We start from the raw sequence: 72,089 nt of genomic DNA, 5'->3' as shown, positions 1-72,089 counted from the left end.
GCCTAAACTAAACTGCCAATAGCCCTTAAAAGGGCCTTTTGCGGGGCATTGCCCCAAAGATATCAGCTATTTTACCTGGCAAATAAAAATACAAACATCTCCCCCAACAGTAAAACCCACCACTCACACAACCAACCCCCCCAAATAAAATTCTATCTAAAAATCCTAAATTACCCATTGCCCTGATAAGGGCATTTGGATGGGCATTGCCCTTAAAAGGGCATTCAGCTCTTTTAAATTGCCCAAACCCTAAGCTAAAAATAAAACCCACCCAATAAACCCTTAATAAACCCTTACACTAACCCCCAAAGATCCACTTACAGTTTTGGAAGACTGGACATACATCCTAATCCAGCCTGCAAAGTCCTCATCCAAGCGGCAAGAAGTCCTAAACAAAGCCAGGAGAAGTCTTCATCCAAGCGGCAAGAAGTCCTCAACAAAGCCGGGAGAAGTCTTCATCCAAGCGGCAAGAAGTCCTCAACGGAGCCGGGAGAAGTCTTCATCCAAGCGGCAATTAGTCATCATCCAGGCGGGCAGAAGTCTTCATCCAGACAGCATCTTCTATCTTCATCCTTCTGGCGCGGAGCGGGTCCATCTTCAAGACATCCGAGGCAGAGCATCCTCTTCATACGGTCCCAGCCGTACACTGAAGGTTCCCTTTAAGGGGCAGCATCCAAGATGGTGTCCCTTGAATTCTGATTGGCCAATCAGCCAATTGGAATTAAAGGGGAAAAAATCCTATTGGCTAATGCAATCAGCCAATGGGATTGAGCTTCAATCCTATTGGCTGTTTGAATCGGAATTCAAGGGACGCCATCTTAGATGGGCAATGTAAAAGGGCTGAATGCCCTTTTAAGGGCAATGCCCATCCGAATGTCCTTTTCAGGGTAATGGGTATCTTAGGATTTTTAGATAGAATTTTATTTGGGGGGTTAGTTGTGTGCTTGGTGGGTTTTACTTTTTGGGGGTATGTTTGTATTTTTATTTGCCAGGTAAAAGAGCTGATATCTTTGGGGCAATGCCCCACAAAAGGCCCTTTTAAGGGCTATTGGCAGTTTAGTTTAGGCTAGGGGTTTTATTATTTTGGGGGGCTTTTTTATTTTGATAGGGCTATTAGATTAGGAGTAATTAGTTTAAATATTTGATCATTTCTTTTTTTTTTTTTTGTGTAATTTAGTGTTTATTTTTTTTGTAATTTAGTTAATTATATTTGATTATTGCAATTTATTTAATTTTAGTGTAATGTTAGGTTTTAGTGTAAGACAGGTTAGATTTTATTTTACAAGTAAATTTGTATTTATTTTAACTAGGTAGTTAGTAAATAGTTAATAACTATTTACTAACTAGCCTACCTAGTTAAAATAAATACAAACTTACCTGTGAAATAAAAATAAAACATAAGCTAGATACAATATAACTATTAGTTATATTGTAGCTAGCTTAGGTTTTATTTTACAGGTAAGTATTTATTTAGTTTTAAATAGGAATAATTTAGGTATTAATTGTAATTTTTATTTGGAATTATTTTAATTATGTTAAAGTTAGTGGGTGTTAGGGTTACATTTGGGTTAGGGTTAGACTTAGGGTTAGGTTTAGGGGTTAATAACTTTAGTATAGTGGCGGCGACATTGAAAGCAGCAGATTAGGGGTTAATAAGTGTAGTTAGGTGGTGGCGATTTTGGGGGGAGCAGATTAGGGGTGTTTAGACTCGGGGTTTATGCTAGGGTGTTAGGTTTAAACATAAAAAAAAATCCCCATAGACATCAATGGGGCTGCGTTACGGAGCTTTATTGCTCTCCCCATTGTTGTCTATGGGGAAATCGTGCACAAGCACATAACAGCAGCTTAAAGCAGCACTGGTATTTGTGTGCGGTATGGAGCTCAACGCTGCCATATCGCCCGCAAACATCAGCTTTTTTTGAACTTGTAATACCAGCGCTATAGGGAGTGAAATATCGTTGAAAATGCTGCGGGCGTTAAATTCCCTATAGTGTTCAAAACTCATAATCTGGTTGATAGTTAATAGGAGGACTAGGCTCCTAAAAGCTAAAAATAACACATTTTCTTTAACAAAGAACAAAGAATGTTCAAATGAAAAATAAGGAGAATTTTTAACAAAACTGTCTCTGAGGTAATGGTATATAAGAGTATATCGTTGATCTAAAAAACAGAATTTATGCTTACCTGATAAATTACTTTCTCCAACGGTGTGTCCGGTCCACGGCGTCATCCTTACTTGTGGGATATTCTCTTCCCCAACAGGAAATGGCAAAGAGTCCCAGCAAAGCTGGTCACATGATCCCTCCTAGGCTCCGCCCACCCCAGTCATTCGACCGACGGACAGGAGGAAATATATATAGGAGAAACCATATGATACTGTGGTGACTGTAGTTAGAGAAAATAATTCATCAGACCTGATTAAAAAACCAGGGCGGGCCGTGGACCGAACACACCGTTGGAGAAAGTAATTTATCAGGTAAGCATAAATTCTGTTTTCTCCAACATTGGTGTGTCCGGTCCACGGCGTCATCCTTACTTGTGGGAACCAATACCAAAGCTTTAGGACACGGATGAAGGGAGGGAGCAAATCAGGTCACCTAAATGGAAGGCACCACGGCTTGCAAAACCTTTCTCCCAAAAATAGCCTCCGAAGAAGCAAAAGTATCAAATTTGTAAAATTTGGCAAAAGTGTGCAGTGAAGACCAAGTCGCTGCCTTATATATCTGGTCAACAGAAGCCTCGTTCTTGAAGGCCCATGTGGAAGCCACAGCCCTAGTGGAGTGAGCTGTGATTCTTTCAGGAGGCTGCCGTCCGGCAGTCTCATAAGCCAATCGGATAATGCTTTTAAGCCAAAAGGAAAGAGAGGTAGAAGTCGCTTTTTGACCTCTCCTTTTACCAGAATAAACAACAAACAAGGAAGATGTTTGTCTGAAATCTTTAGTAGCCTCTAAATAGAATTTTAGAGCATGGACTACGTCCAAATTGTGTAACAAACGTTCCTTCTTTGAAACTGTATTCGGACACAAAGAAGGTACAACTATCTCCTGGTTAATATTTTTGTTGGAAACAACTTTAGGAAGAAAACCAGGCTTAGTACGCAAAACCACCTTATCTGCATGGAACACCAGATAGGGCAGAGAACACTGCAGAGCAGATAACTCTGAAACTCTTCTAGCAGAAGAAATTGCAACCAAAAACAAAACTTTCCAAGATAATAACTTAATATCTACGGAATGTAAGGGTTCAAACGGAACCCCTTGAAGAACTGAAAGAACTAGATTTAGACTCCAGGGAGGAGTCAAATGTCTGTAAACAGGCTTCATCCTAACCAGAGCCTGAACAAATGCTTGAACATCTGGCACAGCTGCCAGTCTTTTGTGAAGTAAAACAGATAAAGCAGAGATCTGTCCCTTCAGAGAACTTGCAGATAATCCTTTCTCCAAACCTTCTTGTAGAAAGGATAGAATCTTAGGAATTTTTATCTTGTTCCATGGGAATCCTTTAGATTCACACCAACAGATATATTTTTTCCATATTTTATGGTAAATTTTTCTAGTTACAGGCTTTCTAGCCTGAATCAGAGTATCTATTACAGAATCTGAAAACCCACGCTTTGATAAAATCAAGCGTTCAATCTCCAAGCCGTCAGTTGGAGGGAAACCAGATTCGGATGTTCGAATGGACCCTGAACAAGAAGGTCCTGTCTCAAAGGTAGCTTCCATGGTGGAGCCGATGACATATTCACCAGGTCTGCATACCAAGTCCTGCGTGGCCACGCAGGAGCTATCAAGATCACCGAGGCCCTCTCCTGATTGATCCTGGCTACCAGCCTGGGGATGAGAGGAAACGGTGGGAATACATAAGCTAGGTTGAAGGTCCAAGGTGCTACTAGTGCATCTACTAGGGTCGCCTTGGGATCCCTGGATCTGGACCCGTAGCAAGGAACCTTGAAGTTCTGACGAGACGTCATCAGATCCATGTCTGGAATGCCCCATAATTGAGTTATTTGGGCAAAGATTTCCGGATGGAGTTCCCACTCCCCCGGATGGAATGTCTGACGACTCAGAAAATCCGCTTCCCAATTTTCCACTCCTGGGATGTGGATAGCAGACAAGTGGCAGGAGTGATCCTCCGCCCATTTAATTATCTTGGTCACTTCTTTCATCGCCAGGGAAGTCCTTGTTCCCCCCTGATGATTGATATATGCAACGGTCGTCATGTTGTCTGACTGAAACCTTATGAATTTGGCCTTTGCTAGTTGAGGCCAAGCTCTGAGAGCATTGAATATCGCTCTCAGTTCCAGAATGTTTATCGGGAGAAGAGACTCTTCCTGAGACCATAGACCCTGAGCTTTCAGGGATTCCCAGACCGCGCCCCAGCCCACTAGGCTGGCGTCGGTCGTGACAATGACCCACTCTGGTCTGCGGAAGCTCATTCCCTGTGACAGATTGTCCAGGGTCAGCCACCAACGGAGTGAATCTCTGGTCTTTTGATCTACTTGAATCGTCGGAGACAAGTCTGTATAATCCCCATTCCACTGTCTGAGCATGCACAGTTGTAATGGTCTTAGATGAATTTGTGCAAAAGGAACTATGTCCATTGTTGCAACCATCAATCCTATTACTTCCATGCACTGCGCTATGGAAGGACGAGGAACAGAATGAAGTACTTGACAAGAGATTAGAAGTTTTGATTTTCTGACCTCTGTCAGAAAAATCCTCATTTCTAAGGAATCTATTATTGTTCCCAAGAAGGGAACTCTTGTTGACGGGGACAGAGAACTTTTTTCTTTGTTCACCTTCCATCCGTGAGATCTGAGAAAGGCTAGGACGATGTCCGTATGAGCCTTTGCTTTTGACAGGGACGACGCTTGAATCAGGATGTCGTCCAAGTAAGGTACTACTGCAATGCCCCTTGGTCTTAGAACCGCTAGAAGGGACCCTAGTACCTTTGTGAAAATCCTTGGAGCAGTGGCTAATCCAAATGGAAGTGCCACAAACTGGTAATGCTTGTCCAGAAAAGCGAACCTTAGGAACTGATGATGTTCCTTGTGGATAGGAATATGTAGGTACGCATCCTTTAAATCCACGGTAGTCATAAATTGATTTTCCTGGATAGTAGGTAAGATCGTTCGAATAGTTTCCATTTTGAACGATGGTACCCTGAGAAATTTGTTTAGGATCTTTAGATCCAAAATTGGTCTGAATGTTCCCTCTTTTTTGGGAACTATGAACAGATTGGAATAAAATCCCATTCCTTGTTCTCTTATTGGAACTGGATGTATCACTCCCATCTTTAACAGGTCTTCTACACAATGTAAGAATGCCTGTCTCTTTATTTGGTTTGAAGATAATTGAGACCTGTGGAACCTTCCCCTTGGGGGTAGTTCCTTGAATTCCAGGAGATAACCTTGAGAAACTATTTCTAGCGCCCAAGGATCCTGAACATCTCTTGCCCAAGCCTGAGCAAAGAGAGAAAGTCTGCCCCCCACTAGATCCGGTCCCGGATCGGGGGCTATCCCTTCATGCTGTTTTGGTAGCAGTGGTAGGCTTCTTGGCCTGCTTACCCTTGTTCCAGCCTTGCATTGGTTTCCAGGCTGGTTTGGGTTGTGAAGTATTACCCTCTTGCTTAGAGGATACAGAATTAGAGACTGGTCCGTTTCTGCGAAAGGGACGAAAATTAGGCTTATTATTAGCCTTAAAAGACCTATCCTGTGGGAGGGCGTGGCCCTTTCCCCCAGTGATGTCTGAAATAATCTCTTTCAAATCAGGTCCAAATAATGTTTTACCTTTGAAAGGAATGTTAAGCAATTTTGTCTTGGAAGACACATCCGCTGACCAAGACTTTAGCCAAAGCACTCTGCGCGCCACGACATCAAACCCTGAATTTTTCGCCGCTAATCTAGCTAATTGCAAAGCGGCATCTAAAACAAAAGAGTTAGCCAATTTAAGTGCTTGAACTCTGTCCATAACCTCCTCATACGAAGATTCTTTACTGAGCGATTTTTCTAGTTCCTCGAACCAGAAACACGCTGCCGTAGTGACAGGAACAATGCATGAAATTGGTTGTAGAAGGTAACCTTGCTGTACAAAAATCTTTTTAAGCAAACCCTCTAATTTCTTATCCATAGGATCTTTGAAAGCACAACTATCTTCGATAGGAATAGTAGTGCGTTTGTTTAGAGTAGAAACCGCCCCCTCGACCTTGGGGACTGTCTGCCATAAGTCCTTTCTGGGGTCGACTATAGGAAATAATTTCTTAAATATAGGGGGGGGAACAAAAGGTATGCCGGGCCTTTCCCACTCTTTATTTACTATGTCCGCCACCCGCTTGGGTATAGGAAAAGCGTCGGGGGGCACCGGAACCTCTAGGAACTTGTCCATCTTACATAATTTCTCTGGAATGACCAAATTGTCACAATCATCCAGAGTAGATAACACCTCCTTAAGCAGTGCGCGGAGATGTTCTAATTTAAATTTAAATGTCACAACATCAGGTTCAGCTTGATGAGAAATTTTTCCTGAATCTGAAATTTCTCCATCAGACAAAACCTCCCTCATGGCCCCTTGAGATTGGTGTGAGGGTATGTCAGAACAGTTATCATCAGCGTCCTCTTGCTCTTCAGTGTTTAAAACAGAGCAATCGCGCTTTCTCTGATAAGTAGGCATTTTGGATAAAAGATTTGCTATGGAGTTATCCATTACAGCCGTTAATTGTTGCATGGTAATAAGTATTGGCGCACTAGATGTACTAGGGGCCTCCTGTGTGGGCATAACTGGTGTAGACACAGTAGGGGATGATGTAGTATCATGTTTACTCCCCTCATTTGAGGAATCATCTTGGGCAATATCATTATCTGTTGCATTACTGTCCTTACTTTGTTTGGACACTATGGCACAATTATCACATAAATTTAAATGGGGAGACACATTGGCTTTCATACATATAGAACATAGCTTATCTGATGGTACAGACATGTTAAACAGGCTTAAACTTGTCAACAAAGCACAAAAAACGTTTTAAAATAAAACCGTTACTGTCACTTTAAATTTCAAACTGAAAACACTTTATTACTGAATATGTGAAAAAGTATGAAGGAATTGTTCAAAATTCACCAAAATTTCACCACAGTGTCTTAAAGCATTAAAAGTATTGCACACCAAATTTCAGAGCTTTAACCCTTAAATTAACGGAACCGGAGCCGTTTTTACATTTAACCCCTATACAGTCCCAGAATGAGGCTCTGTCTATAACTAGAAAGGCCCCCATCTGAAAAAGGTGTCCAACACAGTGCCTGCCGTTTTTCTAAACGTTCCCCAAGATTATAATACCAATAATTAGTTAGAATCTGCATAATATGCCTAGTAAAGCAATTGTTTTAGCCCAGAAAAATGTCTACCAGTTTTTAAGCCCTTTTTGAAGCCCTTTATTCTTTTATGTTTAACTAAGAAAATGGCTTACCGGTCCCCATGAGGGGAAATGACAGCCTTCCAGCATTACATGGTCTTGTTAGAAATATGGCTAGTCATACCTTAAGCAGAAAAGACTGCTAACTGTTTCCCCCAACTGAAGTTACTTAATCTCAACAGTCCTGTGTGGAAACAGCAATCGATTTTAGTTACTGTCTGCTAAAATCATCTTCCTCTTACAAACAGAAATCTTCATCCTTTTCTGTTTCAGAGTAAATAGTACATACCAGCACTATTTTAAAATAACAAACACTTGATAGAAGAATAAAACTACATTTAAACACCAAAAAACTCTTAACCATCTCCGTGGAGATGTTGCCTGTGCAACGGCAAAGAGAATGACTGGGGTGGGCGGAGCCTAGGAGGGATCATGTGACCAGCTTTGCTGGGACTCTTTGCCATTTCCTGTTGGGGAAGAGAATATCCCACAAGTAAGGATGACGCCGTGGACCGGACACACCAATGTTGGAGAAAGGGAGGTAGGAGATTAATCCCTACGACCGATAACCCTTTAAAAGATTTCCCATGACAGAAACCATACAATCAATAGGCTATACTCTCTTCACATCCCTCTGAAAAATACTGTACTCTGAGAGGAATTGCGCTTCAGAATGCTTAGAAGCACTTATCATAGAAGAAATCATAAAAAACAAACACAAACTTACTTCACCACCTCCATAGGAGGCAAAGTTTGTAAAACTGAATTGTGGGTGTGGTTGGATATGTATTTATAGGCACTTGAGGTTTGGGAAACTTTGCCCCCTCCTAGTAGGAATGTATATCCCATACGTCACTAGCTCATGGACTCTTGCCAATTACATGAAAGAAATATAAAACAAGATATTTAGTAACTATTAAGCACTATAACACTAATTTTAACCAACTTTCTGAAGTGGTGAAAGCGCAAAATTATTTTATAATTTAATGTACGTTATTGTTAACTATTTTAAATATGAATGGTGAGTTGTTTTATATAGTGGAGTCTGATTGTGATATTTAAATAACTAATAAATAAACTTAAAATATCACCCAGCTGTTCCATCTGCATATTCATTTTACACCAAATGTATCAGTTTTAATGTATCATTATAATATGTAATTTGCAATATTTTGCATAGGTAATTTTTTGCATCTTGTATGCTCTTTTCTCGTATGCTAATCCTGGCATTTCCAAGAATTGAAATTAATTGGTAGAGCTGAATATTAAACTAAAATGAAAAGGCCGCATGATAAATGATTAGTCCAGACATTAATTCTTTGATATCCTTTTTTATTATTTAATAGTTTCCCATAAATGTGTACCCTCACTTACAGTTATAGGTCTATTAAAAGGTTAAATTCAAAATAATATGTCTACTGCATTATGTTTTGATTGATGGCCTTGAACTTTTCCCCCAGGAAAAGACTAAAGCAAATGAATTGGTTTAGGCTGAGTGTGAAGTAAGAATTACCATTTTAATTAAATACATTTAACCTTAAATAGATTCATAAATGAATATGAGGTGATAATTAGCTGTGCCTAAACATGTGGCCGAATGCTCTGCATAAAGTGTTACATCATAGACAAATGTTATAAATGTGCTCTCTTTTTTTTTTTTTTTTTTGCTAAATGTATAAATATATTATTTAATAAGAAAAAAAATAATAAAATATTTAAATTAACATCCATGATACCTACAGGAGAACTTATTCAAACACAATAGTACAATAATGAAAAACTAAAATATTATGTAGTATTATATTATATAATTTTTAAAAGCTTATAAAGATTTGCTAATATTACCTCAGTTAAACATATTTTTCATGCAGATACATTATATATACTTAATATACCCCCACAGCAGAAAATAGGGTATACATTATAAATATTTCTCAAAATTTGCTAATAATTAATTACAATTATTTATATAATGTTGGTAAAAATATTTGAAAGGATAAACTTAATAATGCGAAAATAAAGCAAATGTAGAAACAACATTGTTTGATCATATCACCTTGGCATTAATGATGTCATTGGTAATGGTATACATTCTAATCCAGTAAAAAGCTTACCAAATTATTTATCAACAAACATCCCTAAAGGGTGTGTACGGAAAAAAGTCTTAATATGCTTTTATGATTATAACTTACCCTAGTATCACTAAAAATAATTCCAAAGTTTTAGACATTCCTGACTTTTGAATTTTTCAATTAGAACTTCAGCTCTTACACTGACATAAGCTTTTTGCTTATGAACTGCCTTACTTTTTCTAAGGTTAAAACAAAAACTGTCCCATCGGGTGCATGACATTTCAATTTAATGTGTTGTAGCCAGAAGGTCTCGAGTGTCAAAAACATTTTAATGCAGAGTGTCACCAGAAGGTTAGGAGTATTTGAACCAAAATACTACAGGTAGATGACTTATTTAAAGAAAAGACATATTCTGCCTTTACCCAACACAAATACAATAGTTGCATAAGACCTGTAAATATTGTGTATACAACCCACGTGCATAAATAATGTAAACAAGATTGCAATGCCATAGAAACAGATAAAACACAAACAGGTGCATGCCCACAAGTTAATGTCAGAGCGCATGGTAAATATAGGAATCTGAACATTTGGAGTATATTCCAATTCATTTGAAGAGTTGTGTTATTTAATTTGCATATGTTTTCATGTTTTGTTTTTTATTTGAAGCCATTTCCAATCCAAGCAGTTCTTTTCTTTTTTCATCTTTTTTTAATTTACTTTGCACCACTTTTTCTCATAATGGGGCCAAATTATCAAGCTCTGAAAGAAGCTTGATACCCCTGTTTCTGTGCGAGCCTTTAGGCTCACCGGAAACAGCAGTTATGAAGCATCGGTCTTAAGACCGCTGCTTCATAACTGGTCCTCTGCCTCTGAGGCTGCAGTCTGCAATCCGTGAATCTGCAGGTGGCGGCATTGCACAAGCAGTTCTGGTGAACTGCTTGTGCAATGTTAAATGCCGACAGCGTATGCTGTCGGCATTCACCGATGTCTGACGGACATGATATGTTACAGCGTATCATGTCTGACGAACGTTGATAAATTGGCCCTTAAAACGTTTCACCAAGAGTATTCCTGGCCATCAAAAAATTAATTTTACATGAGTTTCCTTATTCAAAGTTATTTGTTTTGGTTGAAGAAACATTTTGTTAATTTTCAGTCTCTGTTTCAGTGTACTAGAATTGTCTGTGAGAAAACTTATTTTTAGCTTCCTTTTTAATCCAAAGTCGATTTTCAGTCATTTGAATTAATTAAACTTCAGTTTCTCAACCTGTGGTGCATATACCTTTGAAGATACGTATGACATTGGCAAATGGTATTGGAGGACTTACCTTTCATTATTTATTACCTGTATATCACAGAAAGCAGTGTCTCTTATTTCTGCCCTCAAGCACTACTAACAAAGCAGATTGCCATTATTTCACTGCATTGGTTGGTCTATTGCTCAATCACTGATTCACCTCAGATTTTGAAATCCTTAGAATCTGACCTGTTAGTAATATTTGAATACTGGAGTTGAGCTTCACTGATATCAAGAGTGCCAACGGGAAAGTGCCAGGTAAAGTATATTCACAGAGACAATTGCCAGATAAATGTGAAAGCTAAACCTAGGTAGTCTCATATGCTAATGTCTAAACCTTGAAGGCTGCTTCTTATCTCAGTGCAGTTTGACAGGTTTTTTTACAGCTATACAGCGCTAGTTCATGTGTGCTATACAGATAAAATTGTGCTCACTCCCATAGAGTTACCTAGGCGTTAGCACTGACTGACTAAAATGCAAAAAAACTGAGATATGTGTTAATCACAGAGGTAAAAAGTATATTAATATAACCATGCTGGTTATGCAAAACCAGGGAATGTTTAATAAAGGGATTATCTATCTTTTTAAACAATAACAATTCTGAATTTGTCATAAAATGTTTAATTATGCCCAGTTAAAAATGTAACATACTTTTATTATTTATTTTAGCAGCTTTTCCTGTAAATTAACTCTGAAAATTGTGATTTTTCCACAGTATACTGTAAACTTCAGATCCCTGACCATCCATCCATAACTATGTATAGCAAGGAAATATGGTAAAACAGTGTCCCTGCAATCTAAAACAATGATAATTTTACTGACTAAGGGCTAGATTACAATTGGAGCACAAATTAGTGCTCCCACTTAAAGGGACATGAAACCCAAATTCTTTCTTTCATGATTTAGAAAGAGCGTGCACTTTTAAACAACCTTCTAATTTACTGCTATTATCTAATGTGCTTCATTCTCCTTATATCCTTTGCTGAAAAGCATATCTAGATAGGCTTAGTAGCTGCTGATTGGTGGCTGCACATAGATGCCTCGTGTGATTGGCTCACCTATGTGCATTGCTATTTCTTCAACAAAGAATATCTGAAGAATGAAGCAAATTAGATAATAGAAGTAAAAATGAATGTTGTTTAAAATTGTATTTTCTATCTGAATCATGAAAATAAATATTGGGGTTTAGTGTCCCTTTAAGCTTAAACTACGCTAGACAGAGTCTTTTTGCATGTGTCGGTTGGCGCTCTTATTATAAGTTGAACTTGAGCGCTAAACTTGACATGAAATATTAATATTTCTTATTCCAATGTTCTTCACATAGAAAAATATGTTCTATTTATTCTTTTATATACCTATGCAGGGGTTGAAAAATATCACTATGATTTACTGGTCATGGGTTAAAAGCTACTTGCCTAGAGGGAAAAGTTACTAGTACACTCAATGTTAAAGATAGGAAAAAGTCAAATTTCTAAGTTGTCCGCTACAATTTCTAAGTTGTCCAGAACTAGTAGACCACTGCAATTTTCAAGCCCTGCTTATAAATCTATTCCTATAGATACAGTGGGGCAAAAAAGTATTTAGTCAGCCACCAATTGTGCAAGTTCTCCCACTTAAGAAGATGAGAGAGGCCTGTAATTTTCATCATAGGTATACCTCAACTATGAGAGACAAAATGTGGAAACAAATCCAGACAATCACATTTTCTGATTTGGAAAGAATTTATTTGCAGATTATGGTGGAAAATAAGTATTTGGTCAATATCAAAAGTTCATCTCAATACTTTGTTATATATCCTTTGTTGGCAATGACAGAGGTCAAACGTTTTCTGTAAGTCTTCGCAAGGTTGTCACACACTGTTGCTGGTATGTTGGCCCATTCCTGCATGCAGATCTCCTCTAGAGCAGTGATGTTTTGGGGCTGTCGCTGGGCAACACGGACTTTCAACTCCCTCCAAAGGTTTTCTATGGGGTTGAGATCTGGAGACTGGCTAGGCCACTTCAGGACCTTGAAATGCTTCTTACGAAGTCCCTCCTTCGTTGCCTGGGCGGTGTGTTTGGGATCATTGTCATGCTGAAAGACCCAGCCACATTTCATCTTCAATGCCCTTGCTGATGGAAGGAGGTTTGCACTCAAAATCTCACAATACATGGCCCCATTCATTCTTTCATGTACACGGATCAGTCGTCCTGTTGCCTTTGAAGAGAAACAGCCCTAAAGCATGATGTTGCCACCCCCATACTTCACAGTAGGTATGGTGTTCTTTGGTTGCAACTCAGCATTCTCTCTCCTCCAAACATGATGAGTTGTGTTTCTACCAAACAGTTCTACTTGGTTTCATCTGACCATATGACATTCTCCCAATCCACTTCTGGATCATCCAAATGCTCTCTAGCATACTTAAGACAGGCCTGGACATGTACTGGCTTAAGCAGGGGGACAAGTCTGGCACTGCAGGATCTGAGTCCCTGGTGGCGCAGTGTGTTACTGATGGTAGCCTTTGTTAGGTTGGTCCCAGCTCTCTGCAGGTCATTCACTAGGTCCCCCTGTGTGGTTCTGGGATGTTTGCTCACTCTTCTTGTGATCATTTTGACCCCACGGGTGAGATCTTGCGTGGAGCCCCAGATTGAGGGAGATTATCAGTGGTCTTGTATGTCTTCCATTTTCTAATTATTGCTCCCACAGTTGATTTCTTCACACCAAGCTGCTTGCCTATTGCAGATTCAGTCTTCCCAGCCTGGTGCAGGTATACAATTTTGTTTCTGTTGTCCTTCGACAGCTCTTTGGTCTTCACCATAGTGAAGTTTGGAGTGTGACTGTTTGAGGTGTCTTTTATTCTGATAACAAGTTCAAACAGGTGCCATTAATACAGGTAATGAGTGGAGGACAGAGGAGCCTGTTAAAGAAGAAGATACAGGTCTGTGAGAGCCAGAAATCTTGCTTGTTTGTAGGTGACCAAATACTTATTTTCCACCATAATATGCAAATAAATTCTTTCCAAATCAGGCAATGTGATTGTCTGGATTTGTTTCCACATTTTGTCTCTCATAGTTGAGGTATACCTATGATGAAAATTACAGGCCTCTCTCATCTTCTTAAGTGAGAGAACTTGCACAATTGGTGGCTGACTAAATACTTTTTTGCCCCACTGTATATAGGTCTAGATATTGTATTTTACATGATCAGTATCATATATATATATTTAATAATAAAAAGTACATTATTTTCTATGTGGAGAACATAGGAATCTAAAATATCGGTTTTGCATATCGGATTTCAAGATTTAAATTTTTACGCGGCTGAGTTAAAATCTAAATTGCGAAACACAATGCTTAAAACACAAATTTTACATTCCTATATTCTACACATAGAAAATATACTGTATATCTGATACTGTTCAGGGCAGACGCTTGTGTAAGGCATTATAGGCAGCCGCCTTAAAGCGCCTCAAGCAGGGGGGAGCCAAGACCAGTGCCGACTGCCGAGGTGGATGATGATCATTCATCTGCTGTCCTGTGAAGCTTGATGATGAGACAGTGAGGGACAAGGACTAAATGTAATGTTAAACTTACTTTACTTATCAATCATTATATTTTTATTTTTTATTCATTTTATTATTGCCACGTCTGGCTGGCTGAGGGGCTCACAGCACTGCAACAGGGCAAGTTCAACTTACTTCCGTTCAACTTCCTACAGTAACAGACCTGTCTGTTGATTTATGATTTAAACATCTAGATCATGGGCCGACCTGGCTATACTATAGTCTATGGGAATGTGGGCGCGCGTGTGGTGACAGACAGAGGGAGACGGAGCTCACTTGTGCAGTCTGAACTGCCTAAGCCTACTGACTGCGAGGGAAATCGGCCCTGGCTCCACTTGACTCTGCAGCACCTGACCGAGTGAGGTAGGAAGGAATGGTGGTGCTGGTGGTGCGTGCGGGGGAGTCTGAGGGCAGCTTCAACAGTCAGTTGTGTTGTGAGTGAGGGCAGCTGAGGTGGACCGTGGAGCCGAGGTGACAACTTGAGTCTGTGGACTCTATGACAGTCACACAGCCAGGGTGGTCCGGCCGACGGCCAGTGTGAATGATTGTGGCAGAGTGAGACTGAGTGACTGGTGTGGGACAGTGGAACCGTGGCGCTGGGTCACGAGGTCTGGGTGGTCAGTGAGTCAGACAGTAGACTGAGTGACTGGTGGGACCATGGCTGGGTCAATGAGTGGTGAGATTGGTGAATGAATGTGATTTGATGTCATGTCACTCACTTTTAACCTCTCTGACTGAGTCTGACTGAAGTTAGACAGACTGCAGTGCAGACATTATATGTAAATAATGCAATCATTTACTTAATAATTTGTTATGGGATTTGAATTTGATTTATTTTATACATGCTGACAGTCATGCTGACATTACTGTATTTTTTTTTTTAAATGTATGATCACAACAATGTGAGTGACTAGTGGGGACTAGGGTGGTGGTGATTGGTGAAGAATGATGTCACTTTTAACCTCTCTTAGTCTGAAATTAGACAGACTGCAGTTATATGCAATCAGATTAATTAATAATAAATTTATTGTGGAATTGTATTTATTTTATGAATGTGAAATATGTACAGTAAATATACAGTAAAACACAAATATATAAATACATATGTACACATATATATAAACATATACTGTATAAGCATACATATGCATATATATAGACATGTATATGTACAGGGAGTGCAGAATTATTAGGCAAATGAGTATTTTGACCACATCATCCTCTTTATGCATGTTGTCTTACTCCAAGCTGTATAGGCTCAAAAGCCTACTACCAATTAAGCATATTAGGTGATGTGCATCTCTGTAATGAGAAGGGGTGTGGTCTAATGACATCAACACCCTATATCAGGTGTGCATAATTATTAGGCAACTTCCTTTCCTTTGGCAAAATGGGTCAAAAGAAGGACTTGACAGGCTCAGAAAAGTCAAAAATAGTGAGATATCTTGCAGAGGGATGCAGCACTCTTAAAATTGCAAAGCTTCTGAAGCGTGATCATTGAACAATCAAGCGTTTCATTCAAAATAGTCAACAGGGTCGCAAGAAGCGTGTGGAAAAACCAAGGCGCAAAATAACTGCCCATGAACTGAGAAAAGTCAAGCGTGCAGCTGCCAAGATGCCACTTGCCACCAGTTTGGCCATATTTCAGAGCTGCAACATCACTGGAGTGCCCAAAAGCACAAGGTGTGTAATACTCAGAGACATGGCCAAGGTAAGAAAGTCTCAAAGACGACCACCACTGAACAAGACGCACAAGCTGAAACGTCAAGACTGCGCCAAGAAATATCTCAAGACTGATTTTTCTAAGGTTTTATGGACTGATGAAATGAGAGTGAGTCTTGATGGGCCAGATGGATGGGCCCGTGGCTGGATTGGTAAAGGGCAGAGAGCTCCAGTCCGACTCAGACGCCAGCAAGGTGGAGGTGGAGTACTGGTTTGGGCTGGTATCATCAAAGATGAGCTTGTGGGGCCTTTTCGGGTTGAGGATGGAGTCAAGTTCAACTCCCAGTCCTACTGTCAGTTTCTGGAAGACACCTTCTTCAAGCAGTGGTACAGGAAGAAGTCTGCATCCTTCAAGAAAAACATGATTTTCATGCAGGACAATGCTCCATCACACGCGTCCAAGTACTCCACAGCGTGGCTGGCAAGAAAGGGTATAAAAGAGGAAAATCTAATGACATGGCCTCCTTGTTCACCTGATCTGAACCCCATTGAGAACCTGTGGTCCATCATCAAATGTGAGATTTACAAGGAGGGAAAACAGTACACCTCTCTGAACAGTGTCTGGGAGGCTGTGGTCGCTGCTGCACGCAATGTTGATGGTGAACAGATCAAAACACTGACAGAATCCATGGATGGCAGGCTTTTGAGTGTCCTTGCAAAGAAAGGTGGCTATATTGGTCACTGATTTGTTTTTGTTTTGTTTTTGAATGTCAGAAATGTATATTTGTGAATGTTATATTGGTTTCACTGGTAAAAATAAATAATTGAAATGGGTATATATTTGTTTTTTGTTAAGTTGCCTAATAATTATGCACAGTAATAGTCACCTGCACACACAGATATCCCCCTAAAATAGCTATAACTAAAAACAAACTAAAAACTACTTCCAAAACTATTCAGCTTTGATATTAATGAGTTTTTTGGGTTCATTGAGAACATGGTTGTTGTTCAATAATAAAATTAATCCTCAAAAATACAACTTGCCTAATAATTCTGCACTCCCTGTATATATCTCTATGTTAAAGTCCTTTGCAGACCTTTTTTTTTCTAACACTTGAGACCTCATATCTTTGGACTTATAACTTTTTCATGCAATTTTTAAAAATATATGTTTTTATCAGACAGTTATTATTAGTGTAACTGTATTTTTAAATGTAATTTTGATGCTTTTTGTGCAACATTTTTGTCTAGCATATCAGTTAACGAGAGCTCTGAAGTTGCACTAACGTGTTGCGTGTTAAATTCCGTTGCACTCAAGCGAACGGCTTTACTTTCAACTAGCTCTAAATTATTGGTTTAAATTAAAAAATATATATATATTGTGGTGCACAGCTGCAAATAGCGGCCTTCTAATTACTAAAAAGCAATGGCAAAGCCATGCATGTCTGTTATTTCTGAATAAAGGAGATCCTAGAGAAGATTTTACAATCATTTCCATCATAATTGCACAAGCGGTATGTAAATAATTTCAGTGAAAAAACAAAGTTTGTGAAACAGTTAAATATTTTATTTTATATGATCACATTTGACGGCAAAATGGTGGCATGAAATATAACAAAATTGACCTAGATCAATACATTGGATTGTCTACTTAAATAAAATATATACACCTAGATTACGAGTTTTGCGTTAGCCTTAGAAAGCAGTGTTGAGAGGCCCCAACGCTGCTTTTTTCTTAACGCTGGTATTACGAGTCTGGCAGGTACAGGTGTACCGCTCACTTTTTTCTGCGACTCGAAAATACCGCAAATCCACTTACGTCAATTGCGTATCCCATATTTTCAATGGGACTTGCATAATGCAGGTATTACGAGTCTTCCTAAAAGTGAACGGTACAGCCTCTCCTGTCAAGACTGGTACCGCATTTTAAAGTCAGTAGTTAAGAGTTTTATGGGCTAACACCATAACATAAAACTCTTAACTAAAGTGCTAAAAAGTACACTAACACCCATAAACTACCTATTAACCCCTAAACCGAGGCCCCCACACATCGCAAACACTAAATAAAAATGTTTAATCCCTAATCTGCCAAACCGGAGATCGCCGCCACTATAATAAATATATTAACCCCTAAACCGCCAATTAGATTAGGTGTTTGTTTTTTCTTGTACTTTAGTTTATTTTATTTTATTGTAATTAATTTAATTTAATGTAGGGAATTAATTTAATTATAGTGTAGTGTTAGGTGTAATTGTAACTTAGGTTAGGATTTATTTTACAGGTATATTTGTCTTTATTTTAACTAGGAAGTTATTAAATAGTTAATAACTATTTAATAACTATTGTACCTTGTTAAAATAAATACAAAGTTGCCTGTAAAATAAAAATAAACCCTAAACTAGCTACAATGTAACTATTTGTTATATTGTAGCTACTGTAGGGTTTATTTTATAGGTAAGTATTTAGTTTTTAATAGGAATAATTTAGTTAATTGTAGTTATTTTATTTAGATGTATTTAAATTATATTTAAGTTAGGGGGTGTTATGGTTAGAGTTAGATTTAGGGGTTAATACATTTAATATAGTGGCAGGCGACTTTGGGAGTTAATAAATGTAGGTAGGTGGCGGTGATGTTAGGGACGGCAGATTAGGGGTTAATAAAATGTAATTAGTGTTTGTGATGTGGGAGTACGGCGGTTTAGGGGTTAATTACTTTATTATAGTGGCGGCGTAGTTGTGGGCGGAAGATTAAGGGGTTAATAAATAAAATGTAGGTGTTGGCGGTGTTGGGGGTGGCAGATTAGGGGTTAATAATATAATGTAGGTGTCAGCGATAGTGGGGGCGGCAGATTAGGGGTTAATAAGTGTAAGATTAGGGGTGTTTAGACTCTGGGTTCATGTTAGGGTGTTAGGTGTAGACATAACTTTTATTTCCCCAGAGGAATCAATGGGGCTGCGTTAGGAGCTGAACGCTGCTTTTTTGCAGGTATTAGGTTTTTTTTCAGCCGGCTCTGCCCCATTGATTCCTATGGGGATATCGTGCACGAGCACGTTTAGCCAGCTCACCGCTACCGTAAGCAGCGCTGGTATTGAGGTGAGATGTGGAGCAAAATTTTGCTCTCCACTTACTTTTCTGCGGCTAACGCTGGGTTTAAAAAAAAAATATAATACCAGCGTTACTGTAGGTGAGCGGTGAGCATAAACTGCTCGTTAGCCACGCACAGCTTTACCGACAAAACTCGTAATCTAGGTGATAGTTTTGACAGGTAAATAAAAAAACAAGACTCTGTTGCTGTTTAAATTGAGTGATAGCAAAAATGATATAAAAAAAATCTCTGGTATTTTGGGTAAGTTCTTCTCTGACATTCCAAGTAGCAAAGGGGTTAAAGTGATGGTAAATTCTAGCATTTAAAAAATGCTAGGATTTACCATCACTAAAAATAAAGGTCATCAATTTAAAAAAAACAAAAACCTGATGAACCTTTATTTTGCCTCAGTTTCAATGCTAACCTAAGCACCACTTACCACCCATGGCACCGTTCAGCTTTTTCAACGAGGGGAAGTTTCCCCCTCTTAGCCAAAAGCTGTGCTTGCCCTTTGGCATTATTTTGACTCTAAGGGCTCCATGTACGAAGCAGCGAAAGCTGCTCCGGAGCCTTTGCGGGGCAGGTTCGCATATGCGAGCCTGCTTCCCGCAATGTAAGAAGCAGCGGTCATTAGACCGCTGCTTCCTACACCCTACGCCACCTCTTAGGTGGCGAAGCAAAATCACCAAGAGCTCGCTCGCTCTCGGTGATTGACATCCCCTTCAGTCGCGTGATTGGTCGCGCGACTGAAGGGGCGGGCATTACACACTCCGCTGAGTGTGTAATGATACATACGGGCAAGCGGATCAATAGATCCGCTGCCCGTGTGTAGCGGAGGTGGGCGGACAGCTTTGCGAGTTAAGAAGCTGTCCGCCCGCCTCTTAGTACATGGAGCCCTATATATTTCCAGATCTACTAAGCAAAATTGTAATTCCCATGCTAAAATAAGGTCATGTTTATTAACATTCTATATTTCATATTTCCAAGACTGGCCATTTTGCCATTTGAGAAAAAGTATCTAAAAACTAAAAAGAAAGAAATATTGAACAGTTTCCCTTCAAATTTCTAAGGTTTGCTCCAGCTGTTAGTGTGGGTGCATGAGTCATAGCTTTTATTAGAAGCATTTTTTCTAACGTGTTTAAATGCTTCTATTGTTGATTGAAACACACAATTGTGCATTTAATTTCTGACTGGAATGTGCCTTTTTTAAGGTTTCAAGAATTAGTTTTTGCCAATTTCAAAGGACTAACACTTATTTTGGATCAAAGCAAGATTATTTTTATTAGTAGAAATAGTCCCTATATAAACACCTCAATACATTTAATTGTTACTGCATTAGATGCTTAAACTAAGAAAAATAATGTTCATTTAAATAACGTGTTTATTTTTGCTACTGTTCAATTTATTGGCTCCTCACTACATACCTAAATGCAGTAAATCAATAAACTGCAAAACAAAGACTACTTATTGTGATAAAAAATACTATTGTCTCTGTTTCAGATGAAAATGTAACTTGTAGACTACAGCAATTCTTCTGTGCGCTCCATGTACGAAGCAGCGACAGCTGCTCCGGAGCCTTTGCGGGGCAGGTTCGCATATGCGAGCCTGCTTCCCGCAATGTACGTAGTAGCGGTCATTAGACCACTGCTTGTTACACCCTATGCCACCTCTGAGGTGGCAAGGGAAATCACAGAGAGCTCACTCGCTCTTGGTAATTGACAGCCCCTTCAGTCGCACTATTGGTTGTGCGGATGAAGGGGTGGGCATTGCACACTCCGATGAGTGTGTAATGATATATACGGGATCCGCTGCCCTTGTGTAGTGAAGGTGGGCAGACAGCTTTGTGAGTTGAGAAGCTGTCCGCCCACCTGCTTGTATATGGAGCTGAGTATATAATATATGTATAAACTAACCTTGACAACATTCTTTATGGCCAGTATTACATTTTACTTCCTTACGGCTAGATTTAGAGTTTGGCGTTAGCCGTCAAAAGCAGCGTTAAATGGTACTAACGCTGTTTTTATCGCCCGCTGGTAATTAGAGTCAGCCAGGAAAGGGTCTAACGCTCACTTCCTTACCGCGACTCCAGGCTACCGCAGATCCCCTTACGCCAATTGCGTATCCGATCTTTTCTATGGGAACTGCCTAACGCTGGTATTTTGAAGTGAGCGGTAGACCCTCTACCGACAAGATTCCTACCGACAAAAAAAGTCAGTAGTTAAGAGCTTTATGGGCTAACACGTGAATATAAAGCTCTTAACTACTGTGCTAAAAAGTACACTAACACCCATAAACTACCTATGTACGACTAAACCACATCGCTACCACTATAATAACATTTTTTAATCCCTAATCTACCGACCGGGCACCGCCACCACCTTCATTATCCCTATGAACCCCTAATCTGCTGCCCCTAAAATCGCTGACCCCTACATTATATTTATTAACCTCTAATCTGCCCCCCCCCCCAACGTTGCCGCTACCTAACTACACTTATTAACCCCTAATCTGCCGACCGGACCTCGCCGCCACTATAATAAATGTATTAACCCCTAAACTGCCGCACTCGCGCCTCGCAAACACTATAATAAATAGTATTAACCCCTAATCTGCCCTCCCGAACATCGCCGCCACCTACCTACAATTATTAACCCCTAATCTGCCACCCACAACTTCGTCGCTACTATCATAAAGTTATTAACCCCTAAACCTAACTCTAACCCTAACCCTAACACCCCCTAACATAAATATAATTTAAATTAAACTAAATAATTTTCCTAAAATTAAATAAATTAATCCTATTTAAAACTAAATACTTACCTATAAAAAAAAAACTAATATAGCTACAATATAACTAATAATTACATTGTAGCTATTTTAGGATTTATATTTATTTTACAGGCAACTTTGTATTTATTTTAACTAGGTACAATAGCTATTAAATAGTTATTTACTATTTAATAGCTACCTAGTTAAAATAAGTACAAAATTACCTGTAAAAAAAATCCTAACCTAAGTTACAAATACACCTAACACTACACTATCATTAAATTAATTAAATAAATTACCTACAATTAGCTAAACTAAAATACAATAAAATAAACTATTCTATAATACAAAAACAAACAAACACTAAATTACAAAAACTAAAAAAAATTACAAGAAGTTTAAACTAATTACACCTAATCTAAGCCCCCTAATAAAATAAAAATCCCCCCAAAATAAAAAATGCCCTACCCTATTCTAAACTACAAAAGTAATCAGCTCTTTTACCAACCCTTAAAAGGGCTTTTTGCGGGGCATTGCCCCAAAGTAATCAGCTCTTTTACTTGAAAATAAAAATACAATACCCCCCAACATTACAACCCACCACCCACATACCCCTACTCTAACCTACCCAAACCCCCTTAAAAAAAAACTATCGCTAACCCCCTGAAGATCATCCTACCTTGAGTTGTCTTCACCCAGCCGAGCCAAATTCTTCATCCAAGGTGCGCAAAGGAGGTCCTTCATCCGGTAGAAGTCTTCATCCAAGCAGGGCAAGAAGAGGTCCTCCATCTGGTAGAAGTCTTCATCCAGGCGGCGTCTTCAATCGTCATCCATCCGGAGCGGAGCCATCTTCAAAGGAGCCGACGCGGAGCCATCCTCTTCAACCGACGACTTCCCGATGAATGAAGGTTCCTTTAAGGGACGTTGGAATTTTAAGCCAATTGGAATTAAGGTAGAACAAATCTGATTGGCTGATGCAATCAGCCAATAGGATTGAAGTTCAATACGATTCAGCCAATACGATTGAGCTTGCATTCTATATGCTGTTCCAATCAGCCAATAGAATGCGAGCTCAATCGTATTGGCTGATTGCATCAGCCAATAGGATTTTTTCTACCTTAATTCCGATTGGCTAATAGAATTCTATCAGCCAATCGGAATTGAAGGGACACCATCTTGGATGACGTCCCTTAAAGGAACCTTCATTCGTCGGGAAGTCGTCAGTTGAAGAGGATGGCTCCTCGTCGGGTCTTTTGAAGATGGTTCTGCTTCGCTCCGGATGGATGAAGATTGAAGACGCCGCCTGGATGAAGACTTCTACCGGATGGAGGACCTCTTCTTGCCCCGATTGGATGAAGACTTCTACCGGATGAAGGACCTCCTCTGCGCACCTTGGATGAAGAATTCGGCTCGGCTGGGTGAAGATGACTCAAGGTAGGATGATCTTCAGGGGGTTAGCGATAGGTTTTCTTAAGGGGGGTTTGGGTGGGTTAGAGTAGGGGTATGTGGGTGGTGGGTTGTAATGTTGGGGGGGTATTGTATTTTTATTTTCAGGTAAAAGAGCTGATTACTTTGGGGCAATGCCCCGCAAAAAAGCCCTTTTAAGGGCTGGTAAAAGAGCTGATTACTTTTGTAGTTTAGAATAGGGTAAGGCATTTTTTTATTTTGGGGGGATTTTATTTTATTAGGGGGCTTAGATTAGGTGTAATTAGTTTAAAAGTTTTGTAATTTTTTTAATTTTTTGCAATTTAGTGTTTTGGGTTTTTTTGTATTATAGATTAGTTTATTTTATTGTATTTTAGTTTAGCTAATTGTAGGTAATTTATTTAATTAATTTAATGATAGTTTAGTGTTAGGTGTATTTGTAACTTAGGTTAGGAATAATTTTACAGGTAATTTTGTACTTATTTTAACTAGGTAGCTATTACATCGTTATTAACTATTTAATAGCTATTGTACCTAGTTAAAATAAATACAAAGTTGCCTGTAAAATAAATATAAATCCTAAAATAGCTACAATGTAATTATTAGTTATATTGTAGCTATATTAGGGTTTATTTTATAGGTAAGTATTAAGTTTTAAATAGGATTAATTTATTTAATGTTAGGAATATTATTTAGTTTAATTTAAATTATATTTATGTTAGGGGGTGTTAGGGTTAGGGTTAGAGTTAGGTTTAGGGGTTAATAACTTTATGATAGTAGCAACGAAGTTGTGGGTGGCAGATTAGGGGTTAATAATTGTAGGTAGGTGGCGGCGATGTTTGGGAGGGCAGATTAGTGGTTAATACTATTTATTATAGTGTTTGCGAGGCGGGAGTGCGGCGGTTTAGGGGTTAATACATTTATTATAGTGGCGGCGAGGTCCGGTCAGCAGATTAGGGGTTAATATGTGTAGTTAGGTAGTGGCAACGTTGGGGGGGGGCAGATTAGGGGTTAATAAATATAATATAGGGGTCAGCGATGTTAGGGGCAGCAGATTAGGGGTTCATAGGGATAATGTAGGTGGTGGCGGTGTCCAGAGCGGCAGATTAGGGGTTAATAATAAAATGCAGGTGTCAGCGATAGCGGGGGCGGCAGATTATGGGTTAATAAGTGTAAGGTTAGGGGTGTTTAGACTCGGGGTTCATGTTAGGGTGTTAGGTGCAGACTTAGAGAGTGTTTCCCCATAGGAAACAATGGGCTGCGTTAGGAGCTGAACGCTGCTTTTTTTTCAGCCCAAACTGCCCCACGGTTTCCTATGGGGATATCGTGCACGAGCACGTTTTTCCAGCTTACCGCTACCATAAGCAACGCTGGTATTGAGGGTTGAAGTGGATGGGAAAAAAAGCAGCGTTAGCTACGCAGGTTTTTACCGACAAAACTCTAAATCTAGGCGTTAATTTTTTATTATTATTATCTTTAGCAGTCTACATATATCCAGGGAACGTGAACATGATAGTCTTTTGCAAGAGCAAATTAAGGAAGCACCTCCCTCATCAAATGTATTACATAAGAATATTAAACTAGAGAGAATTGACCAGCTATTATTCGGTTGTACAATACTTTCTGGGCTAGATTACAAGTGGCGCACAAACGTTAGCGCGTCTGCAATAATATGAGCACTAACTTGCACTAATATTACAAGTGTAAAGTAAACGCAACTGCACAAGCACAGAATCATCAGGTTAAGGTGACTGATGTCCTTGAGTAAAGGGTTAGGGCTAAATTAAAAGTTGTAGCAAACACAACAGAAATACATTAAAATAAAATGTTACATTCATATCTAATAAAAATGATTCATATAAATATTAAAAAACGTTATAAGGGTTAAAAGGTATATGGTATATTACAAGTTATTTAAATGGAAAGGGTTAAAGTATATATACTATAAATATACTCAATAGTGAGAATTATTAAAGGGCCATAATAGTAAAAAATTACAAACTCTAATCCAGGTGTCAGCAACCATGGGCCCCCAGATGTTTTGAAACTACATTTCCCATGATGCTCAGGCAGTCTTTAGGCTGTCTGAGCATCATGGGAAATTTAGTTTCAAGACATCTGGGGGCCCAAGTTTGCTGACCCCTGCTCTAATCCATTACAGCATTTGATTTTAAGATTATTAACCATAGACTACTGTGCGTTTAACCCCTTCAAAGGGGTTAAACACACAATAGAAATACCGCTCAGGACTCACAGAGCACAGCTGGTCCCAAGCAGAAAACACCATATACAATTTATTGCAGCATTGTGATGTTTCATGTACCTCTCTAAAAGACTGGGACTATGTACTGTAAGTGTGGATTACAATTTGCATTTGTGCTTCATTTGACATTGCTGAAAAAAGTTTTGCTTTGTGTAACGTTACTAACATGATAATTAGATTGGAGTCAACAAAGTATTGCTCACTTTGGGCTACATTATCTCTCTTCACTAGAACTTGAGTATTTTTATAACAGGCTTTAGGCACCTGTTCACTAAACATACATTAAAAGAACTGAAAACTCTAAAAATCTCTTAAATGAAATGTTGTTAAATCTGATTGCTACCGCAGATCTCCTAGGCTTTTTTACTAGTGGACAATGTCTTGCATGTCTTGCAAGCATAAAGACAAAAACACATTAGTTTTTTCCCTCAGTATAGAAGTATATGTTTTCCAAAAATAAATAAAATAAATAATAATAATAATAAAATAAAAAATTCACATATTTTAAAGCACTTCCGTTTTTTTAATGACAAGTGTATTTAATGTTGTTAATGAAGACATTCCTTTATCCGTTTTGTATTGCCTGAAGAAACAACCTGTTTTAATGGTCAAGAAACGCGTTGCAAGAACTGATTAAAGCTTTGTTTTTTAATCATACTTCCTTGGAAGTTGTCCTTTTCATTTTCGAGTACGCTTGATGTACATAGAATTATATTGCAAAGCAACCGACAGCTGGTTCCCACTGAGCGGTTCCCTTTGGATTACGGCAGATACCTACACTGGGGAATCCCCGGAACAGCTGACTATTGGGTCGGGTATCATCCTGATTCAGTGTACGACCCACTGTTGAGTGTCAGTCTGTCTGCTGGCACTGGTCAGAGCACGGTGCAACACCCTCCGGTAAGCCTTGCTATTTTTCACCATATCTCCTTATTGGGAACATACCACACTATGAGGCACCCTCTTTCTTCTTTTTTGTCATCTATTTCTTAGATGCAATAGAATTAAAAAAATGCATTTGTGTCACTTTTATTTTGCTTACAATTTGCAGTTAATTCATTCTTCTAATTATTTATATATTTCTTATTTGAGTACTCAACAATGATTGTTTTTTTGTGTAACTATTTTCTCATGACATTGTGTTTATATATTTTTTATATATATATAATTAAATAATAAAATATGTTTGGATAAAATCTGCAATCTTTTTTTCTTCTTTTGCTTTAAGATTATAGGGACTATATGATAATATATACATTTATTTTCTATGTAAGGAAACATCAGAATTTCTGTAATGGGTAATGTTTGGCTTTATTTTCTACCTCCTTCATCTCCAGAAGCATCAAGTTAAATATGCTTTAAACTATAAGAAATAAGCATTTCACAGACTTTTAAATAGCAGGTTTGCAGAGGTTTTCACAGACTTTCACAGAAGCAAATGGTATGCTGTCCAACTGGGAGTAAAACATGATGTATAATTAACAAAAAGTGAATAATGGTTGGCTGATTTATTTAAATGTAGATTTGCTCTACTTTACCAGTGGTTCCAATTCAATATATGTGTGCAGTTACATAAAATGTGAAAAATGTGCTTTACTTCTATTAGTACATGACACTCAAGTTAAATCAATACCACTTCTTTTCTTGTGCTTGTATTATAAGTTTAAAGAGTTCTATGGGGCACATCACAAAAACCACTTCTATCTTTCACTCTTGCACTAAAGCCAAAGGTGCGCTAGGAAAAATTTAATTACCTTCGTTCTTCACTTAGAAGAAAATTGTATTTTTAATTTTGAATATACAGTAGATAGATAGATAGATAGATAGATAGATAGATAGATAGATAGATAGATATACTGTATGTGTGTGTACTGCATATATGTATGTATTGTGCAAAGGCAATTAGCACATCTAGGCAAGTACCCCCACTTGCTTTAACCCAGAATTACCCTGTATAGATTGTTACCAATGCACAAAAGGATTCTGGGTAAGATATGCAAACCAATGCAATAACTCAGGCTTTTTGCTTCTGATAAAACACAACAATTCCCTATTGGGGTAAATGCAGGAGATATAAAACCACTTCTGGGCAGCTGTTTCATGCTCATAAGTACTCATCAGCAGAAGATAGGTTTTGATTTAGATATATATATACTTCTTAGCCCTTCCCAATCAAACAACTTGACTTAAAACGTATCCCTTTTAAACTTTCTTTAAACATTTAATAATAAACTTATATTTTACATTGAATATTTATGTGTGTGTGTGTGTATAGTTATATATATATATAATACTTTATTAAATATGTTTTGTTAAACTTTTATTCTAGCCCTAACACTTTACATCAGGTCTCTTGTTTCACGGTTTCTTTCAGCTTGTAATATAAGCAATGTGTAGCATGGTCAAAATATCCAATGAAAGTATAGGGTGTGCTAAAGGGGGTGTGAGTCGTTCTAAACATTCTCTAGTTATTCTTCTTTACCGTAGACTTGTTGTATTATCACTTGCGTGCTAATCCTAGGATGGTCCAGCGATTAGGACACGGCCCATTCAAATACAGGCAGCATGTGGCCATACAAACCTAGAGAGAAGCTGCAGCAAAGGCCTGGCCCTGGCATTTCTCCACATAGGACACTGAGGCCAGGGTTGCAGGCTACAGCATCTCTCCTGGAGCAGGAGTGGTGTCTCCTGGAGTGCTGCAGGTATCTGACAATAACTGAAGCAATGATTGCAATGTTCCAAGTCTTTTATATAGGGCCTACAGCACTGAGGTTGTCACATATTTTCTACCACATGGCACGTTTTTGTGTTTGTAGTAGAACCATACAGGTATTTGTAAGACTCCAGAACCTGGAGGTACATCATTCTTGGAGTAAGAACACTGCATATTTCTCAGACTCTCAGGCCCCTATTTAACAAAGGTCTTGCGGACCTGATCTGACAGTGCGGATCAGGTCCGCAAGACCTCGCTGAATGCGGAGAGCAATATGCTCTCCATATTCAGCATTGCACCAGCAGCTCACAAGAGCTGCTGGTGCAACGCCACCCCCTGCAGACTCACGGCCAATCGGCCGCCAGCAGGGGGGTGTCAATCAACCCGATCGTACTTGATCGGGTTGAATTGTTGCGATTCCTGTCTGCCTGCTCAGAGCAGGCGGACAGGGTTATGGAGCAGCGGTATTTGTGATCGCTGCTTCATAACTGCTGTTTCTGGCGAGTCTGAAGACTCGCCAGAAACACGGGCCGTCAAACTCCTTTCGGAGCTTGATAGATAGGCCCCTTGGTATTTACATACTCTGGGCAGAACTTCCTGAATCCATTGCAGTTAAAATAGAAAAGGCTAAACTGAATGTCAAAGGTTACAAAATGATTTTAACTATCCTATTATATCATTTGCACTATCTCACATTTACCAGGAGAATAACACTTTTGAGTCATTGTCTGCCTGCCTGCTCCTTGAAAAAGGAGCCTATGTGTTTAACCCCAGAAAACTCAGCTTTGGAGTGGCAATACACTGTGAATCCTGAACTGAGCGTGTCAATGTCTGCATCTGAGGCCATAATCAGGAATTGACCAGTAATGCATTGCTGCTATGGTGCTGACTATATATAGGATGTATTTAACTATGTTGCAGGGATTATGTCAATAACTTTATATAAGATATAGAGCAATTGCAAATTAAGTTCATGCATTAGAAGATTTTATTATTGCCCTTTCATTTCGCTTTAATCCAGATTACAAATATCTAATTTTACAATTTATGCCAAAGGTAAAACATTCTACAGATTACTATTGATAATATTATGGAATTAAAACTATATTTTAAAAATGTAATCAAACTGAAAATAACTGCTATTCAGAAATATGACAATACATTAGCATAATAACCGTTTAATATATTCTATGAACAGCTACCCATGAAGTCACATTTATTATAAGCAAATTAAAACATAATTACTTTCATTACCTCTGTGGGAATGCAGTTACAATTAAGTTTTTCATTGTAGCATTAAAAGGCACACAATACAATTATATATACTATATATATTTTATAGTATCTATAAAATACATATTTGTCTTAAAAACTACAATTTTAAATAGACATGAAAATGGTGCGTTTTAGCTGAGAGTTAAATTTAACTAAAACAAAACTGGTGCCATTTGTGTTGTTATGCCCTATTTACATAGAGTTTGTTACTGAGCATTATATGTTACATTATTTTTATTAGCATATGTTAGCTAATTATTCATATTGATGGAACTGTTTGTGTTAATTTGAAGGTAAAGGTGAAAATTAGACTTTTCAAAGTAATCCCTGCAGCTAAATACGAGTAGTGTTAAATAGAACTGGAAATGTATTCCTGGAGAGATATGTTTACACTGAATTTGTTCCTTAAAGGGCCAGTATACACTCATTTTCATATAACTGCATGTAATAGACACTACTATAAAAAATAAGATGCACAGATACTGATATAAAAATCCAGTATAAAATTGTTTAAAAACTTACTTAGAAGCTGTCAGTTTGGCTCTGTTGAAAAGGTAGCTGGAAAGCCCACTGCAAGTGGTAAATAAGACACACACACCCCTCCCCCTTCTTTTGCATATGAAAAGACTCTTTACACAAACAGGAGCAAGCTGGAGAAGGTAGCTGACAGTATTCACATAAAACTTTGGGGCTTGGTTAGGAATCTGAAAATCAGAGCAATGTTATTTAAAAATAAGCAAAACTATACATTTATTTAAAAAAAAAACTTTATGGGCTATATAAATAGATCATCTACAAAACATTTATGCAAAGAAAAAATGAGTGTATAATGTCCCTTTAATTATGTCTTCACACACAACACACAACAGCCATAAGAACTCGAGCACACTATATAACATTTCTAGAATGCACAAGTATGGAAATCCCTGGACAAATACTGTGGCTTTGAGTGCCATTAAAAAAGACAAAAAAAAACCCCAGACATTAGTGGATACAAATGTTATCTGTTAGCTGTGATTGACAATACCTTTTAACGCTTGGTAAAATTGACTGGTATTTAAACAACTATTCTTCTAGCGCTGTAGATACACATCAGTAAGTGTTGAAACAAGGCTGCAAATTTTAATTACCATTTCCATTAGTGCTTTTTTCCCCCTTCAGCCTTTGGTTGCCAGAAGCACAATGCCACATAATAATATTATAAACCTATATTAGACTAGTTCCTACGTTTCATTTTGCATATTTATAGTTGAATTGTTTTTAATGATTTTATACATGCTAAGATATAAACCTAAACTTAAATATTTACAACAAAAACTAACTTAAACAAAAGACACCAGAAAAGTAAAGAAAAATTAGCAATGACTATGATGGTTTAGAATTTCAAAACATCAATCAGAAGCATAAGAAGGACCAACTTTAACAGTAAGCCTGTCTTGCTACTGACTTGATAGTCTAACCTGATTAGCCAATCAAGATTTTTTTTTTAATATAGGCGTAATCCTTTCTGAAGAACTAAAATGCAAATAGGATAAAGGTCAAGAGCTTGTGGATGTTAGTTCAAATTTATTTAAGACTAAAGATTGCTAGATAAATGTGTCAGTTATTTAATATTAATTAATAATGACCTTTATTATTTTTTGTATTTTATGGGATTAGGTTTTAAGAAGGTGGTACAAGTTTGGGTGGATTATAAAACCACAGAGTGGCCCTCTCTGCATTGGTAGGTGCCTAAAGGGTATTGCACGATGCCTCAATATCGAGATCGCTTCCAGGGCTCAGTTTCATTGAGGACGTGTTAGGTACGTCCTTGGTCCTTAACTGTTGTTTTTTTGAGGACGTACATAGCACATCCTTAAGGGGTTAAAGTCTATAGGGGAATGCGATTATGCGTGTGCTCAAGTTCAAATTTTTTACTTTCAACTCGTAATATGAGCAAAAACTGCTGAGTGCAAAAAATGTATGTATTGTGCTCCACTTGTTATCTAGTCCTATATGAAATAATATCTGAATTTAAACAGAGAATAATCAATTTGTTATATACATAGGGTCTAAATGAAAAAAAAAAAATAGTTTGGCATAATGATAGTCAGATATTGACTATAGTGAACTGTACACAAATGTTGTGTTGTTTGATCCAAGGAAGGTGGAAGGTTTTCCATGTTTTCTATGTCCCTTATAGTTTCTAGACAAATCTAGACAAACAATTGGATTCTACTACTTTGAAAGACGTAAAATACTTTGAAGTAATAATAGAAAATGTTTAATTACATATAGTAAGAAATGTTCCTATATACTTTCACTACATATTTTATCACCTTATGTTGTAACTATAAATTGTGGGTTTTAAAGCTCCGAGTCCTAGAATTGCACATTGCTGACTTCACAAGTCTTAGTATGCCACATAACTGTTCCTAATTCAGTGCTGCGGAATCTGTTGGCGCTCTACAAATAACCGATAATAATAAAAATAATTTGCTTAGAAATTAAGACAAATCACACAACAGATAATTTACTACTAACCAAATGACAGTGGCAAGCCTTGTATACTCCAGTAACAAATGTTCTTTGAAATAAGACAAGGGGTGCATAGTGTTTTGGGCAGCAGATGGGGAATGGGAGGGGCAGGATCCTACACTATGGTAAATAAGTTTGGAAGTAAGAGGAAGGGACAGAATGTTACACTGCAAAAATAAATAAAAAATAAGAGGTAGGGGGCTGCAAAACGAGGGGACCCCTACGATACAGATTTCTTTTTATTAATAAATTTAAAAAAAAATACTAGGAACTAGGTACTGGAATACAGTTGCCAGTACCTAAGATGGCTGCCACTATTGGATAGGGGGAGTATTAGAGAGATTTTTGGAAGGGATCAGGTAGATGGGTGGGTAATCCCTTCACTCCTGGCAATTTCACCAGTGTGGTGCACAGCTGCAAATAGTGGTCTTCTAATTACCAAAAAGCAATGGCAAAGTCATGCATGTATATTATTTCTGAACAAAGGGGATCCCAGAGAAGCTTTTACAACCATTTGTGTTATGACTGCACAAGCGGTATGTAAATAACTTCAGTGCAAAACCCAAAGTTGGTGAAAAAGTTAACAATTTTTTTTGTTTTAATGATGGCATTTGGCTGCGAAATGGTGGCATGAAATATAGCAAAAAGATTCTAGATCAATAACTTAGGTTGTCTATTTAAAGTTAGCTGAGCACTAATTTGAGATCCACTCGTAATCTAGCCCTTTATCAGTAATTAAAATACAATAATAAATGTTGATTTATGTTATATAAATCTGAATGCAGTGCAACTGTATTGTATTGTACTGTATTTTATAGCAGTTTACTTTATATTAAATAGTTAGTTTGTTATTGTATCCGGGTTTACATATGCATTAATGTTTAAATGCAATGTTCTGAATATTATGGCAAAACACCTGCAAAATTGATGCAGCTGAACATTTGTAGCAGCAATCAGACTTTACGTGAACATCAGCTCAACTAATTAAGTATGGCATACTACAGTATTTTATAAATGGTGGCATTATGTGGCAACTTCATAGTGTTCTATGTATTGTATTATAACATTCAAATAAAAAATTAAAACAAAAAAAGAATGCAAGGATATATATACAGAGAAAAACATATGGAAAAATACACATCCAGTCTTCTGAACTAAATACTACAGATAAATAAATGAATCAACGTAAACGGCATCAACAATTTTATGTAGGCGTTTGTCTGCAAATGGAAAAAGGTAAGAAAACTGGGGAACCTGTTTGGGGGAACATCACAGTGAACTGAAAAATAATAAGAAGGAAGATAATTTATTTGCAAGTAGATAAGTTAGTGGAGAAGGCAGAATCCATTCTGGGAAATAATTAGGAGCAGTGTCTTCTTCTAGAGGGTAGTATGGAGAGCTATGTATTTATATTTCATGAATGCTATTGGGGATAATCGTGAAGGAAACAAATAATACAAGCCATTGCTTGCACCATCTTCACTGAAGAATAAAGAAGGAGCAGAGCAATCCAGGGCCTATTTACATGTGATATGATGGTTGATCCAGTGGTTCACTGTACCTCAATGTGTGATTCCAGAATATATAATGGCATGTCTAAACAGTTTGCAAGGCAGCTAACAAAATCCCTAGTGATTTTTCATGATCACTAGGGATTTTCCCTTTACTTTTACACATTACATTGCTCTCCTTATATTCATTAAGTCTTTCACATATTGAAGATAACACTTACACACACTGGCCCCTATTTAAGAAAGGTCTTGCGGACCTGATACGACAATGCGGATCAGGTCCGCAAGACCTCACTGAATGCGGAGAGCAATACGCTCTCTGTATTCAGCATTGCACCAGCAGCTCACAAGAGCTGCTGGTGCAACACCGGCCCCCTGCAGACTCACGGCCAATTGGCCGCCAGCAGGGGGTGTCAATCAACCCGATTGTACTCGATCGGGTTGATTTCTGGCGATTCCTTTCCGCCTGCTCAGAGCAGGCGGACAGGGTTATGGAGCAGCGGTCTTTGTGACCGCTGCTCCATAACTGCTGTTTTTGCCGAGTCTGAAGACTCGCCAGAAACACGGGCCGTCAAGCTCCTTTCGGAGCTTGATAGATAAGCCCCACTCACTTTTCTGAGAACACATAACATTGACTCAATTTTTCTTTTAATTTTTCATATACTGGTGATAACACTTTTATATTCACTCCCATTATTTAGATAATTCATTTTTATTTATTTATTATTGTGTGATCTCTTCTGATGTATTTTTGTAATAACCTAGAGATAACTGTATACTTCTTTGAATAACTAAGTACTACCATGTATTGCTCTGAATACAATGTAACATTTTAATAGGATAGATAATGAAGATGTCAGTGTACATCACTTTGGATACAATGTATAGAGAAAAATATGATGTAAAATAATGAGAAAAAATATGATGTAAAATGTGCATTTACAGGTGATGTTGATTGTTCTTCTAAATCTTGAGTAATGATTATAGTGTAATTTTATTGACATAGATTTGGGATGATAGCATTTATCACTTTGAACTACAAAGTACAGCACTTTAAGTCTAAAATATGACGATCAATATACTTTTACGTTTATCATCCTCCGATTTCTGAGTAGTGTTTTCTGTGTAAGTTAAGGATATAAGAATATACATATGTATATAAGCCGAGAGTGATTTGGTATATATATATATATATATATATATATATATATATATTATTGTGCTTAGGATGATGCTCCCCTGTCTGCAGAAAAAGATCAGTTGTACCTGTAAGTATTTTGAAGGTGTGTTCTGTTTGACAAATAATCAGATAGCTGGGCATTTAAATTAAACATGTGTGATTATCCTCAGCTATCCTTGAATACGGGTTGATCCCAAAACGCGTCCTTGCTGGGACCGCACCGTAATTGCTTGTCACATTTTTATTGGTATGCTGATGCCCATGCGTGTGCTTTCATTTTATGAATAAATTAGATTCTTCATGAGAGAATGAGCCGTTCTGGAGTTTTTTGCTTCTTTGGTTGTATTATATGGATCGCTCCACAGGGCTCTCTCCTGTTACATTAACCATATGGATCACCACCTGGAAGTACTCGCAACTGAGAGCCGTTGAAAGAGAAGCAGTAATGTAGCGGATCGTGTCTGTGCGACATCTCTGAATGTCGACAGCATGCGCTGTTGCATTTATCATTGCACAAGCAGTTCTGGTGAACTGTTTGTGCAATGCCGCCCCCTGCAGATTCACAGCCAATCGGCCGCTAGCAGGGGGTGTCAATCAACACGATCGTACACGATCGGGCAGATTGATGTCTGCAGCTTCAGATGCAGCGGACTAGTTAAGGAGCAGTGATCTTAAGACCGCTGCTTCTTAACGGCTGTTTCCGGCGAGCCTGAAGGCTTACACAGAAACAGGGGAATCAGGGGCCATTCTGGCCTTGCTAAATTGGTCCCTATGAGTTTGGTGTCCGAAAGCTACTGGCAAAATTGAAACAGCACTGACATTTGAAAAAGTAATTGTAAGTGCCTTTTCCATTTTGCATGTATCCTCTACACTGCTCCCTTTAATGTAGTATGCTTGAGACGGGTTGGTTTTGGGACAATCATTATTAGTGAATAAATGCTTTTGGTCTGACTGAAAATATGGAATTGTCATACTTACTGTTAACTGTAGCAAGTATCTGTCCAGGTGAGGACCCAGGTGTTGAGAAGTGTATAATTCCCAGGACATGACCACTAATAAAGGGATATCCAAGAGCCCTATGGGCAGAGTTACAGTCTATCAGAGGTTAGCCAAGTACCAAATAAGAACTAGAAAAAAAGTAAAAATGAGCACAAGAAGATCAGTCTAAAAAAGGAACATGCAGAAGAATATTCTTTAGCCAAACCAGGTCAGCACATGATCAAGAGAAGCCAGCAGCACACCCCGGAAGGGTATTTCAATCTATGAACAAAGATGGCTATCAATAAATAGCTGTGAACAATAGAAAATTTCACACCAGATTCAGGGAAAATATAACAAACTACCTAAAAGGTGCATTCAAAAAACAAGCCCCACATTCACAACAACAGAAACGTGAAAAGGTTTTTGAATGTGGAAAGACCAATGGCACTACTATGTTGTAAGAAACCCTTTTAGTCCCCTTTATACAGCTCTCAATAGACAATCTGTAGAGTGGGTTATAGGTGCTGCTTGAATTCAAAATTACATGAGTATAAAGAGAGGTAGAGAGACCGATTCTTTATGTAGAATACACTTATAGCACCCAAGGGTTAGCTCAAGTGATTCAGCTTAACAACTGATTGAAATAAACAGCACACACAATTTAGCTTAACAGCTGATTAGAGAAGGGGAGAACTTGTGTGAGTTACTGTATATTAGGATCAAATAAGTTAAAACAACTTTTATTGAGTCAAAAAACACACACAGCTAAAATAGGAAAGTGTACATTAAAACCACACTTAGGTACCTAAAGTAGTGATATATGTAGTGGTTAGAGGAGTGAATCACCATAGGTAATTATACAAAAGTACTTAAAGCTTGCTCGGTTGGGACCAACTTATTTTATATGAAGCTGGTTAGTATGGTACTAAAATTAAATAGTCTCTGGACTATGACTAAGCTAATGCAAATTCCAATAAAAGCTATCCACACACATACAACTTGACTCGTATACTAGCTTTACCATATATTCATAATACTAGCTGTGTCATATGTGCGTAAAAAGACTTGCAAATAGTATGTGACACAAATGAGGATATAGCTGGAATTGCATAAATTAGCTGCAAGTTGGTAAAAGTATCACCCTGGGAAGAGCCATAAAACACTGATGCAATGTAGATGTCTTATCGATTAGCTCAAATCTGGATAATAACAGACTTAAAAAATGCACCATGCGGATGCCGTGTATTACGGGAGACATAAGTACCAACTATGTATAAAGTCTTTCCAGAGACTATCTAGTGAACAGCTTTAAAGTGCAAAAAGTAAAAGATAGATCACTTCATCAAATTGTTGAGTAAATGTACTACATTATAGTAAGGTAGCCTAAGGCAAACTAAAACACAGGAGCTCATAGGACTCTTCATCAATACCCTAGTGTCCCTAACATGTTTCGCCGTAACCGGCTTTTTCACAGGGTGAAAGGTATTTCAGTTTACCATGGAGCTCTTTCTTGATATAGCCCCTCACAACCCTCTTGTAAATCCTGAAATTATTTTATGGTTATTAAGGTATTAATTTTTTCCTTATGTCATATCATTAATTTATTTCATACAGATTAAATGTTTTTCTTTCATGGTTCTGTGGCTAAATAAAACTAATTGTCAAAATATAGTATTTTATAATAATGTCAGTAGTATATCTATAGACTTAAAGGAAAGTCTTAGAGGTTTAACTAAGACTTTTAATTTTAAGAAAGCAAAATTGAAGGATTTAAGGAAATCATTAAATAACATAAATTGGGACAAAGTATTCGCTAATAAAAATACAGAGGATAAATAGATAACATTTAAAACTTTGTTAAATAAATATACATATCAACAAATACCATATAGTTATTAAAAATAAAAATAATAAATCCAAGCCAATGTGGCTAAATAAAAATGTTTTAAGAGAAATTAAGAAAAAACATAGGGCATTTAAAGTATTCAAAGAAAATAGTACAGACTCAACATACCATATTTATAAGGAATATAGCAAAGCATGCAAAAAAACAATCAAATTAGCCAAAATTGAAAATAAAAAAATAATTGAAAAGGATTCTAAGTCTAAACCTAAAAGGCTCTTTAAGTACATAAACAGCAAAAAAATCTAAGAAGGACAATATAGGTACATTAAAATGCATGGAGGGTAGCATGGTTAAACAGTGACAGGGAGAAGGCTGAGGTACTAAACCAGTTTTTTTCTTCAGTATACACAAGAGAGGAACCAATGGACGATACTTTGGAACAAACTAGAACATGCCATCCCATACCATTAACTGTGTTATGTATAGAGGATGTCAGGAAAAAATGGATAATATTAAGGTAAATTAAACCCCAGGCCTAGGTGGAATACACCCAAGGGTGTTAAGCGAATTTAGCACTGTTATAGACAAACCTCTACTCTTAATTTTTCAAGACTCATTATCCTCTGGCAAGGTACCCCAGGATTGGTGTAAAGCTGATGTGGTGCCACTCTTCAAAAAGGGAAGCAGGGATGATCCAGGAAGCTATAGACCAGTTAGTTTGACACCAATAGTGGGGAAGATATTTGAAGGGAATATAAGGGATTATATTGATGAGCACATTTGTGTAAACAAGATTATGAGTTCAAATCAGCATGGTTTTATGAGAAATAGATCGTGTCAAACTAATCTAATTAGATTCTATGAGGAAGTAAGTAAAAATATAGATAAAGGGGAATCAATTGATGTGATATACTTAGATTTTGCAAAGGCATTTGATGCAGTGCCACATGAGAGATTAATGCACAAAATGAAGAAACTGTGAATAGCTGAAAATGTTAGCTCATGGATCAATAACTGGATAAAAGATAGGGAGCAACGAGTAGTAGAGAATGGATCATACTCAGATTGGACAAAGGTAATCAGTGGAGTCCCCAAGGGATCATATTTGTATAAATGACTTGGAGCATGGATTAAATAGCGACATCTCTATTTTTGCAGATGATACTAAGTTAAGTAAGGTCATTAGGTCAGAGCAGGATGAACTTTCGTTACAAAGGGGTCTGCAAAAATTAGAAGTATGGGCAGGTAAATGGAAAATGAAATTTAATACGGGAAAATAAAAGGTTCTACATTTTGGAAGTAAAAATAAGCAGGCAACATATTATTTAAATGGGACAAGACTTAGCCAAACATAGGAGGAAAGGGATTTGGGAGTAGTAATAGATAACAAGCTAAAGACGGGTGCACAATGCAGGGCAATGGCTACAAAGGTTAATAAGATGCTAGCATGTATTAAAAAAGGCATTGATTCAAGGGAGGAAAGCATAATTGTGCCACTATATAAATCCCTGGTAAGACCTCGCATTTAGTATGGAGTGCAGTTCTGGGGACTGATCGCAAAAAAGATATTGCAGACCTAGAAAAAGTTCAGAAAAGGGCCACAAAGTTAATGGGGAATGGAGAATTTAAGCTATGAAGAGAGGCTAGCCAAACTGGGTCTGTTTTCTTTAGAAAAAAGGTGCTTGAGAGGTCACATGATTACTTTATATAAATACATTCAAGGCCCATATACAGAGATGGCAGAAGCTCTGTTTATTCCAAGAAAATTGTTTGTGACAAGAGGACACAATTTAATGTTGGAGGAAAGGAGATTTAATCTCCTGCATCGGAAATATTTTTTCACTGTAAGAGCAATAAAATTGTGGAACTCATTACCAAAGGAGGTAGTGAATGCCAATACCCTAGATACATTTAAAAATTGTTTGGGTACATTTCTGTCTAGAAACAAAATTCATAGATATGATTGCTAGTATTAATAGGGTCACCTTTTAGTGGTATTATTTAAGTTTAACTGGAGCTTTTTGTAAGTATTTTAGATTTGTATAGGTTGAACTCGATTGACTTCTGTCTTTTTTCAACCTCATCTACTATGTTACTATGTTACTATTTCTGGGTTTTTTTACAAATTATTTTTGTAACTTTCTTCTTTTTTTCCTCTCTCTCAACATTTTCTACACCTGGAAAGTGGATGACAGAATTGACCTTAGATTACATTCTGCCAGTTGAAAGATATTTGCTTCTTCTTTATTGTAGCTCTGTTGTCTGCAATAATGACTAATGTAAGCTTTTGCTGTTGAATTGTCTGTTTGAACACTGGCATGCAGATGATAAAAAGATTAGAACTAGGTTTTTAGGCATATAAAACGTCTTAGACTTCCAAACATACAATTGACAAAATGGATTTCTGAAAAGACCTAACAAATACCATAGACATAACTTTCCTTCCCCCCCTTGCTGCAAATGCTCTTCAACTGTATGACCACAGTCCATCCACTTCATGCAGAGTGTCCTCTTACCGAAACACAAACACATGCGCAGAATGTATGGTTATTATCTTAATTTCACAACTTAATATTAATTGAAACGGTAATAAGGATGTTTCTCACAACATAATCTACTCTATTGATATGATTTGATTTATTTCCTGAATTATATGAAAACTTTGTATTTCTTGTGCCACCAGCTGAGAGGTTAGTGGAACAGTTGGGTTATTTGAAGGTAATTATGACAGATGTGACCCTACTGATGAATTAGTGATATTGCAGGGTTTGTAGATGGTAACTTCTCTGTAGAAGTTACCTTTAACTGGTTTATTTGATATATTTAGTAGCAAAAAAGAATATTTGGTTGAGAGTGAAAACAAATGTCTGGGATCTGGGGTCTGCTGACATTTTGTAATAAATAAAATTGACTGTCCAGAATTAAAAGATTTTTTTTTCTAACCGGCTAGTCTCCATAAATAATTCTACGATAAATATAGCATGATGCCTTTGTCAGGATATTGTTTAACTAAAAATAAGGTTTTAGAAAACAACAAAATGTTGATATTTAAATGGTTTTCTTTGACATTCTTTTTGACATTTGAATGTTTCTATATAACATGTTAAAATTTGAATATTGAAGGTAATATTCAGATTTTACTTTGCATATTGATTCCTATAGACATACATGAAACTTAACATTTGAATGTAAAAGACAAATACAAGCATTTTTGCACATTTTTGTACATACAATACTTGTGCACATGTAACAAGTATATCCTGAAATTTAACTTTGACAATTGCTGATTTTCCCAATACCATTACGTTTCTATAAAGTAATAATCACTGCAATGTTTTCACTTAAATTTGCTATTTATCTCTCACTTTTGTTGAGGAAAATTAGGGAAATATATAACACAGGCAATGCAATATATATATATATATATATATATATATATATATATATATATATATATATAAAATGTTCTTTCGTCTATTTCCTTATGGGAAGCCTGATTATACTGAGATAAAATTTCTAGAGGTTATTGGTGAAGGAACAAAGTGCAAACTGAAAGGGAGGGTCTCAAAAAATATTGTTTGACTGTGCAATATGTTTAAATGCACACGATTAAACTTAACTAGTGTTATCAATATGTGTACAGTTTATTCAATTTTGAGCAGTTTCATTATTAATAAATGTAGCCTTCCAAATACTTTATTGTAATGATAAATTAACATTCAAATCATCATATTTAATTTATATACAACAGTTTTTTTATTTTGCAGTGCAATCTTTTACAAGGAACTCTCCGTACCTCTTTCTCCAACCTCAGGTCTCAGCAGAAAACCTGAGATGAAAAGGCCAGCAATAACGCAATATAGCTTAGCAATCATCCTGCACTAAAAAGAACATACTCACAGGGTTACTTGAAGAAATTTGAGATTTTATTCAGAAAAAGACCGGAAGCATTGATAATAGTGATTTGCAGCTTTAAAAAAATCCAATAGAAAGCTCAAAGTATGAATATAAAAACTCAACAACACAGCTGCCTTTTTCAAGAGCAGTAAAAATACCTATGAAAAGATCTATAGTCATGTTTCAACCATCTTGCATTTTATATGGTAAATTAGCCCCACCTACCTAATTCCTGCATTGATGACACCTGTGCAGGGAAAATGTTTACAAATAAGGGTTATATCCTACTATTCAGTGTAAAAGTTGGTGACATGATAAGAGTGACCAATCACAACAGTGTAAATGCAGTAGTTCTCAAACAAGTAGTTTTAAACATATAAGACAATTTTTAGTTTGTTTGATTCTTTTGACTGGTTTTAATTCCATATTAATTGATCCTTATGTTCTTCCATGCTGAATAGTAGGGTATACCCCTTATTTGTAAACCTTTTCCCTGAACAGGTGTCATCACTGCGGAATTGGGTAGGTGGGGTTAATTTACCATATAAAATGCAAGATGGTTTAAACTTTTTTTATAGATCTTTTTTATTCATACTTTGAGCTTTTTATCGGATTTTATTAAAGCTGGAAATCGCTGTTATCAATGCTCCAGTTGTTTTTTTTTAAATAAAATCTCCAATTTCTTTAAGTAACCCTGTGAGTATGTTCCTTTTGGTACAGGCTGTTTGCTAAGCTATATTGCATTATTGTTGGCCTTTTCTTCTGAGGTTTTCTGCAGAGACCTAAGGTGGGAGAAAAAGTTTTGACAAGCTCCTTGTAAAAGATTGAGCCGCCATCTAAAAAACAGTTATCTGCAGACTGTAGAGGAGTAACTGGGGCTGAATTAGAAGGGAAGTCATTGTTATTTGTCTGTATTTTCATTAATTATCTGGCTTGTTATACAAATTACTAAATTTAAAAGTCTGATTAGTATTATAGTTTTCACTTACATTAATAAAAAAAAAATGTTTATTGCCACATGAACAGAGTGTGCAGAGAAACGTTTTTGGGGAAAAAAGAAGCCTTGCAATCACTGAAGAAATGTCTAAAAAGGATGGGGAAAAAATAGTTTATTTATTGATTGAATTTCAGGTTGTCCCCAAACGGATGTTCTGTGTATTTGAAAACCTTATGAAAAATGGGTTATTGTGGGGTTTTCAAATAGATTGGGATCACTTTGAAGTCAGTGAAAATCCATGTAATACACTTCAAATTATAACTCTGAATGACTGGAATGAAGACCTAGGATTGGATGAATCAGAGGCGAAACTAGGGTGGGGGCCCAGCTTCCATGGGAGGATGGGGGTAAACAGTGTCACTATACAGTACCACTATATACAGGGAGTGCAGAATTATTAGGCAAATGAGTATTTTGACCACATCATCCTCTTTATGCATGTTGTCTTACTCCAAGCTGTATAGGCTTGAAAGCCTACTACCAATTAAGCATATTAGGTGATGTGCATCTCTGTAATGAGAAGGGGTGTGGTCTAATGACATCAACACCCTATATCAGGTGTGCATAATTATTAGGCAACTTCCTTTCCTTTGGCAAAATGGGTCAAAAGAAGGACTTGACAGGCTCAGAAAAGTCACAAATAGTGAGATATCTTGCAGAGGGATGCAGCACTCTTAAAATTGCAAAGCTTCTGAAGGGTGATCATCGAACAATCAAGCGTTACATTCAAAATAGTCAACAGGGTCGCAAGAAGCGTGTGGAAAAACCAAGGCGCAAAATAACTGCCCATGAACTGAGAAAAGTCAAGCGTGCAGCTGCCAAGATGCCACTTGCCACCAGTTTGGCCATATTTCAGAGCTGCAACATCACTGGAGGGCCCAAAAGCACAAGGTGTGCAATACTCAGAGACATGGCCAAGGTAAGAAAGGCTGAAAGACGACCACCACTGAACAAGAGACACAAGCTGAAACGTCAAGACTGGGCCAAGAAATATCTCAAGACTGATTTTTCTAAGGTTTTATGGACTGATGAAATGAGAGTGAGTCTTGATGGGCCAGATGGATGGGCCCGTGGCTGGATTGGTAAAGGGCAGAGAGCTCCAGTCCGACTCAGACGCCAGCAAGGTGGAGGTGGAGTACTGGTTTGGGCTGGTATCATCAAAGATGAGCTTGTGAGGCCTTTTCGGGTTGAGGATGGAGTCAAGCTCAATTCCCAGTCCTACTGCCAGTTTCTGGAAGACACCTTCTTCAAGCAGTGGTACAGGAAGAAGTCTGCATCCTTCAAGAAAAACATGATTTTCATGCAGGACAATGCTCCATCACACGCGTCCAAGTACTCCACAGCGTGGCTGGCAAGAAAGGGTATAAAAGAAGAAAATCTAATGACATGGCCTCATTGTTCACCTGATCTGAACCCCATTGAGAACCTGTGGTCCATCATCAAATGTGAGATTTACAAGGAGGGAAAACAGTACACCTCTCTGAACAGTGTTTGGGAGGCTGTGGTTGCTGCTGCACGCAATGTTGATGGTGAACAGATCAAAACACTGACAGAATCCATGGATGGCAGGCTTTTGAGTGTCCTTGCAAAGAAAGGTGGCTATATTGGTCACTGATTTGTTTTTGTTTTGTTTTTGAATGTCAGAAATGTATATTTGTGAATGTTGAGATGTTATATTGGTTTCACTGGTAAAAATAAATAATTGAAATGGGTATATATTTGTTTTTTGTTAAGTTGCCTAATAATTATGCACAGTAATAGTCACCTGCACACACAGATATCCCCCTAAAATAGCTAAAACTAAAAACAAACTAAAAACTACTTCCAAAACTATTCAGCTTTGATATTAATGAGTTTTTTGGGTTCATTGAGAACATGGTTGTTGTTCAATAATAAAATTAATCCTCAAAAATACAACTTGTCTAATAATTCTGCACTACCTGTATACAGTACGGGGGGCTGGGCCATGTCACAGACTATTGTGGTCACTTTATAAAGTACTGGGGCGGGTAGTGTCAGGCCAGCCACTTCAGCGGCAGATTACAGACTGTGTCACTGACTCACTATATACAGTACTGGTGGGTTAAACAGTGTCACTTTATACAGTAATAGGGGGTCAGACCATCTCACAGACTGTGGGCACAGGGTACCTCCTTTTGCAGACATCTAATTCACATTTTTTTTCTTTGTTAAATGTTAAAAAAAATAAAAAATAAAATGATATGTATCAAATTCACCCTTTTTTTTTGGTGGGTGGGGGGTGAGGGGGGGCTTCTTAGATTCTTGCACCTGTGCCCTGTGGTTTCTAGTTACGCCTCTGGGATGGATTAACAGTATACTTACCTCTTACTGACAATAACCAGGTTTAAATAAAAAACACTGTTACTGTTGTTTGGCTTGATAAATAGGCCTCATAGTTTCTGGGGGTTTTAAGGAAAAAGCTCTTTCTTGAAAACTAGGCTCCATTACAACTAATCAGAGTTCACTGGTGTCATTTTTTGTGAAATATTCAAATGCAGACCCAGTTTATTTATCTAATACTTTACAAATTAACTTTTGCCCCAAAAGCTCCCACTATACCTTCCATAAGGACTAATTAACTTTGTTCTACAAGACAATAAGTATTTTGAGCCATTTTACAAGTGGAGTGCTACTTAGCGCTTACGATTGAGCTCTAATTGTGCTATAAGTAAGCTTTTTGTGCTCATCGGGTTGCGCTCGTATAATGAGTTAAAAATTAAAAAGCTTGCGCTCTCGCGCTAACCCGACAAGCACAAACAGCTTACTTCTAGCGCAATTAAACTATTGCGCAAATAATAACCTTTTCCCCCATAGAAGTCATTGGAGAAAAAAGTGTAGGGAAAAAACACCCTACTCGCACGCAAACCCGATCACATATTTACATATGCGCCTACTCAATCGCATATTCTAATGTGCGCTAACCCAACATGAATATATAAATATTTCACATTTCAATTTTCTTCACATAGAAGAAAAAGTTCTATTTATTCAAAAATACATATTTCTACATATATATGGTGGTATTTTGGTACAATATATACCTCTATATATATATATAATATATATATATATATATATATATATATATATATATATACACATACATACATGATTATATATGTATAGATATATAAAGATATATAAAGGAATATCTCTTTAAAAATACAAATAACATTTTCTGTTATGTATAATATTTACACTAAAACACAGTAAAACACTTTATTAAATACTAGTCCTAAAGACCGTGTACACAGGCCATTTTTTGCAGTACAGCGGTTCCACCCCTTGCTCTCTCTCTATCCCCCTCTCTTTTGCTGTCTCCCCCCTCTCTTTGGCTCTCTCTCCCCCTCTATTCTGCTCTCTCTCCCCATCTCTCTATTTTGCTCTCTCTCTCCCCCCTCTCTTTTGCTCTCTCCCTCCCCCTTTCTTTTGCTCTCTCTCTCTCCCCTCTCTTTTGCTCTCTCTCTCTCCCCCCTCTCTTTTGCTCTCTTTCTCCCCCTCTCTTTTCCTCCCTCTCTTTTGCTCTCTCTCCCCTTCTCTTATGCTCTCCCCCCTCACTTTTGCGCTCTCCCCCCTCTCTTTTGCGCTCTTTCTCTCCCCCTCTCTTTTGCACTCACTATCCCCCTCTTTTGCTCTCTCCCCCCTTTCTTTTGTGCTCTCCCCCTCTCTTTTGCTCTCTCTCCCCCTCTCTTTTGCTCTCTCTATCACCCTCTTTTGCTCTCTCCCCCCTTTCTTTTGTGCTCTCCCCCTCTCTTTTGCTCTCTCTCCCCCTCTCTTTTTCTGTCTCTCTCCCTCTATTTTGCTCTCTCCCCTCTCTTTTGCTCTCCTGCATCTTTTGTTCTCTCTCTTCCCCATCTCTTTTCCTCCCTCTCTTTTGCGCTCTCTCTTCCCTTCTCTTTTGCGCTCTCCCCCTATCTTTTGCGCTCTCCCCCTCTCTTTTGCTCTCTCTCTCCCCTTTCGTTTGCTCTCTTCCCCCCTGTCTTTTGCGCTCCCCCTCTCTTTTGCTCTCTCTCCCCCCTCTTTCCCCCCCTCTCTCCCCTCTCTTTTGTGCTCTCCCTCCTCTCTTATGCTCTCTCTCTCCCCTTCTCTTTTGCTCTCTCTCCCCTCTCTTTTGCTCTCTCTCTCCCCCTTCTCTTCCCCCTCTCTTTCCCCTCTCTTTTTTGCTCTCCCCCTCTCTTTTTCTCTCTCTCTCTCCTCTCTTTTGTTCTCTCTCTCTCCCCCTCTCTTTTGCATGCTCTCTCTCTCCCCTCTTTTGTGCTCTCCCCCTCTCTTTTGCTCTCTCTCCCCTTTCTCACCCTCTCTTTTGCTGTCTCTCTCCCTCTCTTTTTTTCTCTTTATCTCCCCTCTCTTTTTCTCTCCCTTCTCTTTTGCTCTCTCCCCTCTCTTTTGTTCTCACTCCCCCCCTTTCTTTTGCTCTCTCTCCCTCCCTCCCTCCCTCTCTTTTCCTCCCTCTTTTTTGTGCTCTCCCCCTCTCTTTTGTGCTCTCCCCCTCTCTTTTGCGCTCTCCCCCTCTCTTTTGCTCTCTCTCCCCTTCTCTTTTGCACTCTCTCCCCACTCTTTTGCTCTATCTATCCCCCTCTTTTGCTCTCTCTCTCCCCCTTTCTTTTGTGCTCTCCCCCTCTCTTTTGCACTCTCTCCCCTCTCTTTTGTTCTCTCTCTCCTCTTTCTCCCCCTCTCTTTTTCTGTCTCTCTGCCTCTATTTTGCTCTCTCCCCTCTCTTTTGCTCTCCTGCATCTTTTGTTCTCTCTCCCCCATCTCTTTTCCTCCCTCTCTTTTGCACTCTCTCTTCCCCTCTCCTTTGCGTTCTCCCACTATCTTTTGCACTCTCCCCCTCTCTTTTGCTTCTCTTTCCCCTTTTTTTTGTTCTCTTTCCCCCTATCTTTTGCTGTCTCTCCCCCCCTCTCTTTTGCTCTCCCCCTCTCTTTTGCTCTCTCTCCCCCTCTTTCCCCCTCTCTCTCCCCTCTCTTTTGTGCTCTCCCTCCTCTCATATGCTCTCTCTCCCCCTCTCTTTTGCTCTCTCTCTCCCCTCTCTTTTGCTCTCTCTCCCCTCTCTTTTGCTCTCTCTCTCTCTCTCCCCCTCTCTTCCCCTCTCCCTCCCCTCTCTTTTTTGCTCTCCCCCTCTCTTTTGCTCTCTCTCTCTCCCCCCTCTCTTCTGCTCTCTCTCCCCTCTCTTTTGTTCTCTCTCTCTCCCCCTCTCTTTTGCATGCTCTCTCTCTCCCCTCTTTTGCGCTCTGCCCCCTCTCTTTTGCTCTCTCTCCCCATTCTCACCCTCTCTTTTGCTGTCTCTCTCCCTCTCTTTTTTTCTCTTTATCTCCCCTCACTTTTTCTCTCCCTTCTCTTTTGCTCTCTCCCCTCTCTTTTGTTCTCTTTCTCCCCCCTTTCTTTTGCTCTCTCTCCCTCCTTCTCTTTTCCTCTCTCTCTTTTGCGCTCTCTTCCCATCTCTTTTGCACTCTCCCCCTCTCTTTTGTGCTCTCCCCCTATATTTTGCTCTCTCTCCCCCTCTCTTTTGCTCTCTCTCCCCCACTCTTTTGCTCTCTCTATCCCCTCTTTTGCTCTCTCTCCCCCTTTCTTTTGTGCTCTCCCCTCTCTTTTGCTCTCTCTCCCTTCTCTTTTGCTCTCTCTCTCCTCTTTCTCCCCCTCTCTTTTTCTGTCTCTCTCTCTCTCTCTATTTTGCTCTCTCCCCTCTCTTTTGCTCTCCTGCATCTTTTGTTCTCTTTCACCAGTTCTTTTCCTCCCTATCTTTTGCACTCTCTCCCCCCCCTCTCTTTTGCACTCTATCGTTTGTGCTCTCTCTCTCTCTCCCCTCTCTTCCCCCTCTCTTTTGCTCTCTCTCCCCTTTATTTTGCTCTCTTTCCCCCATGTCTTTTGCTGTCTCTCTCCCCCTCTCTTTTGCTCTTTCTCCCCCCCCTCTCTTTTGCTCTCTCTCTCCCCCCTCTCTTTTGCTCTCTCTCTCCCTTTTTTTTTGCTCTCTCTCTCTCCCCCCTCTTTCCCCCTCTCTCTCCCCTCTCTTTTGTGCTCTCCCTCCTCTCATATGCACTCTCTCCCCCTCTCTTTTGCTCTCTCTCTCCCCTCTCTTTTGCTCTCTCTCCCCTCTCTTTTGCTCTCTCTCTCCCCCTCTCTTCCCCCTCCCTCTCCCCTCTCTTTTTTGCTCTCCCCCCCTCTTTTGCTCTCTCTCTTCCCTCTCTTTTGCTCTCTCTCCCCTCTCTTTTGTTCTCTCTCTCTCCCCCTCTCTTTTGCATGCTCTCTCTCTCCCCTATTTTGCGCTCTCCCCCTTCTCTTTTGCTCTCTCTCCCCATTCTCACCCTCTCTTTTGCTGTCTCTCTCCCTCTCTTTTTTTCTCTTTATCTCCCCTCTCTTTTTCTCTCCCTTCTCTTTTGCTCTCTCCCCTCTCTTTTGTTCTCTCTCTCCCTCCCTTTCTTTTGCTCTCTCTCCCTCCCTCTATTTTCCTCCCTCTCTTTTTTGCTCTCTCTTCCCCTCTCTTTTGCGCTCTCCCCCTCTCTTTTGTGCTCTCCCCCTCTCTTTTGCTCTCTATCCCCCTTTATTTTGCTCTCTCTCCCCCTCTCTTTTGCTGTCTCTCTACCTCTCTTTTGCTCTCTCTATCTCCTCTCTTTTGTCTCTCTCCCCCCTCTTTTCCTCTCTCTCTCTCCCCTCCTCTCTTTTGCTCTCTCCTCCCTCTCTTTTGCTGTCTCTCTCTTTTTCTCTTTTGCTCTCTCTCTCTCCCCTCTCTCTCCCCTCTCTCTCTTGCTCTCTCTCCCCCTCTCTTTTGCTCTCTCTCCCCCTCTCTTTTGCTCTATCTCTCACCCTCTCATTTGCTCTCTCTCCCCCCTCTCTTTTGCTTTCTCTCCCCCTCTCTTTTGCTCTCTCTACCACCTGTTTTGCTCTCTCTCCCCCCTTTCTTTTGCTCTCTTCCCCCCCTCTCTTTTGCTGCCTTTCTCCCCCTTTCTTTTGCTCTCTCTCTTACTCCCCCCTCTCTTTTCCCCATCTCTTTCCCCTCTCTTTCCCCCCCTCTCTTTTGCACTCTCTCTCCCCTCTCTTTTGCACTCACCCCCTCTCTTTTGCACTCTCTCTCTCTCCCCTCTCTTTTGCACTCACCCCCTCTCTTTTGCTCTCTCTCTCCCCATCTATTTTGCTCTCTCTCCTCTATCTTTTGCTCTCTCTCTCTCTCTCTCCCCCTCTCTTTTCCCCCTCTATTCCCCCCTCTCTTTTGTGCTCTCTCTCTCTCTGTCTCTCTCTCCCCTCTTTTCAGCTCTGCCCCCTCTCTTATGCTCTCTCTCCACTCTCTTTTGCTCTCTCTCTCCCCCCTTTCTCCCCTCTCTCTTTTGCTATCTCTCTCCCTCTTTTTTGCTCTCTCTATCTCAACTATTTTGCTCTGTCTCTCTACCCTTTCTTTTGCTCTCCCTCCCCCTCTCTTTTGCTGTCTCTCCCCCTCTCTTTTGCTGTCTCTACCCCTCTCTTTTGCTCTCTCTATCCCCACTCTTTTGCTCTCTCTCCCATCTCTTTTGCTCTCTCTCTTACTCCCCCTCCATTTCCCCCCTCTATTTTGCGCTCTCTCCCCTTTTTTTGCACTCTCTTTTCTCTCTCTCTCCCCTCTCTTCCCCCTCTCTTTTGCACTCTCTATCTCTTTCTCCCCTCTTTTGCACTCTCCCCCTCTCTTTTTTACTCTCTCCCCTCTCTTTTGCTCCTTCTCTCTCCCTTTTCTCCCCCCCCTCTCTTTTGCTGTCTCTCTCTCTCTCTTTTGCTCTCTCTCTCTCTCCCCTTTCTTTGGCTCTCACTCCCTACTCTCTTTTGCTGTCTCTCTCCCTCTCTTTTGCTCTCTCTATCCCCCCTCTTTTGTTCTCTCTCTATCCCCCCTCTTTAGAGCTCTCTCACACCGGCCTCACCCATGCCACACCCGGTCCCATCCGGCCCCGTCCGTGTCACACCAGTCCCCGCCTGCATCACGTCTGGCCCGTCCAGCCCCGCCCACGTCACGCCCGCGTCGCCCGTCCTCACACCCAGTCTACTGCGAATGACAGCTTCGGACAAACACACTTGGCCTTTTATATTATAGGATGAATATTGCATAAATAAGATTTGACATGTTTTCATTTAGTTAACCGTAAAGTGCTTCATTGCACTCTCTCTCTCTCTCTATATATATATATATTAGTCTGTAAATACATATATAAATACATACATGTACACATATATATGTACCTTTAGACATTTATATGTATGTATCTCTATGTTAAAGTCCTTTGCCTTCTTTTTTTTATTATATGGTGTTATTATGAGTGTAACTGTCCTGTGTAATGTATTTTTGATGTGTTTTGTGAAACTTTTTAGTTTTGCGAAACAGTTAACCACAGCTCTAAAGTCGCGGTAATCATTCTTGAGTACATCGCAATTTCACTCATGCAATCGTGTTTACTTTCACCTCATAATATGAGCGCAATTTAACCTGTGCGCTAACGATCACAAAAACTTGATATCGCTTGCGCGCAAATGTTTGTGCTCCACTAGTATTCTGGCCCTTTATTTTTAAACATATTTGACCCGTGGGAATTTTGAGCTCTTTTTTTTAAGTTCTGCATGTTGTTTTTAAGTGCATGACTACAAAAAGGGAAATATAAAAGATAACGATTGTAGAAATGTAATAAATGAATGATAATGAATGCTAATCAAACAGTAAAAGCTTATATTCTAATGAGGCACATGGTGACTAGGAATAACCCATACAAATTCACCCTCAAGGAAAGGAAATATCTGCAACCCTATGAACTAAATGTTTATTGGAAGATTCAGATGACACTGTTATATATTATAATAAGGAGTAACAGAGAGTCATAGTTATACACCATAGACAGCCATAATATTTATTTTTCTCTTGGGAATAGTATCTTATGCTCCATTATAAAATAAATCTTAATAAATTAATTCATAATAAATAACACTCAGAATATGATATGGTAGATATTGTGTAATATTCTTTATTTAAAGGGACATGAAAAGAAAAGTTATTTCATAATGCAGATAGAGAATGCAATTTTAAAGGGATAGTAAACCCCAAAATTTTATTTTATGATTCAGATAGAACATTCAATTTTTAAACAACTTTCCAATTTAATGCTATTTTTCTTCATTCTCTTGTTATCCATTGCTGAAGGGACAGTATTGCAATATCTATTTAGCCAATCACAAGAGACAAATGTGTGCAGGCACCACTTAGCAGCAGCTCTCACTAGTGTACTATATGTGAGCATTCATTTTTTAACAAGGGATACTAAGAGAATGAAGAACATTTGAAAATAGAAGTGCATGTAAAAGTGTCCTAAAATGGCATGCTCTATCTGAATCATAAGTCACCAAATTGTAGCCATCCAAATGATGGTAACAAAAAACAAAGGCGCCCTCCACAGGCTGTCTTAGAGGATAGATGATCACCAGGTTCTGCTCTTCTTAAAATGGATGGAAGATCTAGATGATTTAATTTTTATCTGGAATGGTACTATCAAAGAGGCTGAGAGATTTTGTAGGTTATCTGAATAATAATGATTATGGAATTTCTTTTTCCCATAATATCAGAAGTGACAGTGTGGATTTTTTGGATGTCACTCTGGGGTGGGATAGTGATGGAAGTATTTATTCCAAAACTTTCTTTAAGGAGGTTGATTGCAACAGCTATATAGATAAGAGAAGCAATCACCACCCAAGATGGCTGAACAATGTTCCATACAGCCAGTTTTGTAGAATTTGCAGAAACTGTAAGAGAGAAGGTGATTTTGTTAAAGAAGCCGAAGTCCTATATAACAGAATTAAAGAGCAAGGGTATAATCATAGGATTATCTCACAGGGTATGACTAAGGCCTCTTTAAGAAATAGAGATGAATTGTTCAAAGCCAAAACATTTAGAGTGAATAAATATGAGGATGTACCTAAATGTATAACTCAATATAATAGTAACTATAGAGATATCGCCTTTGCTATAGAAAAACATTGCCCCATTTTAAAGATTAATAGTAACTATAGAGGTATTGCCTTTGCTATAGAAAAACATTGCCCCATTTTAAAGAATAATCCAATTCTCAAAGAAATTCTAGGGGACAAACTGCTATGTATCTTTAGGAGGGCTCCTACTCTGAAGAATTGCCTAGTCCCTAGTAAGGTTGTGACATCTAAAGTATGGTCTGAGACTAAGGGACAACATCAGCATTCTTCTGGCTTTTTGAAACTTAAGAAGGGAGTCTATAAATGTGCTAAGAGTAGATGCCAGACATGTGATTATATTGGACATAAGGAGACGAGTTTTAGATCTAATACGACTGGGGAAATATTTCAGATCAAGACCCGTAACATGTGAAAACATATATGTTGTTTATTTAATAACATGCATGAGTGAAATGCAGTATTGTGGACGCAGCAGTAGGTGCTTGAGAACACGATGGGGAGAACACCATAGAAACATCAAACATGACTTTAACTAGCAAAGTGTGTCACAACATAGTACATAGAATTCATCCCAAAATCTGTACATAATAATAGATTTACTAGGTTGTGACAAAGGGAGACCTATTGGATTTGGAAGCTTAAAACACTATTCCCTCATTAAAATTTAGATCTTGCAGCTTTCCAATAGTTTCTCCCTTTTGTAATGATCTGGTAAACATGCTATTATAGGAGATATATGTCCTCCTAAGCATTGCTATTTGTATATGGTAAGGCTAAACGTAGTATTCAGTTTGATATACAACTTTCTCGCTCTTTTAGTATGGTGAGTAATCTTTGAACATGTATTTTCTAATCTATGATAACTCCACCACTGTCGGATGTCCTGTTAGATATGACCAAAATTTGTTTGCTTGTACATAGCGTTAACAACTTGGATATATTTATTTACTAAAGTGATATCTAGATAATTTGTATTGTTTTTCTTCCCCATCTCTATGTATTCTTACCAGCTTTGTTATCTCTGAGTGGCTACAGATACGCTCTGATGTGTAGCGTTGTTATGACAACGTTCTGATTTCTGTAACTAAAGAGCACTTGTATAGGTCTCTTTTTGTTTATTTGGGAGTTCGCATTTTGTAAGAAGTCTTTACATAGGGGTTAAATATATTATGTTAGTACTTTGAATATGAACACATTGGGTACTTGTGCATGATGTTGCAATTGGTGTTTAGTGCTAAGTATAATTTTGTTATGTTGTATGTAACTCCGCCTTGCGATTACTGATTGGTCTGGGCTAAGATACGTTACGACCTGAGGCACGTGTTGTCATGACAACCTTGTACTTACAGGATTGAAAGCGTGCGTTTGTTTACCTTTCTCCAGCTGACAGATCGCAGGGCAGATTGTAGGGTAGTAATACGGATTGTACTCTTTTTTTTTCTATCAAGGAGACAGCTTCGTCTGTATAAAATCATTATTATACGGTAGTGATCTCTTTATAGGGGGCACTTTAAGGGCTAATATTACTTTGATGACTCATGTATGTATATATATATGTTTGTACACCACATCCTGGCATCAGGATGTTTTGATTGTGGAATATGTTTTCTATGTTTAGAGTTGGTTGTTCGACATAGGTGCTTACATATGGGCATGTAATACCACTCACTATGCATTTAGGTTTCCAAATAGAAAAATGGGGGGGTTTGTTTAAGTCATCACATTATAAGCAGCTGCAGCTTGCCAGTGATTAGATCATGTGACTTAATTTTAACATGTGCATGTAATGTGTTTTTAATCAAAGTATAATGTTTGTGCTTTATATATAGTGTGTATTTGTATAGCTCACATACCACTGCCTGATGAAAAGGTGCCACTAGCGTCTATCTGAATCATGCAAGTTAAATTTTTACTTTCCTATCCCTTTAAATAACTTTCCAATTGTATTATTGTTTTGTTCTCTTTATATTGAAAAGTATACCCTGGTAGGCTCAGAAGCTGCTGATTGGTGACTGCATTTATATGCATCTTGTCATTGGGTTTCAGCTAACTCCCAGTAGTGCATTGCTGCGCCTTCAACAAAGGATACCAAGAGAATGAAGCAAATTAGATAATAGAAGTCAATTGGAAAGTTGTTTAAACTGATATGCTATAGCTGAATCATAAAAATAATTTTGGGGGTTTTATGTTCCTTTAAGAATATTTTATGCTTAGACTAGGGATGGGTGAATATTTCTAAAAATTTGAAATTTAAAACGAATTTTGATACATTCGTTTGATCGAATCGAATTTCAAATGTTTATATAACATTCTAACATTCTATTTTTGAATTTTCATTTTTGAATGTTTCAATAAAATTCGAAAATATTAGTTTGAATAATAGAATGTTTAGCTATGTATTTATTCAATTTTGAAATGTAATATTCAAATTCGAATGTGACATTCAAATTTGAATGTAAGATTCAAATTTGAAATAGTATTTCTAGTCTACAACTGTGTTTAATAAATGTAATATTCGAATTTGAATGCTACATTCGAATTCGAATGTCACATTCAAATTTGAAATTGTATTTCTAGTCTAGTACAGTGATTTATAATTGTAATATTCGAATGTGAATGTGACATTTGAATTTGAAATAGTATTTCTAGTCTAGTACTGTGTTTTATAAATGTAATATGTCACATTCAAATTCTAAATAGTTTTTCTAGTTTACAACTGTGTTTAATAAATGTAATATTCAAATTTGAATGCTACATTCAAATTTATATGTAACATTCGAATTCGAAATAGTATTTCTAGTCTAATACTGTGTTTTATAAATGTAATATTCGAATTTGAATGTGACATTCGAATTCAAAATAGTATTTCTAGTCTAATACTGTGTTTTATAAATGTAATATTCGAATTTGAATGTGACATTCTAATTCGAAATAGTATTTCTAGTCTACAATTATGTTTTATAAATGTAATATTCTAATCCGAATGTGACATTCGAATGTGACATTCAAACTTGAATGTAGACTTGTGCATGATCGAAAAATTTGTTTTGGATCGATTCTGATTTTTTCGAATTTCGGTTCGGATCGATTCAAATTCGGAAAAATTTGAATGAATTCGTTTTGGATTTGTTTCGAATTCATTCGGATTAGAATAAATTCGTCTGGATTCGGTTCGGTTCAATTCGGATATTCGGAATTTCGGTATGTGTTAGGTGGGATGTGCTGTGTATTAGACTAGTATTATGTACTGTATATTAGGTGTAACCCATAGCAGAGGGATATAACCTAATATACTGTACAATACTAGTGTAAGCCATGGCCATCTGAATCTACCGAATAAATCCAAACTAATTCGGATTTATTCGGTAGATTCGATACTACCGTAATTGGGAAATTCAAATCGATCCGAATTCAACAAATTGAACAAATTCGAAACGCACATGTCTACTTGAATGTGACATTCAAATTCTAATGTCACATTCGAATTCGAAAGTTACATTTGAAAACTGTAAATAACATTTGATAATAGAATTTTTAAGAATATTCGTTAATATCAACATTCTATTATGTAAATCGAATTTCTACAAAATCATTCATTCTAACATTCGAATATAAACACATTCGCCCATCCCTAGCTTAGACCTCACTAAATACATTTTTAAAAATAAGTAAAGAGAGGAAACTACTCATACGTGCATGAAATCTGTTTTTCTAAAACTGAAATTGAAAAAGTGTTACAGCTTGTCATTTAATTTTCCATTCCATTTAATCTCTCTCTGTTTTTACTTGCTACTGTTTTTTTTATTTCTAAATTATTATTGCAAAATTATAATGTGAACTACTTACATTTCCCCTGAGGGGTTCATACTCCATTATACTACAAATGAAAAGCAAAGCCCAGCTCTGAATCTATTTTCAAGATTATTGAATTTGTCAGTAATGTTAAAACACTATGCACATATATTGTGTTAATCAATGTGTGAAGCAGAAGTCACTGCAAGGATTTGCTCTATACCATGTTAGTATTATTCATTGTGAAATTTGACTTTGTTTATTTTGAATTTATACATTTAAAATATATAACTTATGTATTTAAACATTCTGTTTCCCTGTTGGATATGTTGCATCTTTTGTATTTGACAAATGGATATTCCTATATATATATATATATATATATATATATATATATATATATATATATATACTGTATATATATATATACTGTATATATATATATTATATACTGTATACATATATATTTATACCTCTCTTTGTGTTACTGTTCATCACTGTTCAAAACTGAAAGGATTGGTGCATAAAGTGAACAAAACGCTTCTAGGAATAAGCTGTGCTCATATTTACCCTTTTAGTTCAGTTGTAATATCAGTTTAAACAGCTTTAACCCCTTAGTGACCAGACCACTTTTCAATTTGTTGACCATCTGGGACCAAGGCTATTTTTGCATTTCTGCAGAGTTTGTGTTTAGCTGTAATTTTCCTCTTACTCATTTTATATACACATATTATATACCGCTTTTCTCGCCATTAAATGAACTTTCAAAAGATACCATTATTTTCATCATATCTTATAATTTGCTATAAAAAAAAATACAAAATATGAGGAAAAAATGGAAAAAACACACTTTTTCTAACTTTGACCCCCAAAATCTGTTACACATCTACAATCACCAAAAAACACCCATGCTAAATAGTTTCTAAATTTAGTCCTGAGTTTAGAAATATCCAATGTTTACATGTTCTTTCCTTTTTTTGCAAGTTATAGGGCCATAAATACAAGTAGCACTTTGCTATTTCCAAACCACTTTTTTTCAAAATTAGTGCTAGTTACATTGGAACACTGATATCTGTCAGGAATCCCTGAATATCCCTTGACATGTATATATTTTTTTAGAAGACAATCCAAAGTATTGATCTAGCCCCATTTTTGTATATTTTATGCTACCATTTCACCGCCAAATGCGATCAAATAAAAAAAATTGTTTAATTTTTCACAAATTTTTTCACAAACTTTAGGTTTCTCACTGAAATTATTTACAAACAACTTATGCAATTATGGCATAAATGTTTGCAAATGCTTCTCTGGGATCCCCTTTGTTCATAAATAGCAGACATATATGGCTTTGGCGTTACTTTTTGGTAATTAGAAGGCTGCTAAATGCCACTGCGCACCACTCGTGTATTATACGGGTTAATTAGGTAGTTTGTAGGGAGCTTGCAGGTAATTTTAGCTTTAGTGTAGAGATCAGCCTCCCACCTGAGACATCACACCCCCTGATCCCTCCCAAACAGCTCCCTTCCCTCCCCCACCCCACAATTGTCCCAGCCATCTTAAGTACTGGCAGAAAGTCTGCCAGTACTAAAATAAAAGGTATCTTTGAATTGTTTTTATCTATTTTTTTAGCATATTTACATATGCTGCTGTGTAGGCTCCCCCCTTAGCCCCTAACCTCCCTGATCCCCCCAAAACAGCTCCCTAACCCTCCCCCTCGGCCTTATTGGGGGCCATCTTGGGTACTGGCTGTCTGCCAGTACCCAGTTTGCAAAGAAAATGTTTTTGTTTTTGTTTTTTCATTTTTTTCTGTAGTGTAGTTTCCCCCCCACAGACCAACCCCCACCCCCTGACTAATCTTTTTTGTCAGAATTGATTCCCCCCATTTTCCCCACTTTTAATACTAATTTTTCTGTAGTGTAGAAGTTCCCATCCGCTCCCTCCCTGTGCATGTGCCCGCCCCCGCCTCCCCGTGCACGCGCGTCCGTGCGTGCACCCGGACATCCCCGCCCATGAACCCGCCCCCCTCCACATCACAAGGAACATCGATGGCCACCACCCGCCTCCAACACCGGCTCCTACCCACCAACGATACCGGCCATCGATGTCCGGTGCAGAGAGGGCCACAGAGTGTCTCTCTCTGCATCAGATGGCTAAAAAGTGTTATTGCAGGATGCCTCAATATTGAGGCATCACTGCAATAACCGGAAAGCAGCTGGAAGCGAGCAGGATCGCTTTCAGCTGCTTTCCAGACCGAGGACGTGTAGGGTACGTCCTTGGTCGTTAACTGTATTTTTTTTTGAGGACATACCCTGCACGTCCTTGGTCCTTAAGGGGTTAAATGGACATTGCAGTTGAAAAAATGAAATGCTTTGTTTTATTTTTTTTAATTCCTTTTTATTTTTTTAGATAGCTCATACACTTTTAAACAACTTTACAATTTACTTTTATTATCTAAATTTGCTCACTTATTTTGGAATCATTTGTTCAAAATCATTTCTAGGTAAACTCAGAGCTGGGTGTTTGCTGCTGATTGGTGGCTGCATATATATATATATATGCATCTTGTCATTGATTTACCAATAAGTTCAGCTAGTTCCCAGTAGTGAATTGCTCCTCATTAAACAAAGGATACTAAGAGAATAAGCAAGGAAAAGATTAGGATGGAGCACCAACGTTAGTTAAAAAATAAACACTTTTATTTGTAATCCATTAAAACATAAAAAGGTTATAACAGGAAACAAGGTGATGCTGCCCTGAGAGGAGTCAGCTCATACAGCTGACATGTTTCGGCTTGTTGCCGTTATCAAAGCTGCTAAGATGCGTGGGCCTGGCCCCGCCTTTAAAAACTGAGTGAAAGACTCCTATTGGGCAATAGCTAAAAGCACTATTTAACATATTCAGTGCTCTTTAACCCTTATGTAAATCTCTTTTACACAACGTGGATCTGTCTAGTCCTGTGTTTATACTACTGATGTGTCCTATAGCTCCCTCACCTTAGACAAGGAGGATATTCAATAACATAATGTTGTCTATTCTAGATTATGCTCTAACGGTACACGTTGCTAAGTGTTGTACCCTATATTCATAACGCTCATGAAATAGAGTGTGCTGATTATCCTCCCTTGTCTATAATTTGAAATTAGAAGATGCCTCACCCCTCACTAGACTATGTAAATAGTGTGTGTAGCATCTACTATCAACTTCTCCTATGTGTTTTGTGTACAATACTGATGGGCTAACTGGCTATTTCCACACAGTAGGAGGTTTATGCTCAATCTAAGATAGTCATAAATTATGACATTACATGCGGTAAGTATAGTTATTCAGCTATATATGTGCCCCCTATTACGATCTAACCTGCAGCATCTATCTAACTTGTGGTGGGGTTATATACAGAATATTCGAAATGGTGTCCCCTATAAATTTATAATATTCACTGCAATGTACTGTAGCTAGTGCTACACACTATTCGTGTGGCAGAGTGGCAAATACTTCAAAAGTGGGGGCTTAAAGGGCAAACATGTAAGAATAAGTATAGATACAATTTATTAGACTGGGGAGCTACTTGATATTTTAAGAAATTCTTGAATATGTCTCATATGAAACATTGCAGCTTCTACAATTGGAGCTCACTTGAATAAACCGAATCTTAAATTCTAGTTTATAGTTTTGGAATTTAAATATTAAACTTTTGTTTATACCTAGACCTGTGTATGTAATTAGTGTATCCAAGAAATACTTATACTAGGGATTCATCCCCAAAAGATTCCAAAGGGATTGCTTAGAATTTTGGAACTAGACCCCACTGCAAAGCATAGGAGAGAGAGAGGGAGTAGGGAAGGTAGGGGGAAGTATATAGGAGATGGTTTAGTTTACCAGTCTCTATCTATTACTCCCAGTAATTGATTAAGTCATACATTGAATTCAGACCATGGGGGTGTCTTGTTCTTAATGTGAAGATCCAAAAGATCTCACGTTTGGCTAGCAGTTTGTCTCTGTCGCCCCCTCTTGGTGGTGTCAGAACTCTTTCTATACACGTCCAACGGAAAGTGTGCGCGCTTTTCCCATGGACAATAGCAAAATGCTGGACCAAGGGTGTACTCGCTGTTTCAATCCTGATGCTGGAAAGGTGCTCCCTAATGCGAAATCTGACCTCCCTTGTAGTGAGGCCTACATATTGCTTTTTGCAGGCCACACAGGAGGCAAGATATATAGTGTATGTTGATCTGCAATTAAGGCACATATTTTTTAAGAACACCTCCCCTGTGACCAATGAGCTGAACTGGCCCCCTGTCTGGACCTTTTCACAAGCAACACGCTTTCTATTATGGCATTTGAACATCCCTTTCTGTGTGAGCCAAGATGACTCTTGTTCTTTGTTTTTACTGATTTTTGTGGGTGCCACTATGAGAGACAGGTCCGCCAAATCTTCATCAGCCTTAAGCATGGGTAAATGCTTTCTGATAAGAGAATAAAGCACAACATATAAAGCAAAACCTGTGTGAGGCTGACAAAGGTTGTTTTAATGTATGTTAATATCCAGAGTCTTCCCCACCTGCAGTCAATACTTGATGAATCTGCAACTAACTCTAAGCTGCTATTAGTGGAAATATCCGGATGTCTTATCAGTATATTGTAGCTGGCTAGCAGTGTCTCTTTTTTAACCCCTTAAGGTGTATTTTACACATTCAATGCTAATTTTTGTAGGCAGAGGAGAGTTAAATGTTAGCTTTATATAGGAAAGTCTAAAAAAAATAACACTTTACCTTCTGCTGCTTTGGAGATAGCACTATGATGTAATTTACAGAATAAAGGAGACATAGCGCTTAATTCATAGTGCTGAGATAGCAAAACATTTTATTATAAACCATTACAGTGATACCAGAACATTCACGTGGTTAGTGATTGAGAAAGTAGAGCTACCGAAGAACCGGATTACAAGTTGTGCGGTAAACCCATTGCGTACACACAAAATGGTGCCGTACCACTATTTCCATAGCACCGACATTACAAGTCACCATAAAATTTTATTTATTTGTGCGGTATGGTGCGTTAAGCCGCATACTGCACAAAATCCAAGTTTCGACTTGGCGTGCTGTGCATTTTCTCATTCCCTATTCAAGTCTATGGAGGAAAGAAAGTTTTACAAAAACCTAATACCGTAACATTAACACCTAGTCTATTAAATCCTAAACCGCCGTCCCCCCACATGGCCAACATTAAAAAAATTGATTAACCTCTAAACTGCCATCCCCTCACATTGCCAACACTAAATAAACTGATTAACCCCTAAACTGCCTTCCCCCACATTGCCAACACTATTCACATATTCCCCCATAGAGATCAATGGAGGAAAAATTTAGGAAAAACACCTGTGATTGCGAAATTGCTACCGCATTTTCTCATTCCCTATTGAAGTCTATGGAGAAAAGAAAGTTTTACAAAAACCTAACACCCTAACATAAACCCCTAGTCTATTAACCCCTAAACCGCCGTCCCCATATCGCCAACACTAAAGAAATTGATTAACCTCTAAACCGCCAACCCCCACATCGTAAACACTAAATAAACTGATTAACCCCTAAACTGCTGCCCCCCCCCCCACATTGCCAACACTAAATAAACTGATTAACCTCTAAACCGCCATCCACCAACATCGCTACTATTAAAATAAACCTATTAACCCCTAAACCACCACCCCCCACATCGCGACTCCTAAATTAAACTATTAACCCCTAAACCTAACACCTTATAACAATTAACTACTTTAAAATAAATAAAAACTTACCTGTAAAAAAAATTAAATCTGAGCTTAAATTACGCAAAAAACTAACAATGCAGAAAATAAGAAAAATCTAAAATTACACAAAATAAAAAATCTAATATTACAGAAAAAAGAAAACATAACATTACATTAAAAAAGACTAACATTACAAAAAAAAAAATTAGCTAAGATTACAATAAATATAAAAAAACCCTAACATTACAGAAAATAACAAATGAAATTATCCAAAATAAAAAAGTTATTCCTAATCTAATACCTCCTTAAAAAAGAAGCCACCCAAAAATAAAATAACCCTAATCTAACAATAAACTACCAATAAAAGTACAAAAGGGCCTTTTGTAGGGCATTGCCCTAAATATATTAGCTCTTTTTCCCAAAAAAATACAGTCATCCCTAAGTGAACAAAACGCTTCTAGGAATAAGCTGTGCTCATATTTACCCTTTTAGTTCAGTTGTAATATCAGTTTAAACAGCTTTAACCCCTTAGTGACCAGACCACTTTTCAATTTGTTGACCATCTGGGACCAAGGCTATTTTTGCATTTCTGCGGTGTTTGTGTTTAGCTGTAATTTTCCTCTTACACAATTACTGTACCCACACATATTATATACCGTTTTTCTCGCCATTAAATGAACTTTCAAAAGATATAATTATTTTCATCATATCTTATAATTTGCTATAAAAAAAAATACAAAATATGAGGAAAAAATGGAAAAAACACTTTTTCTAACTTTGACCCCCAAAATCTGTTACACATCTACAACCACCAAAAAACACCCATGCTAAATAGTTTCTAAATTTAGTCCTGAGTATAGAAATATCCAATGTTTACATGTTTTTTGCTTTTCTTTGCAAGTTGTAGAGCAATAAATACAAGTAGCACTTCGCTATTTCCTAACCACTTTTTTTCAAAATTAGCGCTAGTAACATTGGAACACTGATATCTTTCAGGAGTCCCTGAATATCCCTTGACATGTATATATTTTTTTAGAAGACATCCCAAAGTATTGATCTAGCCCCATTTTGGTATATTTTATGCTACCATTTTACCGCCAAATGCGATCAAATAAAAAAAAATTGTTCACTTTTTCACAAATTTCACAATCTTTAGGTTTCTCACTGAAATTATTTACAAACAACTTATGCAATTATGGCATAAAAGGTTGTAAATGCTTCTCTGGGATCCCCTTTGTTCATAAATAGCAGACTTTGGCCTCGCTTCCATTGAGTCGTTAAAAATGGAGCTGTAAGCTACCGAAGCGGACGACAGCTAAAAGTAATTTACAGCTCCATTTTAGTACCAGGTTTCTATTGAAAGATTAGCGTGTTGCGCGCAGTCGCTCTTTTCGGCCGTACGTAAGTTTGCATTGCCAACCGATGTCAGATTCATCGAAAAGCGCGCCATAACAAGCGCATTGCCATGGTAACCCGACCTCTGTCTATAAGAATAACGGTTTGCGCCTGCGCTCTTTACCTGTGATCGCCTCTAGAGAGAAAGACACGGGAGCTAGTTGCTTTAGTAGGGGTTTTGGGTTTTTGAGAGTTGTTTGAGAGTTAGTGGAGAGTTTGATCTTTTATTTTCATATATTCTTATTGTAGGCCTCATATAATATTAGGAACACACACACATCCATTCATTAGTTAATTAGCACACATTAGTTTATACACACAAACACACACACACTTTTATTTGATACAAACACATTCACATTTTTTTTTATTTCATTAACCCCCTATATCCCCATCTTCCTTTATTACTCCTTTCATTAACCCCCTTATCCCACTTCCCATCCCCCCTTTGACTACCCTTCCCTTCCCCACTATATAACTTTTTTTTTTATATACATTTTGCCCATCCTTTTTTTTTTTACATCCCATATTTTTTGTTTCTTTTGACTATATAGCCCACCCCTTTCTTCATTTGCATCCCTTATTATTTTTCTATAATTTTGTTAGAATCCTCTTTTATCTTTTTTCATTTACATCCCTTTGTTAATTTTCACCCCCACATTTTATTTTTATTTTGAGGGATATAGAATAGAGATAGTTAGGGTCTAGATAGGTTAGGTAGTTAGTTTTGGGGCTATTTAATTTAGGGTTTAGTTAGGTGAATTAGTGTAGTTAGGTAAGCTAGGGACTTTAGTGTTAGGTTAGAGTTAGGGAGGAAGGAGAAAGGGATGGATAGGCCTAGTGGAGCTGGGAAGGGGGTGGCTAGGGGGAGGGCAGTGGAGAGGGTGGATAGAGGGAGGGGGAGGGGGGAAGTAGGGAGTAGTATGGGCAGGACTAGGGGCCGAGGTTTGGGTGGAGGATTTGTCCTTCCTCAAACCCTGGCAGAGGAGGGAAGGAGAGAGGGTAGAAGAGGAGTGGAGGTGGGAGGAGTGAGGAGGAGTCAGCCTCAGCTAGGCACAAAAAGAAAAGGGAAAGTGGGGCAGACTGTGGCAAGTGGGAGTGGGGCTGGTGGTAGCCTGTCACAGCCTGCAGGGACAGAGGAGGGAGAGAGGGCTGGTCCCCAGTCACAGGAGGGAGAGTCTGTGTCTGCTGGCCCTTCAGGTGTGAAGGGCAGGCTAAGAGAGGAGAGGTACTCTGAGGAGGAGAAGGAGGCTCTTGTTGAGGCCTACTTGGATAGGGCACCTCAGCTGGAGAACCCTAACCTGAGGGCGGGTGTCCGGAATAAGCTGTGGGAGGAGATTCGAGTGGCAGTCAGCTGCTTAGGACGTAATCGTTCTACTGCTAGTATAAAACATCGATATCATGACTGCAGGAGGGAAACCAAAGCGAAGCTGGCACAGCAGGCCAAATATGCAAGTGGGACAGGTGGTGGTCCTAGCAAGAGAATTCACCTAAGGTCATGGGAGGAAATGCTGTCCAATGTAATCTCAGATGAAGCTGTTCACGGATGTAAGGGGACAAAGGACACCTCTGTGCCACCTGAAGAGGTGTATGAAGGTGAATATTCAATATTAAATATAACCATATATGTGATGTATATATGTTGTATATCATAAATACCCATCTGTGTTTAGCTATGAATCTAAATTTACATAGTTGTATTTAATATGTTCAGCAAGCACTCCGTATTGTATATCTGCTCCGACAAGCAAGAATATTGATAATATAATATCCAAGAATATTAAAGGGACAGTATACACTCATTTTCATATAACTGCATGCAATAGACACTACTATAAAGAATAAGATGCACAGATACTGATATAAAAATCCAGTATAAAATTGTTTAAAAACTTACTTAGAAGCTGTCAGTTTGGCTCTGTTGAAAAGGTAGCTGGAAAGCCCACTGCAAGTGGCAAATAAGACACACACACCCCTCCCCCTTCTTTTACATATGAAAAGACTCTTTACACAAACAGGAGCAAGCTGGAGAAGGTAGCTGACAGTATTCACATAAAACTTTGGGGCTTGGTTAGGAATCTGAAAATCAGAGCAATGTTATTTAAAAATAAGCAAAACTATACATTTATTTAAAAAAAAAAAACTTTATGGGCTATATAAATAGATCATCTACAAAACATTTATGCAAAGAAAAAATGAGTGTATAATGTCCCTTTAAGCATTTCATATAAATCATGTGTCATTGTCCTTAAAGGGACACTGTACCCAAATGTTTTCTTTTGTGATTCAGATACAGCATGCAATTTTAAGCAACTTTCTAATTTACTCCTATTATCATTTTTTCTTCGTTCTCTTGCTATCTTTATATGAAAAAGAAGGCATGTAAGCTTTATTCTAGGTTCAGAACTCTGGACAGCAGTTTTTGATTGGTGGATGCATTTATCCACCAATCAGCAAGGACAACCTAGGTTGTTCACCAAAAATGGGCCGCCATCTAAACTTAACTTCTTGCATTTCAAATAAAGATAGCAAGAGAATAAAGAACATTTGAAAATAGGAGTAAATTAGAAAGTTGCTTAAAATTGCATGCTCTATCTGAAGCACAAAAGAAAATATTGGGGTACAGTGTCCCTTTAAAAATGTTCCTTTAAGACACAATCTATAAAGATTCATCAGTTATGGTCATATATGCTTGGATTTTATCCCAAACACACTATATGTGTGTGTGTGTGTTTATGTGTGTGTGTATGTGTATGTGTGTGTGTGTGTATGTGTGTATGTGTGTGTGTGTGTGTGTGTGTGTGTATGTGTGTATATATGTGCATGTGTGTATGTGTGTGTGTATGTGTGTGTGTGTGTGTGTGTGTGTGTACATATATGCACATAAATATGGAATATAATAGTCTGTATTGTTATGCTACAAAGTAATATATTCTATTAGATAGATAATGTAAACATACCGTATATTTATTTGTAGGTTCCAAAAAGGAGGAGCATGAAGCTGCACCAATACCACAGCAGGATGTTCCTACATTCACTGAGGAGGATGAGGTTATTTATGGCGACACTATCTCCTATATCAGCCTCTTAGAAGGTGATATGCAGCAGCCTAGGGCATATGAGGTGGAGGATGTATCATGCCCTTCTCCATCTACCTCGGAGACAACATTTCATGTTCTGGGTTCTGAACCCCAGCAGACTCATCCTCCTCAACACTGGCAGTTCATGCATACTTTGCAGCAACAAATGGCACAGCCCCCACAGCTGCACCCACCGCAGCAGATGATGCACCCCCCACAACATCATCCTCCTCAGCAGCAGATGATGCACCCCCCACAACATCCTTCTCAGCAGCAGATGATGCACCCCCCACAACATCCTCCTCAGCAGCAGATGATGCACCCACCACAACATCATCATCCTCAGCAGCAGATGATGCACCCACCACAGCAGCATACAGATCTGCATAATCTGTACTATATGCCTCCCACTCCTATAGCACAACAGGAATCCACACCACCACCCACTGCACCCACCAATGTATTGCCAACAGTGCCATCACAGACAACCTCCCAGTCACCAATACGGAGAGACACCCCTGGAACCAGCCAATTATTGGTTCCTGAGACACCAACTCTACAACAGGGTCCGGCCCAGTCCCAGCAGGATGATCTACTGAGGCTCATACATAGAGAGCTTAGGCTGTCCAGGCTCCAGCAGCAGCAGGCTTTCAGGAGGATACAGAACCAAATGGACATCCATAATGCCTCACTCGTCCGCCTGGCAGAGGCAGTGGAGAGGCTCGCGGATAGGCCCCAAACTCCATCCTCGCTTGCATCCTCTGTCATCTCTCTGCAGGACCCTGAATCCCGTTTATTAGCCTCACATTCAGCTGGTGGGCGTCGCACAAGACGCCACACTTCCCCCCTAAGTACCTCTCCTCCAAAGTCAAAATCCCACCGCAAGAATTAATTAATATTATTTTTTTTCCACCCAAGATATATCATATCTAATTTTTGCAATAAAGCACTTTTTTAAGTGCGATTTTAATCTCATAAATATGCATCCATTTTTCAAATCCAAATTTGAACATATATCTTAATATTATTCTAATAGCTGTTTATCTGCTAAAAATTAACAGCTTTATTCATTTTTATTTCACATGATGTCAATTAATATGCAGGTGTACATAGTTAATAAATGTATGTGTCCTTTTATTTAGGATATTATGCCGTTTAAGAATACTTGGGGATACGTGTCTGAAATTTATACAGTATATGCTATCTAACATTAGTCAACGTGACATGTGTAAATGTTATGATTTATATTCCACAAGCATATGTTGTTTGCTCCTTCAGATGAAGCTAATAAGGGTTATACAGTTATAGAAGCGTTGAAAAGTAAATACTCCTTCCTGTTGATATGGCCAAATACCTTGCATTCATTCTTATAGTCCTATGTGGAATGTAATATCTGAAATATATACCTATCATGACTAATACCTATCATGACTAATGCACTCCTTTTTGTCAAGATTATTATTCAATATTTAGAATAATTAGATAAATGTATCTCTATGATATTTAAACACTGGTGTATACACAACATATATGTGATTGCCATGATATAGAGGTGATTAATACATTTTAATTGACATCATATGAACAGACACAGACTCTCCCTGGGACCAATGCACAATGCACTTTTAAATTGTTTCAATAACTCCATGTTGAAGACAATACTTCATATCTCTTGAAGTATGTAATATTAAGCACTTATGTATTTTGGTTAATAGTCTAAATATTGCAAATGTATTATCTGCTTTAGCAGACATGACATTACATATATTTTATAAATATTAGTACTATGACACATTATAACTTTAATGTGTCATCGTTTTGTATTGAATAAATATGATTTTCACATTGAAAAATACATTTGAATGAGGGTAAATCAGTAATAATAAAACTCATCTTCATGATAAACAACTTATTTCTTTCATGTAATTAGCAAGAGTCCATGAGCTAGTGACGTATGGGATATACATTCCTACCAGGAGGGGCAAAGTTTCCCAAACCTCAAAATGCCTATAAGTACACCCCTCACCACACCCACAAATCAGTTTTACAAACTTTGCCTGCCATGGAGGTGGTGAAGTAAGTTTGTGCTAGATTCTACGTAGATATGCGCTTCGCAGCAGGCTGGAGCCCGGTTTTCCTCTCAGTGTGCAGTGAATGTCAGAGGGATGTGAAGAGAGTATTGCCTATTTGAATTCAATGATCTCCTTCTACGGGGTCTATTTCATAGGTTCTCTGTTATCGGTCGTAGAGATTCATCTCTTACCTCCCTTTTCAGATCGACGATATACTCTTATATATACCATTACCTCTACTGATTCTCGTTTCAGTACTGGTTTGGCTTTCTACTACATGTAGATGAGTGTCCTGGGGTAAATATGGGGACTTCCAGAAATAGATCTGATGGCTTCTCATCTAAACAAGAATCTTCCCAGGTATCTGTCCAGATCCAGGGATCCTCAGGCGGAAGCAGTGGATGCATTGTCACTTCCTTGGAAGTATCATCCTGCTTATATCTTTCCGCCTCCAGTTCTTCTTCCAAGAGTGATTTCCAAGATTCTAAAGGAGCGTTCGTTTATTCTGCTGGTGGCTCCAGCATGGTCTCACAGGTTTTGGTATGCGGATCTTGTCCGGATGGCTACTTGTCAACCGTGGACTCTTCCTTTAAGACTAGACCTTCTATCGCAAGGTCCTTTTTTCCATCTGGATCTCAAATCCTTAAATTTGAAGGTATGGAAATTGAACGCTTGATTCTCAGTCATAGAGGTTTCTCTGACTCTGTAATTAATACTATGTTACAGGCTCATAAATCTGTATCTAGGATGATATATTATCGAGTCTGGAAGATTTACATTTCTTGGTGTTTTTCTCATCATTTTTCTTGACATTCTTTTAGAATTCCTAGAATTTTACAGTTTCTTCAGGATGAAGGTTTGTCTGCAAGTTCCTTGAAAGGACAAATCTTTGCTCTTTCTGTTCTTTTTCACAGAAAGATTGCTAGTCTTCCTGATATTCATTGTTTTGTACAAGCGTTGGTTCGTATAAAACCTGTTATTAAGTCAATTTCTCCTCCTTGGAGTTTGAATTTGGTTCTAGGGGCTCTTCAAGCTCCTCCGTTTGAACCTATGCATTCGCTGGATATTAAATTACTTTCTTGGAAAGTTTTATTTCTTTTGGCCATCTCTTCTGCTAGAAGAGTTTCTGAATTATCTGCTCTTTCTTGTGAGTCTCCTTTTCTGATTTTTCATCAGGATAAGGCAGTGTTGCGAACTTCATTTAAATTTTTACCTAAGGTTGTGATTTCTAACAACATTAGTAGAGAAATTGTGGTTCCTTCATTATGTCCTAATCCTAAGAACTCTAAGGAAAGATCGTTACATTCTTTGGATGTAGTTAGAGCTTTGAAATATTATGTTGAAGCTACTAAAGATTTCCGAAAGACTTCTAGTCTATTTGTTATCTTTTCTGGTTCTAGGAAAGGTCAGAAGGCTTCTGCCATTTCTTTGGCATCTTGGTTAAAGTCTTTGATTCATCATGCTTATGTTGAGTCGGGTAGAACTCTGCCTCAATGGATTACAGCTCATTCGACTAGGTCAGTCTCTACTTCTTGGGCATTTCGGAATGAAGCTTCGGTTGATCAGATTTGCAAAGCAGCAACTTGGTCTTCTTTGCATACTTTTACTAAATTCTACCATTTTGATGTGTTTTCTTCCTCTGAAGCAGTCTTTGGTAGAAAAGTACTTCAGGCAGCTGTTTCAGTTTGATTCTTCTGCTTATAATTTCAGTTTTTTTCATTATAAGATTTAAACTTTGTTTTGGGTGTGGATTATTTTTCAGTGGAATTGGCTGTCTTTATTTTATCCCTCCCTCTCTAGTGACTCTTGCGTGGAAAATCCACATCTTGGGTATTCATTATCCCATACGTCACTAGCTCATGGACTCTTGCTAATTACATGAAAGAAAACATAATTTATGCAAGAACTTACCTGATAAATTCATTTCTTTCATATTAGCAAGAGTCCATGAGGCCCACCCTTTTTGTGGTGGTTATGATTTTTTTGTATAAAGCACAATTATTCCAATTCCTTATTTTTTATGCTTTCGCACTTTTTTTCTTATCACCCCACTTCTTGGCTATTCGTTAAACTGATTTGTGGGTGTGGTGAGGGGTGTATTTATAGGCATTTTGAGGTTTGGGCAACTTTGCCCCTCCTGGTAGGAATGTATATCCCATATGTCACTAGCTCATGGACTCTTGCTAATATGAAAGAAATGAATTTATCAGGTAAGTTCTTACATAAATTATGTTTTTCTTTGAATTATTTTTCTATATGTATTGAGATTATATATAGCATCCCTGGGCAAAGGTTTCATTTTGAATAGGTAGATATTTTATTTATTTATATACTGTAATATTTTACCAGGAAAGATACATTGAGATTTCTATAGTTTTCAAGTATGTCCTGGGTAGACAAAACATTGCATTGATACAATGGGTACAATAAAATAAAAAACAATAATAATACACGATATATGCACAAAAATTTAACATAGAACAGGTAGGAAATATATAATCAACAATGACAGGTGCATTCTGTTTTGAGATATGTAGAGAGGGATCTCTTAAAGGATATTAGGCATGGGGAAGGTTTGAAAGTGTGCGGGAGGTCGTTCCATAATTGTGGTGCTTGCATATATTTTTATATGTACATACATATTGATATTTCTATGACAACATGGGTGCAAATATTCCTATACATAGAACCAATAAATGTAGCATATATAATGTTATTTGTACATTGAAATACTCATAATTTCTTTTGGATTTGCAATTTCAATGAGAAACAGGCCTCAAAAAGCTCTTTTTCCTCCTTTACACCTAGTTGAGCTGGGTGTAATATTTCTCAATGTATCGACAGCCTCCGACAGTGTATTAACGGTTAGCGCTTTCATTGGAAACCTGGTATAATTTATCGATTAACGGCTTCTATTACTTTCTATGGGACGCAAAGATCTTTTCTGCAGCCGAAGTCCGGCTGCCGATATTGAGGTATAACGCGCCATTGGAAACAGTCGATAAACGATATTGCTTTGGTAATTAGAAGGCTGCTAAATGCCACTGCGCACCACACGTGTATTATGCCCAACAGTGAACGGGTTAATTAGGTAACATGTAGGGAGCTTCTAGGGTTAATTTTAGCTTTAGTGTAGTAGACAACCCCAAGTATTGATCTAGACCCATTTTGGTATATTTCATGGCACCATTTCACCGCCAAATGCAATCAAATTTAAAAAAAACTTTACATTTTTCACAATTTTAGGTTTTTCACTGAAATTATTTACAAACAGCTTGTGCAATTATGGCACAAATGGTTGTAAATGCTTCTCTGGGATCACCTTTGTTCAGAAATAGCAGACATATATGGCTTTGGCATTGCTTTTTGGTTATTAGAAGGCCGCTAAATGCAGCTGCGCATCATACGTGTATTATGGCTAGCAGTGAAGGGGTTAATTAGGTAGTTTCTAGAGAGCTTGCAGGTAATTTTAGCTTTAGTGTAGAGATCAGCCTCCCACCTGATCCCTCCCAAACACCCCTGATCCCTCCTAAACAGCTCCCTTCCCTCCCCCACCCCACAATTGTCCCCGCCATCTTAAGTACTGGCAGAAAGTCTGCCAGTACTAAAATAAAAGGTAT

The sequence above is a fragment of the Bombina bombina genome, chromosome 5 (assembly GCF_027579735.1).
Source record: "Bombina bombina isolate aBomBom1 chromosome 5, aBomBom1.pri, whole genome shotgun sequence".
NCBI lineage: Eukaryota > Metazoa > Chordata > Amphibia > Anura > Bombinatoridae > Bombina > Bombina bombina.
This window is presented reverse-complemented; position numbering follows the sequence as displayed.